Source organism: Entelurus aequoreus, linkage group LG07, assembly GCF_033978785.1.
Source record: "Entelurus aequoreus isolate RoL-2023_Sb linkage group LG07, RoL_Eaeq_v1.1, whole genome shotgun sequence".
Taxonomy (NCBI): Eukaryota; Metazoa; Chordata; class Actinopteri; order Syngnathiformes; family Syngnathidae; genus Entelurus; species Entelurus aequoreus.
The window spans coordinates 55238082-55310170 of NC_084737.1; the positions used below are offsets into that span (position 1 = coordinate 55238082).

At 39.9% G+C, this 72089-nt stretch overlaps 2 protein-coding genes and 1 long non-coding RNA gene across 4 annotated transcripts in view; 2 read left to right on the top strand and 1 right to left on the bottom strand.

Moving 5' to 3' along the window:
- Positions 1–17898: 17898 nt before the first annotated feature.
- Positions 17899–31526, top strand: LOC133654052 (uncharacterized). The gene is made up of 3 exons (XR_009826824.1): positions 17899–17946; positions 29875–30042; positions 30317–31526. It is a non-coding gene; the product is annotated as an uncharacterized LOC133654052 (long non-coding RNA).
- ptger2a (prostaglandin E receptor 2a (subtype EP2)) lies at positions 26574–58576 on the bottom strand. Its single transcript, XM_062054009.1, has 3 exons — positions 58441–58576; positions 38668–39586; positions 26574–30026 (listed from the first exon to the last, which is right to left on the bottom strand). The coding sequence occupies exons 2-3, from the start codon at positions 39487–39489 to the stop codon at positions 29766–29768; spliced, it is 1083 nt and encodes a 360-aa protein (XP_061909993.1). The 5' UTR covers positions 39490–39586; positions 58441–58576; the 3' UTR covers positions 26574–29765.
- A 9112-nt stretch (positions 58577–67688) lies between these two features.
- The window catches only part of nid2a (nidogen 2a (osteonidogen)), a 158424-nt gene continuing 154023 nt past the window's right edge, over positions 67689–72089 (top strand). Inside the window, exons 1-2 of one of the 2 annotated variants that reach the window (XM_062054011.1) lie at positions 67689–67760; positions 69341–69629. In XM_062054011.1, coding sequence (XP_061909995.1) covers positions 69435–69629 — 195 coding nt within the window. In that variant the 5' untranslated portion in view covers positions 67689–67760; positions 69341–69434. Of the gene's footprint in view, positions 67761–68410; positions 68490–69340; positions 69630–72089 lie in introns of those variants that run through there. The other variant, XM_062054010.1, reaches the window with a different exon arrangement.

The following is a 72089-nucleotide window of genomic DNA, read 5'->3' on the forward strand; positions in this document are numbered from 1 at the left end:
AGTAACACTCAAAATAGTGCAGAGCAATAGCAACATCAATAACTCAACGTTGCTCATACGTTAGTGTCACACAACACACAAAATAAACATTTAAAGCTCACTTTCTGAAGTTATTACTCATCCACAAATCCCTCAAATTATTCTTCTTCGGTGTGCTTCACTTGTTTTTTGACACCATCTGTGATGTGGACGCGCATGCAGTCATAGATCAACAGGGACGGAGCTGCGTGAAAAAAGTCACCCGGTCTCTTCGCTCATTTTTTCTTCATCCATCCATCCCTTCGAGTTAGCTTTTATGATGACGCCGGCTGGAAAGTTCTCTTTTGGCAAGGTCTTCCTTTTGAATATCACCGTGGGTGGAAGTTTCTAGCCGTTAGCATGGCAAGCTAGAACCTCAGTGAAGGACGACTTCTCATTCCCTGTGGTGCGAATATTCACCGTACGTGCTCCCGTTGTATCCACAGTGCGGTTCACATGAATATCAAAAGTCAGTGGAACCTTGTACGCGTGTCTCTTAGTAGGAGACATTTTGTGGTCTTTACAGAAACACACAAATGAAATGAAACGTAATATCCGCGCGCTTCTTCTTTTACGGGGGCGGGTGCTCACCTTGGCGGTTGCTTACAGTAGAAGAAGAAGCGCTTCCTCTTCAATGGGGGTAGTTGCTTACCGTAGAAGAAGAAGCGCTTCCTCTTCTACGGGGAAAAAAGATGGCGGCTGTTTACCGTAGTTGCGAGACCTAAACTTTATGAAAATAAATATTAATATTAATCCATATATAAGGCGCACCGGGTTATTAGCCGCACTGTCAGCTTTTGAGAAAAATTGTGGTTTTTAGGTGTGGCTTATGGTGCGGAAAATACGGTATGTATTTTTATTTGAAAAAAAACAACATTTTGTTGCATTATTAGATAATATAACATTTTAAAAGATATGTACAGTATATAAAGATAAGCATGCAGTTCATGTATCTTTTGCATATCAAAATGAAAAGAACAAGTACATTTAGTAAATTAATTAAAGCATATTATTACCATTTCGCGGGCCATATAAAATGATGTGGCAGGCCAGATCTGGTTTATAGCGAGCATATGTTGGTAAAGCAGAGACACAGCTGGAGGAATGAAAAGGACAATGTTCCCGCACAGTGTAGCAGAGACACAGCTGGAGGAATGAAAAGGACAATGTTCCCGCACAGTGTCACATGACTAAGAGCCAGTTGGACAGGTTGGATAAAAAAAAGTCTCACGATATTAAAACTCTCGCACATGATGAGCCAAAAGTGAAGTAGCAGTCCTGAAAGTACTAACTGTTATTCAATCCTTCCTCTGACTTAAGAGATGATTTCATTAAGTAAACCGCGTTAATGATCAGTGAATCAATAATGTTGAACAAACTCACTTATGTGTTTCTGTTCCCGGTGTCTGGATACTAATTGTTTGTTAGCCAAACATTCATTCATTCATGCAGGATACACCATGACTAATCTCATTCGGTGTTCTTCAATTTGCTTCTTTGCTCTCACAGCGACGACACACACCAGGTTAGTGGATACACACAACACAGCAAACAATGATCACACAGACTCACACACACCTTTAACAACAGCTTTAGTTTAATTTGATTGATGATACAAATAATAATACAAACCCCAAAACCAGTGAAGTTGGCACGTTGTGTAAATCGTAAATAAAAACAGAATACAATGATTTGCCAATCCTTTTCAACTTATATTCAATTGAATAGACTGCAAAGACAAGATATTTAACGTTCGAACTGGAAAACTTTATTTTTTACAAATATTAGCTCATTTGGAATTTGATGCCTGCAACATATTTCAAAAAAGCTGGCACAAGTGGCAAAAAAGACTGAGAAAGTTGAGGAATGCTCATCAAACACTTATTTGGAACATGCCACAGGCTAATTGGGAACAGGTGGGTGCCATGATTGTGTATAAAAGCAGCTTCCATGAAATGCTCAGTCATTCACAAACAAGGATGGGGCGAGGGTCACCACTTTGTCAACAAATGCGTGAGCATATTGTCCAACAGTTTAAGAACAACATTCCTCAACGAGAAACTATGAAATTAAGAAGTTCTTTGCAACTGTAAGTTTCAGCTCCATCCTCATATGTTCTGCAGCTAAGATCTTGAGACTCTTTAAAGAGGCCATTAATCCTGACTTCCTCATTTTGATTAAAAAAATAAAAATTGCCACAAATGGTTTTCTTTATTTTTGTTTTGTAAAGTGTCTTATATATTGTGTTCCTAAGTTAATATTGTTGATCAATTTGGATTTTGTGTCATTTATTTATTTTTATTAAATGGTTTAAAATATTTTCTGTTACAGACTAAAAAAAAACAATGTTAATACAATTGTTCTTTGTTGTGAGTTGATCTACATTTCTTTCTTTTCCTTTTTTATTTTCTTTAATGTTAATAAGGATACAACGATATGCAGACGTGTACTAATAACAATTTTATCGACAAATTATACTATTTCTCGGGTTGGGGGGCAAGGGATGCAACTTGTTTTCTTCTTGCTCGGGGAAGCGTAAGAGAAAATAATTGAGAAGAAGTGCATTAAACCGTTCGTACCTCGGACCTCCACTTACTAATTATTCCCTCTATGACTCGATAGCTTGTCACATGACTTCTAATCTGCTCTTTTAGCGCAATTTTCCAAAATTTGTGTAATATATCATATTTGAAGTCATTATTTATTTCTGATGTGGTTGGTGGCTGTCATCAATTACTTGCAAGCAGAGTGAGCGCATGTATTAAAGGACATGTCTTCATGACACACGAAAGTAAGCGCATGGGTTTGACTTTTGGATTATTATGAGTTTTTGTATTTGTTTTTTTTGTATTTGGTTTTTCATTATTGTGTCGGTGATAGGGATGGGAATTGATAAGATTTTCCAGGTTCCGATTCCACTTTCGATTCTGCCTAACAATTTGGTTCTTTATCGGTTCTCTTATCGATTCTTATTTGGGAAAAAAGCTAACAAAAAGATGGATCAATTTTGTTTAGTTTAGAGGTAGCATGACCTTACAAAGCCAACAGTGAGGTCCCGCATAGCGTACAAAATTTTTTCCAAATAAATAAAAAATAAAAAAAATCTGTAGAATTTAACGAAATAAAACATGGGGAAATTACACAAGAATGTAACATTTCGTAGCATTTTAAAACCTTTTAAGAATCTTTGTCATCTGCCTAGAAAATATACCATGCAAAAGTTTTAGATTTACAAGGTGAAACTACTATAATGACATAAGCTCATAACATCCAACACACAAACACAATTATTGCTTACAGTTTATGAAAACCTTGAATTAAAAATCTCAGAAAATATATATTTTTTAAACTGTAAGCATTGGTCATCAAAATTATATTAAATAGAAGCTTGACATATCTCACTTTGCATGCAAGACTTTATATCACATATTATATTCACATTTGAAGTTAAATTGCTGAAATGTATGGACTTTTACACTATAGTCAAATGTTATGAGTTTCATTTGTGTGATATAATGACTGAGTGAAAATGTGGTTGGAGGAAAACATGCAACTTTTCTCTGACTACAATGGAACATTCACCTGCCGAAGGAGCATCTATGTGGCAAATTGTTGCAAGCTTTTGACCACAGACTTAGTCACTGCTTGGTGACATTCATCGTTCCTGGCCGACTGGTACCATTACCTGCCACGGTGAAAGCTAGCGGCAGACAAGAACTAGAGCCATTACTGCCCGCCTGCCGCTGCCTGGCATGAGAGTGGCGCGGTTCAAAAATGCGACATACATTGCATGCTGTGTGGTCAAATGTTTCAGCAGATTGCTCGTAGGTCCTCCTCATGATGAAATAGCAACCTTGGAATTATTACAAGAAGCGCTGTTGCAATATTTTCTTGTAATATGTCGGCAAACTTTAGTGCACTTCTTCCGCCCGAACACCACCATGTTTCTGTCTGACGTCACAACACACGTTGCATAATGACGTCATCCTCACCCGCAGGGACCCTTAAGGGAATTGTGCGGAAAAAATGTCTAGCGATTCTAAGGAAGTGATACACTGGGAACCGGTTCTGTTTTCAATTCCCATACCTCGTCAGTGATATCTAGAATTTCCATGTGACTCTGTCCAAGCTACATATCGACAACACGCATCGCAATACACGCTAAAAAAACTGTTGGGTTGATAACTACCCAGATAATCTGGATAGTTTTCAACCCAGCTGCTGGGTAACTACTGGACCAAACCAATGCATGGTTAATTTAACCCAGCATAACCATGCATTGCATTGCTAAATTGTGACCCATTGTTAAAGTGACCCATCATTCAACCCAAATGATGGGTCACTTTAATAAAATAAATTGCCAAATAAATTGGGTATTTTCATGTGTTTTGTAGTCCAAATATCATAATGATTAATGACACCTACAAGAAGAGGTAAAATATTCCACTTTTTAGTTTTTAAACTGTCTGCCATCTTTCTTTGAAGATCAGATTCACTACATCGCATATACACAGTTTATGATTACATGTTTTTTTGAGCAATCATAAGAGAATTATATCATTTGACCTACTTTTGCAAATAGTCACAATTTAACATGATCTACGCCTATAAATATGGTGTACTATACATATTGCTTTATTCACCATGATTTTGTGAGGGACTCACTCAAGGACCTAGCTATTCCACACACCATCGTCACTCAAAGTTTCAACTGTTGGTTCTTCTTAAAGGTGTATTCAACATTGTTTCTCCCTAAAACTGAGTTTGATCACAATTAAATGTTCCAAACAAGCAAGTAATTTATTTTTAGCAACAAAATAACGATAAATGAATCCTTAAATTAATCAAAATTAAGGCACTCTGGGAATAAGACTAATTAAGTCAAGCTCGACCCCCTACAGGCAGACGTCAATATTACAACTTGCAGTTTTTGTAGCTCTCGGCCAACTATTTTGTAGTCCAGATGCCGGGATGACTTTGCGACCTCTACAGGTCTACTAGGTGCTTGCAAACTACAAGTTGCAATACCGACATCTGACTGTAGCAGTCATAAATCGTTATGACGTATGGACTACAACTAAAATGGCAGTTGTCTTGAGAGAACTAAAAAACGAAAGGGCAGCCGGTATGACGTATACCTACTTTCGGTTTGAATTCCGGATTAGGCCAGGCATTCTTCGTGTAACGTCACCCCCAGTTCCCCCTGAAAAAATTGTGCATTTAGGCCACATTCTTGCTTGATGTACAGCTTAAGTTGTTCAACAGTCCGGGTTCTCCGTTGTCATATTTTAGGCTTCATAATGACATATCATTTCCTGTCACGCTATCCCATCCGCCCAGTCAGTCGACAGCCACGAGGGATGCCGGGCCCCACATTGTTGCCGGTGCTTCCACCACTGCCTTCTTCGCCCGCCTCTTCTTCGGGAAGGCTTCAGCTCCCGGGTACAATTTCCTGGTTATTGACAGTGCTTGATATAAATGTGTTCATTGACTCTGGGGCAGATGATTGTTTTCTGGATGAACATTTTGTAAAGGTTCACAGTATAAGTGTGTCTACATTAATTGTCACCAAAGTGTCCCAATCGCTTGATGGGCGCCATCTAGCCAGTGTAAAACTACAATATGAACCTCTCACTCTCCGTCTTTCTAGTTCTTGGACTTACCTGGCTTGCTACACATAACCCTCACACTGACTGGCACAAAATCACAATCATTATTTTTGAACGTTTTCTGCCAGTCGCGGTGTCTTCGGTTAGCTTGTCCCCGCACCTCTGCCTTCGGTGATACCAAACCTGAAAATATCGACCTCTAGGTGTATCATGATCTCCGTGAGGTCTTTAGCAAAGATTGCGCCACGTTCCTTCCGCCACAAAGACCACATGACTGTAGTATTGACCTCCTCCAGGGTGCTGCATTGCCAGCTTCATGCCGCTTTTTGTTTGTATATCTTAATGATATACAAATGTTTCTTCTACGCTGAAGTAAAATATTTAGCAGGTCCACCTTGTTCTCCAGCGGCTCTTGTAGAATAAATTATTTGTCAAGGCAGAATAGTGTGAGTTTCATGTTTTGTTTGTGTCTTTTTGGGGGTTTTAGTGGAGCAAGGAGAGCTTAGATGCAATCCGGCTAAGATTCAGGCCGTGGTCGATTGGCCCACTCCTGCATCTAGGAAGCTTCTGCAGCAATTTCTTGGCTTTGCTAATTTCTATCGTCAGTTCATCTGCAATTATAGTCGGGTCGCACTGCCTCTAACTAAGCTCACATCGACTAAAATTCTGTTTAAAGGCCTACTGAAACCCACTACTACCGACCACGCAGTCTGATAGTTTATATATCAATGATGAAATCTTAACATTGCAACACATGCCAATACGGCCGGGTTAACTTATAAAGTGCAATTTTAAATTTCCCGCTAAACTTCCGGTTGAAAACGTCTATGTATGATGACGTATGCGCGTGACATCACTAGTTAAACAGAAGTATTCGGACACCATTGAATCCAATACAAAAAAGTTCTGTTTTCATCTCAAAATTCCACAGTATTCTGGACATCTGTGTTGGTGAATCTTTTGCAATTTGTTTAATGAACAATGAAGACTGCAAAGAAGAAAGTTGTAGGTGGGATCGGTGTATTAGCGGCTGGCTGCAGCAACACAACCAGGAGGACTTTGACTTGGATAGGAGACGCGCTAGCCGACGCTAGCTGCTGACCGCACGGATGATCGGGTGAAGTCCTTCGTCCTTCCGTCGATCGCTGGAACGCAGGTGAGCATGGGTGTTGATGAGCAGATGAGGGCTGGCTGGCGTAGGTGGAGCGCTAATGTTTTTATCATAGCTCTGTCAGGTCCCGTTGCTCAGTTAGCTTCAATGGCGTCGTTAGCAACAACATTGTTAAGCTTCGCCAAGCTGGAAAGCATTAACCGTGTATTTACAGGTCCAGTCTTTAATAGTATTGATGATTTTCTGTCTATCCTTCCAGTCAGGGGTTTATTTATTTTGTTGATACCTGCATTTGAGCCCGATGCTATCACGTTAACTCCGTAGCTAAAGTGTTTCGCCGATGTATTGTCGTGGAGATGAAAGTCACTGTGAATGTCCATTTCGCGTTCTCGACTCTCATTTTCAAGAGGATATAGTATCCGAGGTGGTTTAAAATACAAATCCGTGATCCACAATAGAAAAAGGAGAAAGTGTGGAATCCAATGAACCCTTGTACCTAAGTTACGGTCAGAGCGAAAAAAGATACGTCCTGCACTGCACTCTAATCCTTCACTCTCACGTTCCTCATCCACGAATCTTTCATCCTCGCTCAAATTAATGGGGTAATCGTCGCTTTCTCGGTCCGAATCTCTCTCGCTGCATTGTAAACAATGGGAAAATGTGAGCAGCCCTTCCTCCGGTGTCGTCACGCTACTTCCGGTATAGGCAAGGCTTTTTTTTATCAGCGACCAAAAGTTGCAAACTTTATCGTCGTTGTTCTCTACTAAATCCTTTCAGCAAAAATATGGCAATATCGCGAATGATCAAATATTACACATAGAATGGATCTGTTATCCCCGTTTAAATAAATAAATAAAAATTTCATTAGGCCTTTAACAGGACCCGAGAAGCTAACATGGCTTTTGCTACACTCAATTAATTATTTCTGCTCCTGTTTTGGTTCATCCTGAAACTGCTTCTTCCTTTTTTGTTGAAGTTGACGCTTCCGACTCTGGTGTGGGAGATGTCCTTTCCCAGCGCGACTCCACCACTGGTGAGCTGCACCCCTGCGCCTTCTTCTCCTGCCGTCTGACACCAGCAGAGATCAATTATGAAATTGGAAATCAGGAACTCCTGGCCGTCGTGTTGGCTCTCCAGGAATGGAGGCACTTGCTGGAGAACTTACAGGAATAATTTAAAAGCTACACTGACCACAAGAACTTGGCATACCTGCGCTCTGCCCAGAGGCTTAACTCCAGACAAGCACGGTGGGCTCTTTTACTGTCCCGTTTCAACTTCTCTCTGACATACCGCCCAGGATCCCAGAATGGCAAGTCTATCTAAATTGCACTCCCAGGTGGTGGATGCCCCCCCACCCTCCAGAGACTGTTGTTCCATGTTTGCATATTTTTGGAGGTATTTAGTGGAATGTGGAGAAGGAAGTGGAAGAGGCGCTTCAACGCTTCCCAGCACCCGCCGCCTGTCCTGCGAGTTGGCATTTTGTTACACCTGAGCTTTGTTCAAAAGTGCTGTCCTAGATGCACAGCTCCAAGCTGGCTTGCCATCCGGGAGTAAATCGGACTGTTTTTCTTTTGAGGCCGTTTCCCATCTCCTTCCACCCTTGGTCACATATCGCTTTGGATTTTGTAACGGGACTTCCACCTTCCATTGGCAACATAGTCATTCTTACCATTGGGAACCGCTTTTCAAAGATGGCACATTTTGCAGCTCTAACTAATCTACCGTTGTCTCGAGACACTGCCAACCTCTTGACTCAGCATGTGCTCCGGTTGCACGGCATCTCCATTGATGTGGTCTCTGACAGGGGTCCATAATTTTTGTCCGCAGTCTGGAAGGCTTTCTGGAAGTCCCTGGGTACATCGGCGAGCTTGTCTTCAGGCTACCATTCACAGACAAATGGCCGGACAGAGCGAACAAACCAAAACTTGGAGGCTACGTCTGCGTCTGCCACCAGCAACGTGCTTCATGGTCATTCAACTTGCCAAGCATTGAATAACCCCCTGGTTAGTTCTGCTACATAACCTACAAATTGTTTGTTGCTTCTGATAATAATCATCAACATTGAAATTGCATTTCAATATAAACATTTTAAAATAATTCAACAAATAACTGAGCTATTCGCCGCCACACAGAGCACCCACACCCCACCGCCCTCATGTGTGATCTCTTGCAGTGGCCGTGCAGAAACTATTTGGTCTGGATTTTACCCATTTTTATTAGTTACACTAAAAAAACGATTAATAAAAGCAACATAATATGAATCAAAACCTTTTATTTAATCATATGAATCAATTAATGTTTGTAGCCCTACATGGCAGGGTCGGATGCACCTATTGAAGTCACACAATATTGTACCATAAATACCATATACTGTATGGCCAAGACCTACAGAATACATAAACAGTAGGGAATGAATTCATATGCCCCCATTCCTGGGTGTATCTTGCGTGAGAAGGGGGGTCAATCATTTTGCAACGCAGTCTGCTGAAAATGAGGGGGTGCCACTCTACATAGCCACTGATGCTGTGGTGAAAGTTGGAATTGCCACAAAACATTTAAGATATTCAATATTACTGCCGTCTGGTGGCTAATGTGGATAGTGCACGCTCCAAATTTGTTATGTTTCATGTGTCAGGTAAACCGTGAACAATGGGGCCATATGAATCCCCTTCATACTGTGGATAATGTAGCCTTATTTCTTGTTCAAGTTTTAGTTTTGGTTAACCATCACTCTTTTCTGCCTGCCACCTGCTCTGTAGTTTCTGTGTACTTAATTATTAGAAAATAATAATACATTCTGTATATGAGTCTATTAAATATAGTGTATAAAAGTATTGCTCTGTGAACCAACATCTTGGTTGGTTGAAGTTGGTTGGTTGGTTGGTTGGTTGGTTGAAGTTTATTTCAAACATGATAGTAGTTTCAACATGATACATCACATGTTTTCTATTTCTCTTTACAACATGCTCAAAAAGAAGTAGGAAGAAGCAGAGCTTATTTAATCCTACCCCTTTTCCACTTCATAGCAGTTTCCTGCACATATACGTTCACTTTCTGTTTTCAATTTTTTAGCACAGTTATATCAATGTTATCTAAATACAACAGTTCTCTTCATAAATAGTTAAGTCAGTAATGATTCACATAATGAGATGAATCATATCTTATTTTCAATAAATATCATTGTTCTTCTTCCTTATAGATTGTAAACACTTTGTGTTTGAACAGCCTCTTTAACTGCGTAAAGTTAGTACATTGAGTTATTTGCTTACTCAATACCATAATTTTATTCCACATACAGATATGCTAAAGGTCTTAAATGTTTTTTGTGCATACGAATGTTTTAAATTACATTTTTCTTATAATTCTTCTTTTTTGTTAAGAATTGTTGTACATTCTTAGGTAGCAGGTTATATTAGCTTTGTACATAATTTTAGCTGTTTGCAAATTCACTATATCGTTGAATTTCAATATTTTTGATTTGATAAATAAAGGGTTTGTATGTTCTCTATATCCAACATTATGTATTATTCTAATGGATCTGTTTTGTAACATGGTTAGTGATTGTAGAGTACTTTTGTAGTTATTTCCCCATATCTCTGCACAATAACTCAGATATGGCAACACTAGCGAGCAGTAGAGAATATGAAGTGATTTTTGGTGTGGAACATATTTTGCTTTATTCATTATTGAAATATTTCTTGCCACCTTATGGTATATTTTTCTATGAGATTTCCAGTTCATTTGATCATCTATTATTACACCCAAACATTTGATTTCTGGTACTCTTTCAATATCTACTCCGTCTATTTGTATTTGACTTTTTCTTCTACTGTTACCGAATAACAATATATTAGTTTTACTGAGATTCAAAGGTAGTCTGTTTTTGTCAAACCATCTCTTTATTTTGTTCATTTCTTCTGTTATTTGTATTAGCTTGTGTGTGTTTTCTCCTGAACAAAAGGCAGTTGTGTCGTCAGCAAATAATACTAACTTTAAGTCCTTTGTAACTTTACAAATGTCGTGAATATCATACTATTCAAGATGTCCCATGTTGCTCTCATATTATTTTTGTTTCTGTCTAATAAATGACTATAGTATTCCTTTCTACCAAAATGTTGGTTAGCTTGTTTTTATACGTATTGTGCTTATTTTCTGCTTATATTGTTGTGGAGGTCTCGCTCCTCCGGGTTCCTTGGACCACCAATGACGGACATGACAGCCGCATTTATCTTTGTGAACAATGATTTATTTTGCAATAAATGTTCTTTTTGGTCTTTTTCAGTCATTTCTGTCATCTCGCTCTCGTTCGTGCTCGTTCTTGTCTTCCACCATCAACAACTCTCTCTCTCCTTCCCGACTGCTGCCTTTAACAGAGCGACAGGTGATCAGACAAACACTCTCAGCTGTGTCATCTACGCACCTGTCGCTGATCTCGAAGCTGGTCCTTGCACACCCCGCTTCGCTGCAGGTCCGCAGGCCACGCCCCCCCACAATTGTATACTGCTTTGTGTTGTAAATATTTTATACAATGTATTTGTCGGGAACTCGCATGGCTGCGGCAGTTGTGACCCCAAGATGCAGGTAAGAGTCTTGTATTACCTCAAAATTGGGAGAAGCAGTCATGCATGCAGAGATCCTAAACATAATCACAACCTTCGAGCACTGAGGAGCAGGCTAGCAGCCTGATTGGGAACTGCAACCAGGTGTGCTGGGCTGCCAATCAGGGACAGGTGAGGGAAACGAGCGCTCAGAGGAGACATGCAGAAAATGGAAATAAAATATGAGCGCTGACAGGAAATAAACACAACACAAAGAAACAAAAACAGAAGTGGAGTGACAGATCGTCACAGTATTCTTCTTATAGCAAACATTTATCAATCCCTCTGTCATTCACGGTTGAAGGTGGGCCACATCACATTTATTAGTATTATTAATGTTAATAAAAAATACAATTTGAGTGTATTCTCTCCACGGGAAAGCTTTTCTCCAAGCGAGAAATATCACTTTTTAATCTTGCGCAATCTTATCACACGAGATGTCATCACACTCTCACACACTAGCATTAGTTACTTTGCGGTTGGTTTCCTGTTGCAAGCCAAATATTTTTCTGTCATCTATAATTCTGTGTCAGCAGTTTTAATGTCGTGAAGTTAATGTTTTGCGTCAATGTTTAGTTAGATTTTTAAATTGGGTCCCTGTTGCCCAAAACCTTAGTTTTTAGTTGTTTACTCTGTAAACCAAAATCATAACTGTTCTCTTCATCTAAAACGTGGAACACACATTTAGGAACACACTTCACTTAACTATTACCAGAGGTGGGACCAAGTCATTGCTTTGCAAGTCACAAGTAAGTCTCAAGTCTTTGCCCTCAAGTCTCGAGTCAAGTCCCGAGTCAAGACAGGCAAGTCCCAAGTCAAGTCCAAAGTCAAGACTAGAAAGTCTCAAGTCGAGTCCCAAGTCCTGCATTTTGAGTTTCGAGTCCTTTCAAGTCCTTTTAACCACAGACTAATATTTTTACACAGATTGTGTATGCTTTTAAAACGCTGTATTTATTTATTAAAACAAGTGCATTTGAAATAGCAGGAAAAAAAATAGTGCTGACATTGCAATTCATAATAGCACTATTAACCAGTCATTTTAATAGTTTAAACAATTTTAAACATTTAACTCATTCCTTTACAGAATAAACACATTTGCAAAAACAAACATTAACATACTATTGGTTGTATTTTATGAAAATAACATTACCACAAAGTTGAGAAGGAGCAAAGATCTTCAATATTTGTATGTGAGAATCACAAAGAAATCTTCTGGGGGAGGATGACCCTCCTACAGGGGTTTGGTTTACAAACTTTCAGCCCCACCTAAAACAAAATTCACCAGCCGCCACTGATTATGATGCATTCTCATTTTAGGCAAAGTATAAGACAATACTTTCTTAACAGTATAATTGTAACCAGGAATAAGTCTTCAAGTAACAATATTCAAATACTAACATTGTTGGGTAAGACAGCATTTGGTTTTATGCTGAATCCAGTGAAACAGATTGGTGGTTTTAGCTGATATAAAGACTTTCAGGTGTTTATATATGTTTAATTATTTGGCAGATGCTTTTATCCAAAGCGACATACATAAAAAATAGATATAAAACAATCACTGTAAACATTATCATTTAAGGGAAGAATGTAATACAAAATATCAATACAAAGTGTCAAGACAGAATAAACTCTCTGCTGCTGCAGCAACAGAGTTACAGTCTATAGGTCCCTAAAATATATAGATATCTAATGTATTCATATATTGTTTATGTAGGATATACGCATGTATATATAATCTAATCATATTGTTTCTTCAATTTAAAAATAGCTGACCGTTTTTTTCCCCTTTCTCTGGGATTATATTCCCAGTTTTGATCTCGGACGTCTGGTCACTTATAGCGTATAAGAATATTATATTACTGTTAAGCAAACTATGAATAATAAAAACGCCAAAACATGTGTCCTTTATCATAGCTACACGTATGACAAAAAAAACGCGTGAAAATCAGTGGTATTCAGTGAGGTAAAATGGAATTAAATTTGCTGACAGTTCATTGCTCCTGCCAAATGAATTGCACTGAGTGGAGCGGATCACCACTCCAAGATGGCGGCTCCGCGTCTCGTCTGCGCCAGTAGGCAGTAGCGCTCCATGCTGCGTACCCTTAAAACATGTCTATGGTTATAACGTTAGCAGTGAGTTTACAGCCTCACTGATTTAACTACACAGCAAATAAAAGTCATGTTACTTAGCCAATAAACGTTATCTTACATTCAAAACTTACCCTTCTTTGTGCAACTTCAAATGTCGAACGAAGTTGGAAGTTGTTGCGTCTCCGTCTGTAATATTCGAACTGCGTGATTTGCATACGGCAATTCGGTTTTTGTTGACCAAGTCGTAGTTTTTATACCCGAACGAAACCAACTTTGGCATAATTGTTTGTCACTGCCGCATTGTTTGACAACTCTTGTTCATTGGTTGTCCTGCAATTTGATTGGATGAATGCTGTGTGATGAAAACAACGTAGTTCTAATTTGATTGGCTGTTGTGCTGAGAGCACACACGCTGACACGCAGCACACACGCTGATAGACAGACACGTATAAAATGAAAGATACGGAGCGCTCCCAAATAACTTTTTAAGGTTTGGGTTTTGGGGAAAGTAGCAAGTCATGTCAAGTCAAAAGGCTCAAGTCCAAGTGAAGTCACAAGTCATTGATGTTAAAGTCTAAGTCGAGTTGCAAGTCTCTTTACATTTTGTCAAGTCGAGTCTAAAGTCATCAAATTCATGACTCGAGTCTGACTCGAGTCCAAGTCATGTGACTCGAGTCCACACCTCTGACTATTACCAAATATTCCCAAACAACACATAAGTCAATGTTTATTTTTTTTAGATGGTGTTTTTTACTGTAGTTAGAGGAAATGAATGAATCAATCAATCAATTAAAGTTTATTTATAAAGCCCTTAATCACAAGTGTCTCAAAGGGCTGCACAAGCCACAATGACATCCTCGGCTCAGATCCCACATCAGGGCAAGAAAAAACTTAACCCAATGGGAACCATGAGAAATCTTGGAGGAGACCGCAGATGTGGGGACCAATGGATGCCGAGTGGATACGGTTAATAATGTGAGAGTCCAGTCCATAGTGGGGTCAGCAGGGGAACCTCTTGCAAGTAGACACGTCGGGGCGCAGAGACGTCACCGACTGATGCATAAGGAGTGGTCACCCCGGGTCCCGACTTCATGTGCAAGTCCAGTCCATTGGGAGGCCAGCAAGGGATCATCTTGAATGGAGACAAGTCAGCAGCGCAGAGACGTCACCAACTGATGCTTAAAGGCCTACTGAAACCCACTACTACCGACCACGCAGTCTGATAGTTTATATATCAATGATGAAATCTTAACATTATAACACATGCCAATACGGCCGGGTTAACTTATAAAGTGACATTTTAAATTTGCCGCTAAACTTCCGGTTCGAAACGCCTCTGAGGATGACGTATGCGCGTGACGTAGACCGGCGAACACGGGTATGCCTTCCACATTGAAGCCAATACGAAAAAGCTCTGTTTTCATTTCATAATTCCACAGTATTCTGGACATCTGTGTTCGTGAATCTGTTTCAATCATGTTCATTGCATTATGGAGAAGGAAGCTGAGCAAGCAAAGAAGAAAGTTGTCGGTGCGAAATGGACGTATTTTTCGAACGTAGTCAGCCACAACAGTACACAGCCGGCGCTTCTTTGTTTAAATTCCCGAAAGATGCAGTCAAGATGGAAGAACTCGGATAACAGAGACTCTAACCAGGAGGACTTTTGACTTCGATACACAGACGCCTGTAGAGAACTGGGACAACACAGACTCTTACCAGGATTACTTTGATTTGGATGACAAAGACGCAGACGTGCTACTGTGAGTATGCAGCTTTGGCTTCTAAACATTTGATCGCTTGACCGTATGTGCGCAACTTTTTTTTGCGTATGTACGTAACTTTTTTAAAATATATAAGCTTTATGAACCTTGGGTTAGGTGAACGGTCTTTTGGGCTGAGTGATTGTGTGTGTTGATCAGGTGTTTGAATTGTATTGGCGTGTTCTATGGAGCTAGGAGCTAGCATAGGAGCTAGGAGCTAGCATAACACGTACCGTACCGTACGTGCTCGTCACGTACGTAACTTTTAAAAAATATATAAGCTTTATGAACCTTGGGTTAGGTGAACGGTCTTTTGGGCTGAGTGATTGTGTGTGTTGATCAGGTGTTTGAATTGTATTGGCGTGTTCTATGGAGCTAGGAGCTAGCAGAGGAGCTAGGAGCAAGCATAACAAACACGCAGGTGTTATTATGCAGGATTAATTTGTGGCATATTAAATATAAGCCTGGTTGTGTTGTGGCTAATAGAGTATATATATGTCTTGTGTTTATTTACTGTTGTAGTCATTCCCAGCTGAATATCAGGTACCGTGAGTATGCAGCCTTGGCTGCTAAACATTTGATAACGACCGTATGTGCGCGTCACGTACGTAACTTTTTAAAAATATATAAGCTTTATGAACCTTGGGTTAGGTGAACGGTCTTTTGGGGCTGAGTGATTGTGTGTGTTGATCAGATGTTTGAATTGTATTGGCGTGTTCTATGGAGCTAGGAGCTAGCAGAGGAGCTAGGAGCTAGCATAACAAACACGCAGGTGTTTTTATGCAGGATTAATTTGTGGCATGTTAAATATAAGCCTGGTTGTGTTGTGGCTAATAGAGTATATATATGTCTTGTGTTTATTTACTGTTGTAGTCATTCCCAGCTGAATATCAGGTCACCCCCGGCTCTCACAGCATCTTCCCTATCTGAATAGCTTCAACTCCCCACTAGTCCTTCACTTGCACTTTACTCATCCACAAATCTTTCATCCTCGCTCAAATTAATGGGGAAATTGTCGCTTTCTCGGTCCGAATCTCTCTCACTTCATGCGGCCATCATTGTAAACAATAGGGAACTTTGCGTATATGTTCAACTGACTACGTCACACTACTTCCGGTAGGGGCAAGCCTTTTTTTTATCAGATACCAAAAGTTGCAATCTTTATCGTCGTTGTTCTATACTAAATCCTTTCAGCAAAAATATGGCAATATCGCGAAATGATCAAGTATGACACATAGAATAGATCTGCTATCCCCGTTTAAATAAAAACAATTCATTTCAGTAGGCCTTTAAGGATTGGTCCATCCTGGGTCCCGACTTTGAACAGTTAGCGCTTTATCCGTGTGTGACGGACTCGTTCCGTCTTGTGAGTTCCGTGGACCATCAAATAGAGACATTTTGAGCAGTTGTGACTTTTGTTTATTTTTGCAAATACAACCTCCAGTCCAGGTCGCTTTTCAGCTCCTCTTCCTTGCTCGCTTGTCGTCTGCCTCGGGCTCTCCTCCTCTCTCGCGCCACGTCAGCTTCACGTTGGCTTCGTCTCCTACCGTCTCTCTCCCTCACGTTCACAGCTGTCGCCCTCTTAAACAGTGTGAGAGGATTGGATGATCGTGCCCAGGTGCGCGATCCGTGCACCTGGGCACGATTGCGGCGTCGCTCCCGGCGCGCCCCACCTCGCCGCTCGCTCACCGTCCCCGCCTCCTCGTCGCCATCTTCGGCCGGGCTGTGGCGTGCCCTGCTTTGCTGCTCGCCGGCCACGCCTCCTCGCCGCCATCTTGGGCCAGGCTCCGGCGTTCCCTGCCTCGCTGCTCGCTCGTCGGCCCCGCCTTTCCACACCGTGGTTACCTAATAACCTCTCCACGCAGGAGAGGGGGGCAGAGCAGAAAAGAGAGACGACAGATCAACTGGTTTAAAATAGGCCTATTTAAAGGCTAGGGTGTATCAATGAGTTTTAAGATGGGACTTAAATGCTTCTACTGAGATAGCATTTCTAACTGTTACTGGTAGGGCATTCCAGAGTACTGGAGCCCGAAAAGAAAACGCTCTATAGCCCACAGACTTTTTTTGGGCTCTGGGAATCACTAATAAGCCGGAGTTCTTAGAACGCAAATTTCTGGCTGGGACATATGGTACAATACAATCAGCAAGTTAGGATGGAGCTAGACCGTTTAGTATTTTATACGTAAGTAGTAAAACCTTAAAGTCACATCTTAAGTGCACAGGAAGCCAGTGCAGGTGAGCCAGTATAGGCGTAATATGATCAAACTTTCTTGTTCTTGTCAAAAGTCTAGCAGCCGCATTTTGTACCAACTGTAATATTTTAATGATTACAGTTGGAGACCCGAAAATAATACACTACAGTAATCAAGACGAGACATAAAAAACGCAGGAATAATGATCTCAGCATCGTAGGTGGACAAAATGGGCCGAATTTTAGCGATATTACGGAGATGAAAGAAGGCTGTTTTAGTAACACTCTTAATGTGTGACTCAAACGAGAGAGTTGGGTTGAAGATAATACTGAGATGCTTTACTGAGTCGCTTTGTATATGTCAAGTCAAAGTACAGAGCAGCACAAACACCACTTAGTTGTAGAGCACACTCCAGGCCTGAAGGGGCAACAGCGAGAGCTGAGGGCTGAACATCTCCACCTGCTCAGAGCGCATGGTCAAAATGTTTGCTCTTCAGTCAGTCACCCCTTTGACATGCTGCTAAGAGGAAGGAAGACAGCTCATGTGTGGACTCGGAAGACGCAACTGGTGAGGAAACCAAGGGAAAGAAGTGCTTGTTTTGTACTAAGGAGAATGTTTAAAGAAGTTAATTTCACTGGGGGGAAATGTTTAAAAAGGATAATTTCACTGATGTTTACAAAATTGTAAGTTGACTGAAAGTAAATTTAAAAAGTATCAGTGATGTTTAAGTTTGTTCTTATAATTAGGATGGATTGTTTAAATTTAATCTCATTCATATTGTTGGAAATGTTTAAGTTTATTCTTAAACTTAGGCCCTATCAGTGGAAACTAATTTTGGTTGGATTGATTTAAAAGAAAAGCAAAGCATGTATTATGTTGCATGTTTATGAAACACTAATGTGTTTTTTTTTTTTTCTGTTTGATTAAGGTTATCAACCTATCCGCTATTTGCCTATCCACTATCCACTATTCCCCTATCTACTATTCAACCCCAACTATTCAACTATTCTACTATTCTACTAATAAATCACAAGGAAAAAGGATCGAGTTGTCCCTTTGAGTCCTTCTTGAGTCCAACTGGCCCTTTCAAGTTTGGGCACAGCTTTGAAAAAAAACCCTGAAGAACTTGACAGTATAATTGTTTTGTTGTCAAATGTGAAGGTGGTTTTATGAAATAAGTGTCGGTGTCTAGCAGGACCGATAATCAGCATTTCCGTTTTCTTAGCGTTGAGTTGCAAAAAGTTGCTGGACAGCCATTATTTAATTTCATCAAGACACGCCTCCAGGTGACTACAATCTGGTGTGTTGGTCAGTTTTAGGGGCATGTAGAGTTGGGTGTCATTAGCATAACCGTGAAAGCTAACGCCCTATTTGCGTATGATGTCACCTAGCGGCAGCATGTAGATGCTGAAGAGTGCAGGGCCAAGAACCGAACCCTGTGGAACTCTGCATGTTACCTTAACATACTTTGAGGTCACATTGTTATGGGAGACGCATTGCATCCTGTCAGTAAGATAGGAGTTAAACCAAAAAAAGTCCAAGTCTGACATACCAATATGTGTTTTGATACGTTCTAATAAAATGTTATAAACCACAGTATCAAACGCAGCGCTAAGATCAAGAAGCAGCAACATGGATGACGCATCAGCATCCATCGTTAGCAATAGATCATTAGTCATTTTTGCGAGGGCTGTCTCAGTAGAGTGATTTGCCCTGAAACCGGACTGAAAGGGTTCACAGAGATTGTTAGACGCTAAGTGTTCATTTAGCTGCTGTGCAACAATTGTTTTCAAGGATTTTCGAGACAAAGAGAAGATGGGACACCAGCAGGTAGTTTACCATGAGGTCAGGATCGAGGTTAGGTCTTTTGAGCTGAGGGTGAATAACCGCTGTTTTGAATGCTGGGGGAACAGTGCCAGAGGAAAGTGATAAGTTAATAATATTTAGCACTTATTTATAAATGGTTGATTTATATAGGCTAGCCTATATAAATCAACCATTTATAAATACACATTAGTAGGCTAAATGAACCTCTTCAACATAATATTTAGCACTGATGGTCCTAATATTACAAACAGCTCCTTGATACATTTCCCAGGAAGTTGGTCAAATAAAGATGTTGTTTGTTTTGTCCCATTTACACGTCGCTGGAGTTCCTCTAATGTTATTTAATTGTACATACATTCGTATCTGTGTTAATAGAACCCAGTTGGAGCTAGGACGCGTTGTCTTTAATCTTCTTTCTGATGAGTGAAATTTTCTTATTAAAGAAATTCATAAAGTCATCTGCCGAGTGGGTGGAGCTACTGGGAGGAGTCCCTTTTTGGGTTAGCGATGCTACTGTACTGAACAAATATTTAAGATTGTTTTTATTGAGGTGGATGAGATTGGAGTAGTAATTAGTTTTAGCTAAGGTAAGCGTGTGTTTATAAGTTATTAAACTATCACTCCATGCTTGATGGAAAACCTCAAGGTTAGTCGCACGCCATTTGCGTTCCAGTTTTCTACATAATAGTTTAAGAGCTCTGTTTTTTTCTGTAAACCAGGGGGTACGCCTTTTAGGGGCCTTTTTTAGCTTTAGCGGTGCTATACTATCAATGGCGTTGCGTAGGGCATTGTTAAAAGTCGTAATTATATTTTTGTCAATTGAACAGTTTTGATGAGTCAGTAAATGACAATTTTTTTACAGCTTTAACTTTCCCATACTGTACTTTGAAGTCTTTAATCTCAATCTTAATAACACGTTGCATAACCTTTCTATGATACACAGTCGTTAGCACAATGTTGTTTGTTGCCTAAGGCTTCTTGGCTTATTAGAAGATGAAAAGAGGGCAAAGCGATGGCAATGGGAAATGCGCACGCAAATTGGTGCTGCCGTTTAGCTCTCGCATCATATCCCTCGATAAATGTCATTATCTCACAATGACCAGCTAATGGCTGAAGAAGATGAAGGAAGAAAGCATTACATCAGGGAATATAATCTGTTGTTGTTTTCTAGTGCTAAATGAGCTATAAAACAAACACAGCTTCCTGGATGAAGACACTCAGCATCTTCACAGAATTGAATACAACTGGAATCACTAATGTTCATATTTGGAATATAACTGTCTATAGAGCAGGGCTGTCCAAACGTTTTAAACTAAGGACCGTATACTGAAAAATCAAAAGACCCAAAAGGCCCTTTTTGATACTTTAAAAAAATATATTCTAAAGAGGGTTTACTTACATGCACACTCGAATATTATTTATCTTGTCTTTAAAAACTGGATTTCCAAAGTGTGGCCCAGGGGCTAATTGTAAAAATAAAAACTATAAACCAAATGTTATCAGATGAGAAGCTATCAAAGCAGTTTGAATAACACAAAGCTGAAATGGCCGTGTGTTTATAGTACTACAGTATACTGTATGCTGTTGAAGTACTTTAGATTAATATAAGTAGGACACATTGGCGATGTAGTAAACAAACATGCATTGTCATCACAAATACTACTTCGGTGCTGTTAGTAATTATTTGATGAGATGGTGACAAGGTGGACGAAAGTACCATATTTTCTCCAGGTTAACGACATTCTTTATGCTGACAGATTTCTATGAGTTCTGAGAAACGGATGGATTAATTCACACAGCGTGGTGAACCAGCTTTCTGCCTTAAAAGAGTATTCAAAGAAAAAGACAATCCTTCCTTGATTGACAGTGGAGAATTACTGACCTGAATTACTCTGATCAATGATTCTGTCATATGATTTGGCAAAGACCAATGCAACGACTGCAACTCAGTTCTGACTGAGTGTCAAAGATCCCTTCATGATCCCATCAAAAATAACTCTTCTGTTCAAGTGTCCGACTCCTGAAGACAAACGCAAACAAGGACTGCAAATATGAAGATTGATTTTGTAATTTTGAAATGCTAACGAGGGGAAAACACTCACTTCTTCTTAAAATATAAATTGTTGGGGCTTTGGCACAAGCACTAAGGCTAGATCTGACCAATTTATGTCTATGAGCAAGTACTGCTGAAGCCCTCTCGGATGAGAAGTGAAACATCTTCTAGGACAAACTGAACAGACCAGTTGCGATCAATTGCAGAAAAGAAGGAAGAACTGTTTGGATGTCAGTCCAAGAAAATTGCAAGCTTTGAATTTCCAGTGGTGGTGACACAAGGAGAAAATGTTAGAGGAAGAGACCATCATACCTGCCTGGAGTCATAAGAGGTTTCAAGACTACTCTTCCATGTGAAAGATGCTTTGCAGCAAAAATCAAAGATATGCTTTGTTGACACTGTCAATCATATTGATTGGCAAGTCTGACCACCTGCAAGATTCATGATGCACAGGATGTTATGTTAAAGCATCCAACGTGCATAAAGACTAGGGCTGTATGATTATGGCCAAAATAGTAATCACAATTATTTTTTATCAATGTTACGATTATGAATATTAGCCACGATTATTCATTATGTTATGTAAAACATATGTTATTGCAGTTTCTATTTTAAACAAATGGGAAGATAATTTATGTCATGATCTGCTGCCCGGATCATGTTTGTTTAGTTTTTGACTCCCTCAGTTCCTGTTTTAGTTGCCATGACTGCAGATTGTTTTCACCTGCCTCTGATTAGTTTTCGGGATGCTCACCTGCTCCTGGGCACTAATCAGAGAGCTACTTATTCCCTGCTTCCCACTCAGTCTGGCTTTCTTATTTGCTTCTACGCAACAAGTTACGTTGATTTACCTTTGGATTCCTGAGCTAAGCTTAAACATTTGTTTTCTTATTAGCTTCCCGTGCTATCGGCACGCTGTACTTTTGTATGTTGAATGATTTATGGACATTAAATCATTTTCTTACCTGCACACTGCATCCGGAGTTCCGTATGCATCTTGGGAGAACGATCCGCGCATCACCATGCGACCACAGCATAACAATTTAGCTTTTATTTCAAAATGGAATTTAAAATAACAAATATTTCATAAGTAACAAACTAAAATCAACGAGAGATGAAGGGCTAATTAAAAAATGAATATACAATTGGAGTGTGCGTTCATGAATTGCAAACAAGTGAAAAAAGATTGTCTTTGAGAAGTGGATGGGTCTCGTTGCACGGTTACATGGATGGTGGTCCTCTTGCTTTCCAGGGTTCCTGGCAGACATTTCAGCACTTGTTTATGTCTCCAGGTGTACGGTCCTTGGCAGAGGCTTACCTTGCATCCAGGTGGTTGAGTCACAGTATAGCTATAATTGGAGCTGTGCATAGTGGGCATGATGGATCTTCGCCCAGCCACTGGTTGAGATTTGGGGGTGATAGAAGAACATCATACGTGGCACAAATGAGAGAACTTACCCTGCATGCCTCCATATGCCGTGTGTCCTTTCAGCTGATCTTTTCCACACTCTCCTATCTCATCCACTGTCTGTGACACTGCCTTGACACACCTGCTGGACTCCTCCTGTTGCCGGAATTCGTCAATAACCAACTTTCTCTGTTTTTATAGGCTGCTTTAAATAGCAGGGTAGTCTCTCACTGATTAGCAAACCCTCTTCTACCATGTTAGACTTGGCAAAGTGCAGCTTTTGCCTCCGGGACTGCATCCGTAGGTGTCTACTTCCTTCTGATCCACAGGTTTGGGGCAGCAGGTCGAATCACACAGTCTTTTGACTCTGCTAAGGTCATCTAAATCCTCACTTTAGTACATTTGGATTCCTCTCTGAGGCTGGAGAGAGCAAGTTGGAGTAGCCCTTTGCTGAGCAAGGTGGTTATGCTCAGACATTGGGGCGCCCTTAACCACTTTCTCACATAGTGATGTAATCTTCCTTTCCATCTTCTCAACTGTTGTGAGGGTTATGTCATGATGTGAGGTAATAGCCCAAAGAGTTTGAGCTTGCCATGTTTTTTTCGATGGTAAACAGATATTTGAACTTAATTGAAGTTCATGTATTTGGAGTCTTTAAGCTTTAAGTTGCACCACCTTCCTAAACTTTTCATTGACCGTTCTGTCATCATTGAGATTGGTTCTTGGTCAATAAGGAATATTGGCCTTTTCTAGTAGAGATGCTTCTACATCTGGATGGCTAGAATTTCATGCTGGCCCAGTGATGTTTGCTTGAAGCTTCTCTGGAAGGCACTGTTGTCACTGTTATCATGTCACCCATGTAAGCCGTAATGGGTGGTAGACGGACTCCAGAGGTCAGCACCTGGCCTTCTACGACCCACTTTGAGGCCCTTATGATGACTTCCATTGCAATGTTGAAAACCAATGGGGGGATGGTACATCTTACCATTATGACAATCTCGATGTGGTGCTATCTGGTGGTTAAGTCTGGCAAGGTGAAACAGAGCTCTTGATCCTGAAAATAAGACTTGGCAATTAATCAATCAATCAATCAATCAAAGTTTATGTATATAGCCCTAAATCATGAGTGTCTCAAAGGGCTGCACAAGCCACAACGACATCCTCGGCTCAGATCACACATCAGGGCAAGAAAAAACTCAACCCAATGGGATTACAATGAGAAACCTTGGAGGAGACCGCAGATGTTCCACTCCTTCAATGTCTCATTTTGTCCACCAAAAGTTTCATGCTGTAGGTGCGCTTTGTTGATGTGATTGACTTGTTGGAGTGCTAATCAGGCATATTTGGTCAGTGCATTACTGCAAGCTACTCAATGCTAACATGTTATTTAGGCTAGCTGTATGTACATATTTCATCATTATGCCTCATTTGTAGGTATATTTGAGCTCATTTAATATCCTTTACTTTTATCCTCTTTGTATATAATTTAGTTTTGCATGTTTCATGACACATTATCTGTATGTAATACTGGCTGCATTTCAGATGGTTGTTTGTGTGCCATGTTGTTCCAGACCACAGCAAACATGACCTAGCTTGCCAAAGATTGTAATAAATCTATTAAAAGAAGACAGCCTGCCATTTGCTTTAACTTGGACACACGCATCTATACCTTTGGCCATTAAAAGCCAGTAATTTCTAGGAGTTATCTCACCTTTTGAGTAGCCTCTGATTTACTAATGGTTTCTAATGTTGTATGAATGTGTAGAATAAATATTAAATTTCAACATTTCTGTCAAGGAAGATTTGCTTCAGCCTGCGACACATAGTCATTTTGATAGTAGGCTATTATAGCTGATGTAGACACTTATGTCTTGTGTTGCCTTCCTTATAAGACTTATACACGGCTTGTCATTTTTTGCGGCTCAAGACAGACTTTTTGTTTTTGTATTTTTGGTCCAATTTGGCTCTTTCACCGTTTTGGGTTGTCGACCCCTGGTGTAAGGAAAGGCAACGAGGAGTTACAGACAGAAAACTCTCTTTACACGTTCAAATCGCTGTGTAGACGGATCGAATTAACCAATCCTAGACCAAGCCATCAATCTACTGTGCCTACATTTAACCAACCACAGAAGACACTACACAATTCAAACCAATCAGAAACAACGTAAGGCTGGTTTTGGTGTCTATCTTTCACACACCTCAGGTGTATGTTGTTTCTGATTGGTTTAAATTGTGTGGTTTCTTTTGTGGTTGGTCTGATTAGGGACAGACAGTCTGTTACGTGTACACGAGGAAGGAGACAGCACAGACAGCAGGGACGTCGTTTTAGCTCCATATTTATTTATATATATAGTTAAAGTTAAAGTACCCCAATTCCAACCCTTGATGCTGAGTGCCAAGCAGGGAGGTAATGGGTCCCATTTTTATAGTCTTTGGTATGACCCGGCCGGGGTGTGAACTCACACAATATATAGAAATAATAAATGACGTGTGAAACTAACCCAAATTTGTGTGGTGTGTGACTATGTGTGGTGATTAGTTGTTGAGTGTTTCCGGTAGTGTTGAGCAAGAGGCGGAAGACCAAGAGGGGCATGGCAGCCTTGAAGGTCCGTGAGACAGGCAGGAAGTCGGGGCAATAGCGAGGCGTCAGAGTCTGTGTCCAGGCGGTAGGTCGAGATCCAATAGGCAGCCAGGGAACCAGAGCTAATACGTGGAGACGAGACACACAACTCGTAACACGGGAACGGAGGAAATGCTGCTAAAACGACACGACACAGGACAATGCACAATGAACACGGAGGAGGAGAAAACACAGAGAGGGAGAGCATGGAGCTTGAAACTAGTTGTTTTACTGTACAAAACAGGAAACTACGTTCTGGCCCCGGATAGCAGGTTGTGCTGGCTTAAGAAGGCAGGTCTTCTCATCAGCGTAAGGGGCGTTGATTACTAGCTATTGATTGCAGCTACATGCTGCAGCCGGACTGGCATGTGCCCAGCGCCGCGCACAGATGAATGCGCACTGACGTGCGCCCGGGCCGTGACACAGACAACTTAAAACACACGTATGAGGTTCTGAATACACACACTCGGACTGATATACAGACACATACATTAGTAAACACGCACACAAATTGGATGACACGCACACAGAATGAGATACACACGTTTGCAAATAATTTGGTACAATAATACTTCCATACAAATACAGCAAAGTAAGTTTTCCTAGAGGAGAATAGATGCATTTACTTTTTATAAAACAAAGGTACCATTATATTCAATTGTATAATAAAAAAATGATGAGATTAAGTTAAGTTAAAGTTAAAGTACCGATGATTGTCACACACACACTAGGTGTGGTGAAATTTGTCCTCTGCATTTGACCCATCCCCTTGTTCACCCCCTGGGAGGTGAGGGGAGCAGTGAGCAGCAGCGGTGGCCGCGCCCAGGAATCATTTTGGAGATTTAACCCCCGATTCCAACCCTTGATGCTGAGTGCCAAACACGCAGGTAACATGTCCCATTTTTATAGTCTTTGGTATGACTCGGCCGGGGTTTGAACTCACAATCTACCGATCACAGGGCGGACACTAACCACTAGGCCACTGATTAGGAACTATTTCAAAACAATATTTTACCTAGAAGGTTATGATCTTCTTAATGAACAATATCAACATTGATGAAAACACAATAATTTCATGTTTGAAAACTAAGCCAGTGCATCAGCAACCATGAACCTCAGTGCTCAGCACTATAAATAACTATAAATGTGATGTGTCCCTTAAGTCTTTTGACAGCTTTTTGGTCCTGCCCAAAGCTTACAAAATCAGTAGGGGTTCAAATACTTATTATCCCCATTGTATACACAAGCAGGACAACAAAGCAAAAGGAAAGCATGACACACCCCGAGTGAGCTCAACTTCAGTACTTTATTGTACTTCATACAATGTCATTACACGGTACAAGACTTCCACTTGACGTTAGCTTTTACATAGCATTAAGTTAATTCCTTTGCTGCTTGTCTTCACCACACACTCAATATGTTCATCACTGAACACACACACACATACACACATTCACACACACACTGCTCTGACACGTCACATGTACAGGAAGCAGCAAGTCAGTAAACTATAAACATTCTTCTGTCAGCAGCACACAACAACAAAGAGAATTAGGCAACACTGTTATGTCCTCAAAAGACGGATAAACACACACGCTACCGTATACATGTTTCAAGTTCCACAGTTTATGAAAAGATTGGTCCTGTTTTTAAAAGCTTTTCAAAAGTTTTTAAATGCCGTTTCCAAGAGAAAAGAACACTTTTCAAGTACCCTAGGATTTTGGTAAAGCCTTGCTGTGCTTCCAACTCAGGTAAAACTTTTCTTTTAAGAAAAGGTTAAGGTCATGACTAAGATTCCAGAAGCCCACAAACCTCCCCGGCTTCTTTCCCGTCGTACCTGGAAGTCTTTGGGTGACTTGCACCGGGCCACAGCCCTATTCTCTTGTTTGCGCTTAAGTGTTTTTCTACATGCTTGAAGTTTTGTACGTTTCCGATTTTCATATTTTGCCACCCAGCCTGCGGACACATGTACGTTAGGCACAGGCGCTTAAACCGTGAATAAAGGGGGCCTCATTACTTACGAAAAGTAATTTGAAAAATATTAAACATGAAGTTTTACTGGCACTTTTCATTTTCATTGAAATCCACGGAAAAGATAACACTTCAAGTTTGTCCAGGCTGCGCGAGACTATCAATCTTTAGCTGAAACTTTGTGTCACTTATTTAGTGTAACCACCCTGATAATATGTTAAACCAGGGGTCGGGAACCTTTTTCGCTGAGAGAGCCATGAAAGCCAAATATTTTAAAACGTATTTCCGTGAGAGCCGTATACATTTTTTTTTAACACTGAATACAACACAAATGCGTGCATTTTTAAGTTAGACCAACATTTTTAGAGTATAATAAGTTTCTTATTCTTTTTAATAACATTGTTATTCTGAAGCTAACCAATAATAAATACAATACTTCTTACCATTAATGCGACTTCTGGTGCTGCATGGTTTTGCTGATGGCTTTGTAGTCTGGTTGATATGTGGTTATTTTTAACACTGTGATTATCAGCGGAATTAATCATTACTTATCGTGTTAAGCAATGTCAGGTAAAATATATCTGAGAGCCAGATGCAGTCATCAAAAGAGCCACATCTGGCTCTAGAGCCATAGGTCCCCTACCCCTGTGTTAAACCTTCGATTTAGTAGAAATGTTTGTGAAGCCGTACTATGATGAGGTGGCGACTTGTCCAGGGTGTACCCTGCCTTCCGCCCGAATGCATCTGGGATAGCCTCCAGCAACCCCGCGATCCCAAGCGGTAGGAAATAGATGGATGGATGGTTTGTGTATCTTGTGTGTGTGTGTGTTTGCGTGCGCGAATGACGGATAACAGTTTGACATTGACTGTACAACAATTGAGCAGCACGGTGGAACAGGGGTTAGTACGTGTGCCTCAAAATACAAAGGTCCTGGGTTCAATCCTGGACTCTGGATCTTTCTGTGTGGAGTTTGCATGTTCTCCCCGTGACTGTGTGGGTTCCCTCCGGCTTCCTCCCACCTCCAAAGACATGCACCTGGGGATAGGTTGATTGGCAACACTAAATGGGCCCTAGTGTGTGAATGTGAGTGTGAATGTTGTCTGTCTATCTGTGTTGGCCCTGCGATGAGGTGGCGACTTGTCCAGGGTGTACCCCGCCTTCCGCACGAGTGCAGCTGGGATAGGCTCCAGCACCCCCCACGACCCCGTGAGGGACAAGCGGTAGAAAATGGATGGATGGATAGTTCTGTTAGGCTGCTACATTTTTTTGTTGTTGACCTGTTCGTCCTTTTTATAACGTTTTGGACTCTGTTTCTATTAAATATTTGCATACTTCAATGATCACAGTCCAGCCAAAATCGTTACATGCATTGCCTTGCATACATTTTAGGGTTGCTCCACCCAGAGTGCGTCTCTTGGATGACGATGATTACATCCAGGGGGAGATTGCTGCACATCTGCGCGTTTTTTTTTTTTTTTCCATTCAAGCACTTGGGAGAATAGGACTCTACGAGCTGCAGTGGTGAGATAATGGCAAATATCTGCAGCCGCATCCCTCACAGAACCCACCATTTCCTGAGCCACGGACAGATAAGTTCCCGTTCTGCGTCCTTCCCCTCCCGCTTAAGCGTGACAAAGTCGCCCAGAAAGAGAGTGCCCCTCATGGCGGCGTAGCAAGCGACTAGCACAGACAAGAATGCGATGTGTATTTGAGGTTCTCACATTATATCTACATTTGTTTGGCAAAGACCTTCAACCCAACGGTTGAGAATCACAGCCTCACGTCAACGTCCTGATTTGAGAAGAAAAAATAACACCTGATCTTTGCGGTGCGGTGAAAGGTCAAACCACAAAGATTAACAGGAAATCTTTTACCCGAGCGAAGGGCTTCCTAGTGATAAATGATGCAGTGCTTTTGGTGCAAACAGGGGACCTTCCTTAATGTCTCTTGGTCTCACATTCAGGAAAAAAAACGCAGCAGTAATGAGAGACATTCTTGTGGGAGGTTAAAGGTTACCTCAGCAGGTCACAGTTTGGCGTTGGAGTCAATAAAGCTCGGGGGTTTGCCGGATTACAAATAGTTTTGTTTCCAAGCCAAAAGATGTCTGGTTTGAAGTATTTCAACTGGTGTTTGCACCATTAGAGGTATGGCCACACAGGAAATACTGTGTCTTTGTCAAACGTTGGTCTAACCCTACCTCTTTAGGTTTGAGTTGGTTATACTACATTAATTAAGCCTAAACCAACATTTTGTTCTTTGTTTATCATTGTCTGAGCTGACTATTTGACACATAAATACTTGACAAAGCATGTCGAAAAATACTGAACTACAAGTAGAAATGTCTGGAACATGATAAGGGACTGCCACCAGCTGATAAGAATACACTCCCCCAATAGCAAATAAACACAAGTGACAGAACCTCTGAGCCTTGGTTATCAAATATATCCAACACTGTAACATTTTAGCATTGAAAATAAATAGAAGGGAATAAAAAGGACTTGTATCGTCATACATTTTCTCGAGGCACACAAGATAGCTCAACGTTTGTTCGAATGTCTTTGTCTATTGAGGATTGGAATCCAGAAGCCTTTAAAGATCTTGATGGAGTTTTGCAGGTGGAGGCCCAGCAGAAGTGCAGCACACCGGGAGAGAGGAGGATGAAAACCCACGGGTCGATGATGGAATTGACCGAGATGAAACGGAGGGCAATCAGATCCACGTCGTGGGATTCTTTGCGGACGCCAACCGAGTTGATGTACACACGAACCTGAAATCAGATCAAGGTAGGATGTCATTTCTTTTTTTTACCAACTGGAGGGAAAAAAACTACTAGATCACCTGCTAAATTTACTCTTACAAATATATAACAGTACATCATTCGTATGACAAAAAAGTGACCATAAGACCGTTGTTTTTGGCACAACACTGAAATAACTGGTGGTGTGCTGGAATGATCCGTATGCAAAAAAAATGCATGTTGCAATATATACAGGGTGTCCCAAAAAAATGTATACACCTTTCAGCAGCTGATAACTAAAAGTTGTTTTGTTTTTGCAGATTAAACCCATTGAACTCAATGATGGCAGCCAGAGTAAACTTTGAAGAAAGGAAATTAATTCTAAAATGCTACTGGAACTATGCAGTTGAATTGCAAAGACAATTTAGGAGGGGGTTTCAGAAAGAACCACCAACGAGAGTTACTATCACTCGAGTTAGGGATAAATTTGAAGCTGATGGAAGTGTTCCGGAAGACCACGGACATTGACAAGCCGCACAAAGGAAGAACGAGTACTGGAAACATTTCAGCGAAGTCCAAGAATGTCTGTACGGCAAGCTTGTCGTGAGGTAGGGATTTCAAGAGCATCTGTCCATGACGTTTGTAAATACTTGTGCATTTTGAAAATTATACAATTATAATAAACACCTAGTTTGAAATTACAAAACCCAAAACCCCAACAGGTTTAATCTTCAAAAAAAATACAAAACATTTAGTTATCAGCTGATGAAGGGTGTATACATTTTTTTGGGACACCCTATATTTATTTTCACATAGGGGATAAGGGAAATGAATGGATGGATGGATATTAATATGGGACAACTAATTATGTAAAAAAAACCTCCAGAAGACAGATACATCTAATAATTTTATTTCTGAAAGAAATATGTCGACACGAGCGCGGATGATTCTCTTTCTTCATTGTCTGTCATGTTGCAGCGGTCGCCTCCTTCTTACCCCAGTGCAGACTGTGCCAATTAGCAGGCGCATTTCAAACGTGGTAAATAAAAAACAGCGGCCGAAAAACTTTCAGGTTTGATGAATCACATTATGGGCTCGAAATAATTACATTTGTACCTTCTTCTCCCAATATTGTACAAGTTCTGATAATCAGTATGTACATTTCATATACTGCACATGGGAGCAAACACTCTCAATGTTTGCTATTTTGCAAATTTTTTAGATGCAATCCTCTGCACACGGGCATAGTACATCAGCCTTGAGTGCGCTAAAAAGTTTTCACTTGTTTTAATACATGCAAACCTTTAGTACAGGGCTCGGCAACCCAAAACGTTGAAAGAGCCATATTGGACCAAAAATACAAAAAACAAATCTGTCTGGAGCCGCAAAAAATATGAAAAGCTGTATATAAGTCTTATAATGAAGGCAACACATGACGTGTCTATATTAGCTATAATAGCCTACTATCAAAATGACTATGTGTCGCAGGCTGTACTTCGTTGACAGAATTTTTTTAATTTAATATTTATTCCACACATTTTTACATTAGAAACCCTTAGTAAATCAGAGGCTGCTCAGAAGGTGAGATAACTTCTGGAAATTACTGGCTTTTAATGGCCAAAGCTATAGATGTGTGTGTCCAAGTTAAAGGAAATGGCAGGCTAAATGTAAATATTAAATTAGTTTAAATATACCTACAAATGAGGCATAATGATGCAATATGTACATACAGCTAGCCTAAATAGCATGTTAGCATTGATTAGCTTGCAGTCATGCACTGACCCAATATGCCCGATTAGCCCTCCAACAAGTCAATAACGTAAACAAAGCTCACTTTTGTGCATTCACGCACAACATGAAACTTTTGGTGGACAAAATGAGACAAAGAAGGAGTGGAAGATTTTACATGTAAACAAACTGTTGCGTCACAGTCCACACTATGATGAGTTCAAGAACCGCCAAAATTAGTAAGACAAAACGATGTTTACCAAATACTGTCATCAGTGAAGCATACACACAAACATATTAAACAGTGGGCTTTCTAACAATTGGGAAGGTTTGTGTCATGTTTGTCCTCAAACAAAAAACATACTAAAACAAAACAATTATTTCCCCCCCATCTTTTTCCATTTTCAATCCTTTTTTAAAAATGCTCCAGGGAGCCACTAGGGCGGCACTAAAGAGACCGCATGCGGCTCGAGAGCCGCGGGTTGCTGACCCCAGCTTTAGTAAATCAAGCCCATATTGAGTTGAGATTAGCATTACTTTTTTAAAGGGACAGGCCTCAATAGTGTGGTTCATGGACACTAACTGCGTTGTGGGGTCACATTACTTAAATGATTTATACCATTTAATCATTTGGGATTTTTTTTTTACATTCCATCTCACTGTTAAAATAAACTTAACAAACACATGGCAGTATCAGCTGGATTCATTTTTCTCTAGCTTTTGTTTTTGTTGTAACCATCATTCCATAAGAAGGAGCAGCCTCAGCAAGAAATGTTAGAAAAACTTTTGAAGAGTCGAATAATAGACATGAAATAAGGTGACTCATGTTCCAAGCAGTAATACCTTGGCAGAGCCCAATACCTGTCTGTACAGTTACAAAATTTTCTATGATTGACTGTAAAGCATGGTGTCTTAAGTGCGGCTCAAGGGCCACAAACGGCCCGCAGTTCGTTTTTTTTTATTGGTCTGCTGAATTTAGAAAAATAGCATTAAATAAGGCGTGCGTTTACATTACCAAGGATGACTACACACTGACAAGGGAATAGGGCTTTGATTGCACTGATTGGAGTGTCTTTGAAGTTGCATTAGAACATCTTGAAAAACTCACTGACAATGTGACATCATACATCAGCTTCTGTCAGGACATGTGTCTGCAGACCAGGGACCTCATGTAACTAGATTTGCATGGCGTTCCTACTAAAAATAGACATGTAAAATGCAGAAAAGTGCATATGCCAGTAAAAATTCAGATGTACGCACAAAGCCAAGCACGTTTCTTTTTACATCGCAATCAACTGAACTTAGGAGTTGGCGTGACATGGCACGCCAAGACCACACCCAGGTTACGTCCCCTTTTAAATACGCAAATCGTATTGAAAGTAGGCATGTGCTTAGGCGCTGCACGTTGTGGCCAATCATAAGTCAGTGGGAGGTACTTCTTTCTGATGTTTGGATCGATCACCGGTTAGTTGAAATTGCTGTGTGCTGTGGGAACCGCAGGCTGAAATAAGAAAGAAATGGTCGGGCATCGGCCAGAAAAGGGTGGAGTGCCATCTACGGGTTGGGGAGGAGACCCTGCCCCAAGTGAGGGAGATCAAGTACCTTGGAGTCTTGTTCACGAGTGAGGGAAAAGTGGATCGTGAGATCGACAGGCGGATCGGTGCGGCGTCTTCAGTAATGCGGACGCTGTATCTATCCGTTGTGGTGAAGAAGGAGCTGAGCCGGAAGGCAAAGCTCTCAATTTACCGGTCGATCTACGTTCCCATCCTCACCTATGGTCATGAGCTTTGGGTTATGACCGAAAGGACAAGATCACGGGTACAGGCGGCCGAAATGAGTTTCCTCCGCCGGGTGGCGTGGCTCTCTCTTAGAGATAGGGTGAGAAGCTCTGCCATCCGGGGGGAGCTCAAAGTAAAGCCGCTGCTCCTCCACATCGAGAGGAGCCAGATGAGGTGGTTCGGGCATCTGGTCAGGATGCCACCCGAACGCCTTCCTAGGGAGGTGTTTAGGGCACGGGGAAGACCCAGGACACGTTGGGAAGACTATGTCTCCCGGCTGGCCTGGGAACGCTTCGGGATCCTCCGGGAAGAGCTGGATGAAGTGGCTGGGGAGAGGGAAGTCTGGGCTTCCCTGCTTAGGCTGCTGCCCCCGCGACCCGACCTCGGATAAGCGGAAGAAGATGGATGGATGGATGGATGGTCAGGCATCAGGAAGAAGGTGGATGGACACAGCTAAAACAGACGAGTGTTGAAAAAGATGTAGTTGCTACACGTTTTGACAGCAAAAGGGGGTTATATGATCACCGAGATAAATTGATATATATTCTCACAAACATTCATATGAACATGATGCATTCGCGAGAAAGTACATTTTGTGCCCTTGCCTCAAACTTTTTTTTACATTGCAAAGCCCTAACAACCACCTCTGTGTGTCGCCAAAGTATCCACAGCCTGTAGAAATGTACGTACGTCAGCCATGAATTTGACATGATGCGCTGCACATTTTCACATCAACGTCAGTCTTGATACATCTCATCTTTGCCGTGAAAAAGGGCGTACGGCAGGTTTTTGTGCGTGAGCAAGCTTGTTACATGAGGCTCCAGGACCTTCTGCATGTACAACAACAACAAGCCCCGGTTTGCACAACAGCTTATGAAGCTGCGTCTGGCCAAGGAGGACATCTACAGGAGTGGGGATGAGGTCCTGTTTAAGCACGCCAGGAACAAATTGGCAAAGGAGATCAGGGTAGCTAAAAGGAGCTACACTCGCTACGTTTCCATGCACCAAATTAGTCTGATTTCTCAAATAGTTTTTTTTTTGTTTTTTTTCCCACACCTACGTGTGAAGTCCAAGTGCCCGTGCACTTTCTCTAACGCGATTGGTCTATTGGTCACACGCAGTGTGCCTCCCGTACACTGGGGGCACTTATTTCCTTTTATCGCAGTTAATGTATTTATTTTCCGGTTGACCTATGACGTCACACTAGGCGTCTGTGGCTTCTAACAAGTTAAAAACTCGCCTCTGTTCTGTTGTGATGTCCGCTGTAACATTGACACAGATTACAAATATTACGTCTCTAATGGCTATGCCGATGTTAAATAGCAGACAGCATTAAGAAATTATCTTAGATAGCGCTACGAAGATGACGCTACTACCAAGAATGTATCTGTGCGGATGCAGGTTGGACACAATTAAAGACCGGCGGAAGAGTTTTTTCGAAGGACTTCTCGGACGAAAATCATGGAATCAAAACTTTTGAATGTCTCAAAGTATTCAAAAGGCTCTGTGGATTGATGTTAAGAGTTTTAAATCTGAAGGAAAAGACTGTCCGATTAAAATCCAGTGGAAGGTTGCTATTGTTCTGGACTATCTTGCCCGTTGTGCGGAAAGTGAATCACTTGGCTTGCACAAATGCAGCGTAAAGAGGTTTGTGTACGCTTTATTATTCACCTTAAAAATACCTGCTTCATTTTATTTAATCTCATTCGTATTTCGTTCGGAAGTTCGAATTAAGCCGTAATTCTCCATTTCCTTAGCTACCTTCTTAAATAAATCTGTTTCTTTTTTCTACCATTAATGCACTGCAAAATGTTGTTCTTTTACAAACCTCGTTTCCATATGAGTTGGAAAATTGTGTTAGATGTAAATATAAACGGAATACAATGATTTGCAAATCCTTTTCAACCCATATTCAATTGAATGCACTACAAAGTTCAACCTGCTGTAGGAACTGCTGATCATGTTCTACACCTTTATCATTCAGTCTGTCCTGTGCACCTCCATCCCTGTGTGGTTTGGATCTGCAACCAAGCTGGACAGACACAGACTGCAAGGGACAATTAGGACTGCAGAAAAAAATCATTGTTGTCGACCTTCACCCTTCCAGGACTTATACTAGTCCGGGGTCAGGAAACGGGCAGGTAGCATCACTGCAGACCCCACACACCCTGGTCACAAACTATTCAAACTCCTCCCCTCCGGCAGGGGTTACACATCACAGTATGCCAAAACAACCCATCATAAAAACAGTTTCTTCCCCATGTTGGCCCTGCGATGAGGTGGCGACTCGTCCAGGGTGTACCCCGTCTTCTGCCCGAGTGGGACAGGCGGTAGCAAATGGATGGATGGGTGGCTATCAATCTGATGAACACGGTGAAATAACTCTGGAACTAATCTGTCACATGTTCACGTCATCATGTTTTTTGCTCTTTGCTCTATTCACCACTGCATCTTATTAGCTTTCCACATAAAGTATTAGTTATTTAAGCAATTGTTTATCATTTTAGTTATTTCTTGTTTACCAACAATTAAGTTTACCATGTCAAATTCATTGTGTGTTGAACATACCTGGCCAATAAAGCTGATTCTGATTAATAAGTTAAAAGAAAAATGAATACAGTATGTTAAAAAAAACAAAGTAATGGCCTTGATTTGAATATTGAAGAATACCTTAAAATAGCTTTTTAAATCTATTGTTGCCTATAATTACTCATTCAAGAATACTTTTTTAAAATATTTTAGAGTAAAAACTTTGAAAGGGTCAACAATTTTATTCGATTTTGACCTACACAGCCCACTTGTTTTGCTTGTTGTGTTTTTGCTCACATTTTGTCTCTCTCATAATGTCCATAAAAAATAGATGCACATGCGTCGTGGACAACTATACAGATCAGACAATGCCAAATTCCCCAAATAGATTGCAGTCCTGTGGGAAACACCACACGGGCTATATTGAAAAAGTAATGTGATCCTATGTATGTACCAACAAGTAGTATCATATTGCCGCATCGGAGTTTTTAAGAAGCGCCTGATAAATTATGCATTTGTGATATTTATACAATGTTGGCTTTTCTTTTTACAATTCAGCATTTTTAACAAAAACATTTTAATCATCCAAGTGTGATAAGAGAGGGGTAATAAACATATGTTTATGTTTTTGCTTCTTTTCCTTTTATAACCTTACTGCAGTTATACAATACGTACTGCATACTGTACTGTAAATACTTTCTCATATTTTAAACAAGATGAAGGAACGACTGACAATAAAGTAAATGCTTTGTACCATAAATCATTTCAGGCACGAATGTTACAAATGATAACATCCTGACTTCATTGATTTGGGTTGGGCATAATAACTGATTAATAAACAGATGTCCAAATTGGTTGTATTTGTACGATCATTTTATCTTCTGTATGAAAACAGTCTGCTAAATTTGGTTCATGAAAATTGATTTGTTTTATTGTGTCAGTATTGTAAATAAGAAAACACAATATTTGAAAACATTTTCTTTTGTGGAGTATTATGTTTCACAGTTCAGCTAGCTAACTTAGTTGCTGGTGGTTTTGAGTGTTTTGTGAACCTACCTCAACAATTTGAATGAATTGTGGCCGTGAAGAATGTCAATTTAAAAAGGATGCTAAAATAGAGGGCGTCGGTTTTTTGCTAAAGTCTTGAATATACTCTGGCATCACATAGCTTGCGTCTCCACTGACAGCGTCTTGTTTGATTTATAGCTCTGCCATGGCGGGGTAGCGCCAGATGTGTAATTCTCTTCCAAAACACTAAAGGGCAGTGTCTTCAGAAGGAGCAACCGGGACTGTCGTTGACTAAATATTTAGCTTCTTGTAAAGAGTGAGGACATCTTTGTCTACACTGGAACTAATCATTCAGAATCATCAGTTTACTTTTAATGGACGTTTTACTTATGAACCAGAGGAAAACACGTTCATGAAGATCGACTGTGCAACTTCTGAACGAGTCGCTGCAGAGGACACTATTGTTATTTGCAACGCTATTCGGTCGTTCGGGACACGGGACAAGATAAAGCCATCATGTAATTGTATATAAACAAAACTGTTAAATAACTATTTTAACGACATCCTGGTGTTAATATGTATAATCACGTTTTACTGAGTTTTGGCAATAAAAGTTAAAAGTGTGTTGTATTTTGTGACTTTCTTCTGGACGCAACAACAACACAACAAGCTGAAAAACAACACATTCAGTAAATATTTCTAGAGTGCACCGAGATAATAAGTACACAATATCCGTTTTCATGCAAATGTTTAATCACTGTTGCTAATTTAAGTATTTTAAACCCAAAGTATGATCTCCTGTGGTCTGGGCCTTCCTCTTAAAAAGCCAACCAATCACAGCTCTGCGGTCTACGGGGACTTCGATGCAAATTTTGGATTTTTGGGAGTTGCATGGAAGGCTTGCAACAAGGTATGCCATGTAAATCATGTGATTTACACGGCAGCAGGTTATGTTCTGTTACATAATCACTTTTACAATTTATTCTCGGTTCACCGTCTTCCATGTGATGGAGCACTCACATGCATTAAATACCATGTCTTTATTTTGACTTAGTGGATTGTTTGTGGAGTCCTAATATTGCTTTCTATTGTGAAAGTATGTGTATTGTATCTGTACTGTCGGCTACGCAAGTGTGCACACATTTTGTATAAATGTATCAATCACAATTATACACGCACACATACACACGTCATCCATCCATCCATTTTCCACCACTTGTCCCGTTCGGGGTTGCGGGGGGTGCTGGAGCCTATCTCAGCTGCATTCGGGTGGTAGGCGGGCTAGACCCTGGACAAGTTGCCACCTCATCGCAGGGCCAACACAGATAGACAAACAACATTCACGCATTTGACAACTTTGCTCTGTTGGTCCAAATCCCGGTACCCCTATGAAGGAGTAGAAGGGAGATTTGTCACAAAACCAAGGAGACTGCAATGAAAAATCTATCTCCAAATGTTGGGCCAGCTGAGAAAACAGTGGAAAAAACGTGCGATCGATGTCCTCCTGAGGACGTAACAACCTGGTCTAAGGTCATGTCTGTTGTAATCATGAATCTTGCATTCAGTTATTCTGAATGCAAACCCCCCCCCCCCCCCACCCCCCCCAAAAAAAAAATTATTGTTCTTACCACTAGGGGCACTGTGCAGATGATGAAGATGATAGTCATGATGACCAGTAGGATGAGATGCTCCACTTCTTCAGCCAAAGACATGGGCCTGCGCTCACCGTTTGGGCGCACGTTGGCCATGACGGAGCCTCGGTTGATCCTGCGGCGCTGGTACATGCGCAGCAGTTGGTACACCACAAAGGCGTTGCATGCCACTATCGCCAGCACCAGAACCAACATCATGGTGGCGTACAGGTTGGCGTAGACCCTGTCCTCGGTCCTCTCTGGGTTCATGTCAATGAAGCACCACGTACCGGGACAATATTGTACGTATGTACCAAAACCCACAAAAGGAAAGAGACAGAATAGAAAGCAGAGGAAAAAGACGACCGGTATGGTGACGTAGGCACATTTCTTGGTGACGTGCCGGGTATAAAGGTAGGGGTAACCGATAGCCAAGCACCTTTCCAGAGCCATGGTGAAGAGCAGTGACATGGTGGCCAAGCTGAAGAAGGTCATGCTGAATCCGAAGTAGGAGCAGACGCCGTGAGTATCTGGCGACATTCCCTCCAAGGTGATGTTGTTGGAGTACGACAGCTGGACAAGTGGACTGATCAGACATGTCCCACCCAAGTCCGTCAGCACGAGTGCCGTGATGAGGAAATGGAAGAGTGCGCGTCCCCGACTGCCTGCGGTATTCATGTTGCGCCGGCGTCGAATCTCCAGGATCACTAGGGCGGCCACGTTGCCAAGGATGCCGGCGGCAAACATGATGGCGCTGATCACAGGGCTTTCCCAGGAGTCGATGTAGCGTTTGCTGTGGCACGGGTCGTATATCTCCATCACGCTTTTAGACTGTGCCAAGCTCACCCCGATATATGACTTCACCTTCCCAGAATGGCATCAAAAAGATGCCACAAGACTGTCAGCAGCCATCATCCTGTTTCAAAACAAATATGACACAATATATGACATCTGATATTACAGTATATTATTCTGATACTAAGCATTGCATATTACCGATATTAATGATAAACCTGATTGTTATTATTACTGTTTTAAATCCAAATGATTGTAAAACTGTGTTTAATAACTGCACTTCAATAAACTCATAGACCAGTGATACCACTAATTCACTAGAGAAGCAAGCACGCTAATTGCTAGATATTTTAAATGCTAACATGAATACAAGCGACATTGTCTTTCTCCATTACAAACATTATACTTCAAACTAAACCTGTATAAAGACATTTTTGTTTGAGCAAAAAAACTATTTTTGTGTGCACATTGAACCTACAGGCTGTGTTCTCTTAGAACAGAAAAGTCCAGAAAGATGTGATGATCTTTACATGTCTACAACAGGAAGTGAACCCACGTAACTTCACATAAACTGGACGTGCAACTCTCTTTTTGTCTTTATCATTAAAAGACACTATAAACAGGGGTGTCAAAGTCATTTTAGTTCAGGGGCCGCATGGAGGAAAATATATTCCCAAGTGGGCCAAACTGGTAAAATCATGGCATAATAACTTAGAAATAAAGACAACTTCAGATGGTTTTCTTTGTTTTACGTTGGCCAAAAATAGAACAAGCAGATTCTGAAAATGTAGATAATACAAATAATCCTCTTAGCAAACCACTTCAAGTTAGTTGAAAATTCTGAGGAACTAAATGGTGCAGTTTCCAAAACCTAACAAAGAACACAATAAACTTAGGACTCCCTCTCAGGGTATTTACAAAGCCATGCAACTTTAAGTCACCGCCTATTTGGGATTGAACAAAATACTAAATAGATAATAAAAACTCTTCTAGGTGACAGGCGCCGGTTTGGCGGCGTAATCGGACCCCAAAGCAGAGACACAGGCAACAGTCAAAACAAAAAGATTTATTAACAAAAGGGAGCACACAAGTGTGAAAAAAGTCAAAAAATATGTTCAAAAGATTGACAAAAAGCGACGGCAACATAAGGTTGCCGAGAGTAAATACAAAACCCGAAACCAGTGAAGTTGGCACCTTGTGTAAATCGTAAATAAATAAAAAATACAATGATTTGCAAATCCTTTTCAACTTATATTCAATTGAATAGACTGCAAAGACAAGATACTTAACGTTCGAACTGGAAAACGTTATTTTTTGCAAATATTTGCTCATTTGAAATTTGATGCCTGCAACATGTTACAAAAAAGCTGGCACAAGTGGTAAAAAAGACTGAGAAAGTTGAACAATGCTCATCAAACACTTATTTGGAACATTCCACAGCTGAACAGGCTGATTGGGAACAGGTGGGTGCCATGATTGGTTATAAAAGCAGCTTCCATGAAATGCTCAGTCATTCACAAACAAGGATGGGGTGAAGGTCACCACTTTGTGAACAAATGCGTTAGGAAATGGTCGAACAGTTTAACAACAACTTTTCTCAAGGAGCTATTGCAAGGAATTTCACCATCTACGGTCCATAATATTATCAAAAGGTTCAGAGAATCTGGAGAAATCACTGAATGTAAGCGACAAGGCCGTGACCTTCGATCCCTCAGGTGGTACTGCATCAAAAACCGACATCAGTGTGTGTATGCAAAGCGAAAGCCATTTATAAACAACACCCAGTAACGCCGCAGGCTTTGCTGGGCCCGAGCTCATCTAAGATGGACTGATGCAAAGTGGAAAAGTGTTCTGTGGTTTGACGAGTCCACATTTCAAATCATTTTTAGAAACTTTGGACGTCGTGTCCTCCGGACCAAAGAGGAAAATAACCATCCGGGCTGTTGTAGGCGCAAAGTTCAAAAGCCAGCATCTGTGATGGTATGGGGGTGTATTAGTGCCCAAGACATGGGTAACTTACACATCTGTGAAGGCACCATTAATGCTGAAAGGTACATACAGGTTTTGCAGCAACATATGTTGCCATTCAAGCAATGTCGTTTTCATGGCTTATTTTAGCAAGACAATGCGAAGCCACATTCTGCACATGTTACAACAGCGTGGCTTTGTAGTAAAAGAGTGCGGGTACTATACTGGCCTGCTTGTAGTCCAGACATGTCTCCCATTAAAAATGTGTGGCGTAAAATACGACAACGGAGACCCCGGACTGTTGAACAACTTAAGCTGTACATCAAGCAAGAATGGGAAAGAATTCCACGTGAAAACCTTCAAAAATTGGTCTCCTCAGTTCCCAAACGTTTACTGAGTGTTTTTAAAAGGAAAGGCCATACAACACAGTGGTAAAAATGCCCGTGTCAACTTTTTTGCAATGTGTTGCTGCCATTAAATTCTAAGTTAAAGATTATTTCCAAAAAAAAACAAGTTTTTCAGTTCCAACATTAAAAATATATTGTCTTTGCAGTCTATTCAATTGTATATAAGTTGAAAATGATTTGCAAATCATTATATTCTGTTTTTATTTATGATTTACACAACGTGCCAACTTCACTGGTTTTGGGTTTTGTACGTTTGAGAAAAACAAGATGCAAAAAATGGGGTGAAGCCACTGAAAAAAAACCTGGTAAAAGGTAAAAGTAAAACTCACTTGACAAGACAGGCAGAAAAAAAAGTCAATACAGGCTAGGGAACCAGAGCAGGCATAGACTACAGAAACTTGAACAGACATGGCAGCGGGACAATCCAGTAACCAGGTTTGAAACAGCAGTGCTTACGAAGGCCTGATTGCAGAGCGCAATCAGGTGTGGGATAGTGGCTCCTCCCCAGGAAACACCAAATATGGGCTCTGCAGCAGAAGATTTGTTAGGAGCAGGTCTGGTATGGCATGTTGAATACAGAAGCATCAGACTAGGTATCAAATATGTCACGGCCATCCATTTGTCGTTTGGAATAGAAACATTTTTTGACATAAAAAATATTTTTTTCCCGTATTTTGGTTTGATACAAAAAAGAAAAGAAACATCAAACGGAAAATGGATTGTTATCCATTATCCGAATTTATTAATGTGTTTGAATATAAAAATAGCAATTAAAACAGCGAGTGGAAAAAAACTTTTCTTTGTTCTCCGTTCAATGTTTGGAGATACGATAGATTGCACATGCGCTTTGTATCTTTTCCGTATCCTCGCATGTGAGTGACCCGGAACAGCGACAACCGAAAAAGAAGATCAACGTTTGCCTGCTTGATAGAGAAACAATAAAATGTGTCACTTAGTTTCCATGTCTCTGGACATTAAAAAAATAGAAGGGAACTCTTGACTGCGACACCGTTCTTTGTCTACTTCTTCTGTCGTTCTGCGTCACTCACAGACGTGGATCCTTAAAAGACACACTGCACATGTGCAATCTGCAGGCATTGGAAAAAAAAATGTTTTCACTCGTTTACATTTCCATTTTAGATTTTCAAAGCAATAATGGATAACCATCCATTTTTTGTTTTTTTTATTATCAAACCAAAAAACGGGTAAAGTTTTTTTTTATGTTAAATTATTTTTCTACTCCAAACGGATAGCGGCGACGTACACGGTCCCTATTCAAGAGGGTTGAGTTTTTTGACAAAGACATTTAAGAGCAATGAGGACGCCAAAGCAGAGGACGTAAAACGGCAGGATTTACATTTTATTTGGGTCGAGATGGAGGAGCCGCAGCCCTTCAGTCCCGCTTTACTGTGTACCTCTTGTTTGGTATACTTGCTTGGCCTCACTATGAACTGTTTGCTTGCTTAACAGAATTTCTATTGTGACATCCAGTGGATTAATTTTGAACAGCATTTTCTTTCTTGAAAATTGCACCTCATTTTAATACTTAGCAGACTCATCTTATGGACCCTATATTTTACACTCTGCTTTAAAACCTTTATAAATTAACATTATATATTTAATCACATAAATGACATAATAACACATGTCTTCTGCCATATTGTGTGTCTATTTATTTTTTAATAAAACTTGATTTCTGTGTGTGTATATACGTTCTTTTTAAGCATATTTAACACAACAATACCGTTAAAGAATAATAACCGTGATAATTTTGGTCACATGTTATGAAATGTTTGTATCATTACACCCCTTACTAAAACTCATACTGATTCTTATTCTGCTATTCGCACTGATACTCATACTGTCCAGACGTGTTACGACTTGCACTTCTACCAAACTTGAATAGCCGCAAACTGTGTACTGTGCACTTCATAGATTACAACATCCTTCCTGTATTTCCATACCTTGGAAGGGTTTCTCTATGCAGGGTCTCACGAACGCGAAACCAAAGCAGACTAGTGGAATCGCTCCTCCACAGTAACATTGTAAAGCAATCCAAATAAATAATAATGATGACAGGAGAAATGTAGGTTAGTTATTGAGGAAGTAAATAATATAGGAAAAAAGGAAACAGACACTTCACCCTTGCTCCTGATGGGTTGTGGTTAGCGCCTTGCATGGCAGCTCCCGCCATCAATGTGTGAATGGGTGAATGTGGAAATAGTGTCAAAGCGCTTTGAGTACCTTGAAGGTAGGAAAGCGCTATACAAGTATAACCCATTTACCATTTACATCACACTTGCACTAAATACATTACACAGGCTGTAGAGTCTACAGTGTACAAAGTAAAAGTCATGGTGTAAAAAAGTTTCTGAAAACTATTATATTGGCTACATGCTGATAAGCTCAGCAGATGGTAAACCACGACCTCACTATCTCTGACTTTGAAGGCAGGAAAACCTTGCGGCAGCAGACCCAGCTGCCTCATATCATCATACCACCCACCTATACTGATCACGTCCCTCAGCCATACCAATGCTGATGCTGATATTTACAATTTTCAAAATCATTGAATGATTCAACTCTTGATCACAATTGTAAGCAGTCAAAAACCCAGGATGGTAGTACAACAATATCAATTAAACATTTAAGTTATTTCCTTATTCCCTTTGAGTTCATACAATATTTTGAGCAAAATTAGTGCAAAATAACTAAACATAAGCAAAAACAACCTTTGGCTCTTATTTAAATCATTTAGATGTTTGCTCCTATTGTGTCTAAAGTCTTTCCCTAGGTTTGTAAACAACAGAAAAATGACACATTTGTTTTGGATGTATCGTAAAACAAATATTGTTTTAATCACTCTAGTGTCAACCAGTGTTATTTTAGTCAAAGTCTTTTGACAAAAATGTATATTAGTTTTAGTCTAACTTTAATAATCGAAATTGATATAGTCTTAGTCAATGAAATTAGACAGCATTTTAGTGAGCTAAAATTACAGTTCATTTAGTGGACTAAAATATAAAGTATAAAATATAGGATTTCTTTGATGTTGCAGTTGTTTATATAAAAATAGCATGATCTTATGGTCAGGAATGAAATAGTTAATCAGTCTTTGCTCCACAGAGCAAAGCAGGTGTGTATGTGTCTTGTGAACATGGTTACGATGCATGCTTTCATCATAATTTGTTTATGAGCGGTACAACCGGAAGCAGCAAATACACATGTGTGGCGGGACAAATTTCATCCATCCATCCATTTTCTACCACTTGTCACTCTCGGATATGGTAAATGGTAAATGGGTTATACTTGTATAGCGCTTTTCTACCTTCAAGGCACTCAAAGCGCTTTGACACTATTTCCACATTCACCCATTTACACAAACATTCACACACTGATGGCGGAGTGGCTGGAGCCTTTCATTTGTTAATAAATGTCCGCCTTAAAAAAAATAAACAAGTAAATAGGATACGCTGCATCCAATTCCTCTTTTTGCTACGCATGTGACGTAACCCAGCAGGCACAAGACGTTGATACAACGATGATTATACATACGGTACATGTCCTTTAAAACTGACTTTGAAACAACGTTGCAAAATAGTGGCATTTTTCAAACTGAGACAACGTGGGTGTCTAACTTTGGAACCACATTGTCGATCGTGAAATTGCCAAATTTCAAAGGTCAAATCACCGTCACAAGCTGACACTGAACAATTTTTGTCAAAAAACATGTTTCAATGTTGTATTTGTGTTGTGGAATATTGGTTGGAAAATGACCAAAATTAATGGTCAAATCAACGTCACAACCCAACATTGATTAAACGTCGTCAAAAAGCACGTTGTTCCAATGTTAGGTTTAAGTTGCTTAACGTCAGGACCTAATTCAACAAGTTCTCAACATTTTTTTAAAGTCTTGTGCCTGCTGGGAAATGCGTTGGACCACATTAAGTTGTCATGCCTTTAGATTTACGATTAAATAAACCATTCCTTGAGGCAGAGAAAATTACTTTTTGTAAAGAAGTAATACAGTAGAATTAGCTTTTATTTACAGTTGTGTCGATGTCACGATCGATGACTTGCCCGCTGATGGCATCATGGCAGTAAAAATTAAATGTGTCCTCTTCACTTTTTCCAAGGGGTACACATATTACGAGGAGGAACATGTTAAATCTTAGATTTTTGTTTTGGTAGTGAGAAATCACACATCCTCATCTTACAAGGAAAAGCATCTGATTGACTCTCCTTCGTAACTTACTCCCTGACCCTCTTTCATATAGTATGTACACTCTCAAAGAGCTGTGATTGGTTTAATTTCTAACTTGTCCCACCCTTTTACAAGACAAAAATAAATATTATTGGTTTTCTTTTCTCTCAACGTTTTTAACTCATTTTTATTCTTAGAGAACATTTTCAGTTAATTGTGTTATCGTCTCAGTTGTTTTGATAAGTTATTGTCTTGTTTTGGTCAGGGGAAAATAGGTTGTTAGCACTTGTGTCAACCATATACTTCAGGGTTTCCCGCAGCGCTTTGTTGTTAAGGCGGCCACCTTGACAACAAAGAGCCACCGCCTAAACTAAAGTCTTAACAAGCTGCTCCGCTTAGTTCTGCCTCTGCCTCTGTCAGTAGTTTTTGCAGCACCCAGCATTGTCCCACCCACACAACCATCTGATTGGTTACATGCAGAGCGGTAACAGCCAATCAGCAGTTGCGTATTCAGAGCGCATGTAACAGCCAATCAGCAGTGCGTATTCAGAGCGCATGTAGTAAGTGCTCCTGCGGTCTGGTGAGCAGAAAGGTGTTTAGCAGGTAAGCATAATTATAATAAACACCTCCCAGTCAACTACTAGTAACATCACTATGAGCCCGTTGACCTTCTAGAAACATAAGCGGCAGCTCAACTCGCTCGCAGTCCTGGAGGTGAAGGCTAATTAGCTTTTAGCGTAACGTTAGCTCATTTTGCGGTGTGTGTGCACGTGTGTGTGTGTTACGGACAGCAAAGCCCTGTCTGCTGAGAGAAAGACAAGCATTATTGACCTACAGCTACAGTTAACAACTAAGTTATTTCACTTTACCTTTTTCTGTGTTGATTGAGCTGTGTTGAAGCAGCAAGAAATTAAGAGTTTCCTGAAGCTGTCTCTGATAGTTGATATAATAATGTAACTGCATCATAAAGCCTACATGAACTCCATGGTGTTCAGGGATGAATAGTCTCTCCTATTGCTATTGTACTATTTTTTCAGCTATAGTTACATTAATCATTAGTAATGTAGCAGCCTAGTTTTGAACGGCAGGGTCCCTGCTATCACATGTTGATAAAAATATAACATTTACATAACAAAAAATCAACTACAGGCTTCCCAAATACTGTAATAAATTATGCATGATGAGTTGAGCATACGTCAGCATATGGCCCCACTTTTAACTCTTTTTTTCAAACGCTTATTGCAAACGCTTACTTACAGTAAGTCATTAATTTGACTTTGTAAGTCATTATTTTGACTTAGTAAGTCATAATAATGACATACTTAGTATCTCAGGTAACTAGGACAGTTTTGTTTTTACTTTACGGAAAAAATATTGAGATATATATCGTATATCGCCATTCAGCAAATGGAGCAGAAAACACAACCAAAAATTTTAGGCTTCTTCACGCGACGAAGCCGGCCTACGTCACCACAGTCTGTAGTCTATTGCCCCCCAGGCTGTGGTGGCAGTGACGAGGTGGAGACGTGATGGCGACAGGCCGAGTTACACCAAGCTTTACACCCACCCACCCCCTTCCCCGGTCTGTCCGCCAGAGAGACACCACCTTAACTAACACTTTTTCTGGGGGAAACACTGTTCTTGGTATCATTACCATCCATCAGCATGGCTTCTTGTATCCTCCAAGAGTGTATACTTTAGCATGTTTAACTTTTGCTCGTCATCTAGTCCTCCAGTGATAATGTTACTTGTAAGAAACATAGTATATTTTCTGCTATGGAGGCCATGATTAGCAATTTAGAGGCGGCTTCGCACTGTGGAGAAACATTAGATGACACCACGTTGCGTTGAGGACGCCTCTGTTTTCTTGTTGCCGTCAAATTTGGGGGACAACAATATTCAACATGTGTTATCACATAATGACAATAGTAATAAACTCTATCATCCGCCAAATTGATAATTGATCATTTATATCGCCCAGATAGTGAGGATCTACTGTACCTTATATATCAGCCAACACATCACCCAATCTCCACACACGCTGTGCACCCCAAATTTAACTGTAGAGGAGCGACTGCATTATAGTGGTCGATTTATGTTTTTTTTTCTACATTTAAAACACTTTCTTGTGTTCTACATAACATGTGATGATGTTTCTTTGCTCAAAATTTTGCATAAGTTATGTTCAACAGACCATCTTCAAACCGCTTTCTGACTGTCTCGTCAGGATGCGTCGTTCTGTGGGCAGTCTTGTTCACATGGCTCCACTTTGACTGCGTCTTCTCCCCGTCATCTTTGTTGTAGTTTTAGCGCTTCTATAGCGAGTCCACTGACAGATAAAAGTTAGAACTACACGCTCATTTGTATCAGAAATGGCAACAACGGTATGTACGAGACAGTCGGCCCCACAACTTGTTGATCACGACATCGGACTACAATGGTGGACTCGCGCAAAGCTTTTCAGGTACATCTTTACCATATATGGAGATATCTGCTGAAAAACGTCACAAAATGGGCAAATTCCAAAAGGCTCATTTGGAGGAAGTATAAAGGAAGGCAAGATTGTTTTATTAATATCTCTGCCATGCTAACATGGTTTGATTTAAAATTGTTTGGGACTTATGAAGTTCCCAAATACACAAAACCTGGTACCAATCGGTAAGAAAAGTTGGTTTTGCACAATAGGTCCCCTTGAAGTAAGCTATGTTGCAGGCAGGCACCCCCCAAAGCTGTAAACCTGTAGCAAACACTGTTACTAACAATGAACGTGTCAAAAATGTTACTTCCTGTCTGTTTGCCATCCTCCATCAACCAGGAAGTGTTCACACATCTGTTGCATCAGTAATTTAAGTGCATATAGTAGTTAATACAGAGTACAGTGTCGATTCAGTTTTTCACTGTTGACAAAAGTAAAACAAATGATTGGTTTATGTTTATTTTGAATTACTTTGTTGGTTTGGAGTAGCAGAAAACATTAGCAAGCAAGGGAATCCAAAAGGTGGCTGGGCCCACATCTCCATTGTTATTGGCCTGTGGGGAATATTCCATACATAAAATGAAACATAATCTGCATTGAGAAGAAATAAATTGAAATGTTGAATGTTTTAACAAGATACAAAAGACATCAATTTTGGTAATTATGGAAATGTAGAACTAAAAAGTGGGATTATTTTTGGAACGTGTTGAAGGATAGCCTGCATATCCTAAATGAGCTCAACATTTTGATGGTTTAAATGGTTTTAGAAATGTATGGATGTTTTATTGTTCATAGTTAATATTGTAAATCCCACATTCTGTAATTTCATGTAAAAAAAAAAAAGTGTTTTTCAGTAAAAAAATAAACAGACCATCTCAAAAACAGAATGAACTTTAGTTTTTTTTACTGAATTATAAGACAGTCAGCATGTACATACAACTATATAATGTGGGATTTACAATATTAACTATGAACAATAAAACACTGAATATTGGGAGTATATGAACGTTACTCCTCTGTGCAGACCACCTCCTTGATCGACATCTTTTATAATCCAGCAAGAACAACAAAGATGCAACAAGCATGGCGAAACATAAACAGATGGGGCAAAAAAACATCCACTTCGTCGATATACAATCATTGGTCTGCAGAACTTTGCTGTTGAAATCTGCCTCTGTCTGAAACTCGCTGCACCGTATACAAGCCCCGCCCACTCTGCCCCACTCTGTTCGTGCCGGTCTGCATGAAGCAGTGTCATGATCCGCGGTCCGGATCATGTTAGTTTAGTTATTTTCTGTTAGTTTTGGACTGCTTTAGTTCTTGGTTGTGCTCCTGTGAGTTTGTTTTGGTTGTCTTGGTCACTCTTTGTGTGCACCTGTCTCTGATTAGTGCTCGCCCGCTCACCTGCTTCCCGAGCGCTAATCAGAGGCATTATTTAAGTTGCCTTTGCCAGTCGCTCGTCCTGCTTTCGTTGTGTTTGCGTCACACCTTTGACAAGTAAGTTTTTGTTCCATGCCAGAACCTATGCTAATACTAACTTTACGTTTGTTAGGCACGTTTGCCTTTTTTGTTGTTTGCCTGCTTTTTTGGTAGTTCGGTGATTTATGAGAAATAAATAATTTCTTACCTTACGCCTGTCGTCCGGAGCCGTCCATTTTTTGCATTGGAAGAACAACCGAGCAGAACGAAAGCAGCTTCCGGTCTTCCGCAAACGGACCACAAGGAGATGGATGAAGGTACGCGCATGGTGTTGCGAGCGATGGAAGTGGAGACGCTTCGCTATTTGACGGAGGAGAGGTCGAACCTTATGTGGGGACCTGGAGGCTCCCTTATCCCCATCGACTCCCTCTGGTCCGAAGACATTGCCGCTACACAGCAGTACCGGACACGCCGGCAAAGGCGGAAGCCGTCCAGAAGGGCTTCGCCTCGCCGTCAGAACGCGTCACTCCCGCAAGCTCCTCCCCCGGACCGAAGCAAGTTGCAGCCAGACCAGTATTCCTCGCCGCCAAAGTTAGGTAATCCGATTCATGATTTTGCCAAGCAGTTCATGGATGGGCTTCCAGTCAGCTGGAGACCCGGGCTGATGACGTCACGCCGCTGCCTGCTGATGACGTCATGGGCCAAGAATTTTTTTTTTCTTCCGAATTCTGTTTGGCCCTCGAAAATTCAAGCCCCGCCCAAGTCACGGACATTTTCTTTTTGTCCACCCACGCAAAATCAGGTGGGGAATACAAAAAGACAATTTGGACAATTTAAAGGGGAGGCTTCTACCCCCCTCCTGACCTCCCGCCACCCACCCTTAAAGACTGTTCCAGACCGCAAGGAGTGCGACTGGTATCCGCCCCTTGAGGGGGGGGCTGGGGCCGGGAGCTGTGCTGGTGGGGTGGCTCAGCTGCGCCCAACCAAGCAGCAACCTCCATCCCGGCCGCCACCACCAGTCTTTCGGCATGCCAGGCCGCAACCCCCAGCTAGACCGCCTCCGCCATGCTCATGGCTAACCTCAGCCCCGGTGGGCTTGCAGACGCCACCATCATCTCCGGTGGGCTTGCAGACGCCACCATCAGCTCCGGTGGGCTTGCAGACACCACCATCATCTCCGGTGGGCTTGCAGACGCCACCATCAGCTCCGGTGGGCTTGCAGACGCCACCATCATCTCCGGTGGGCTTGCAGACGCCACCATCTCCAGTTCCTGTTCCTGCTCCTCGGCTGGCACCTGTACCTGCTCCTCGGCTGGCACCTGTTCCTGCACCTCGGCTGGCACCTGTTCCTGCACCTCGGCAGGCACCTGTTCCTGCACCTCGCCAGGCACCAGTTCCTGCACCTCGCCAGGCACCTGTTCCTGCACCTCGCCAGGCACCTGTTCCTGCACCTCGGCAGGCACCTGTTCCTGCACCTCGCCAGGCACCTGTTCCTGCACCTCGGCAGGCACCTGTTCCTGCACCTCGCCAGGCACCTGTTCCTGCACCTCGCCAGACACCTGTACCTGCACCACGCCAGACACCTGTACCGGCCCCACGCCAGACACCTGTACCGGCCCCACGCCAGACACCTGTACCGGCACCACGTCAAGCTTCGCCGCCTGTACCTGCTACCACGCCTGACTCGCCGCCTCGCCAAGTGCGGCCACCTCCCCGTCGGCAACGAATGTGGCCATTCCAATGTCGCCCGCCTCGCCTGCTGCAGCGGCGTTCCACTCGCCGCCGCCACTTGACTTTGCCTCGGTGGATTCGGGGACACTTGGCCTGGCGACCCACCGCCAATTCCTCCCTCCGCCCTCCAGTGACTTTTGGCCCTGCTTGTTTTTTGTTTTGGACATCTTGTATCTGTCCTTGAGGAGGGGATTCTGTCATGATCCGCGGTCCGGATCATGTTTGTTTAGTTATTTTCTGTTAGTTTTGGACTGCTTTAGTTCTTGGTTGTGCTCCTGTGAGTTTGTTTTGGTTGTAATGGTCACTCTTTGTGTGCACCTGTCTCTGATTAGTGCTCGCCCGCTCACCTGCTTCCCGAGCGCAAATCAGAGGCATTATTTAAGTTGCCTTTGCCAGTCACTCGTCCTGCTTTCGTTGTGTTTGCGTCACACCTTTGACAAGTAAGTTTTTGTTCCATGCCAGAACCTATGCTAATACTAACTTTACGTTTGTTAGGCACGTTTGCCTTTTTTGTTGTTTGCCTGCTTTTTTGGTAGTTTGGTGATTTATGAGAAATAAATAATTTCTTACCTTACGCCTGTCGTCCGGAGCCGTCCATTTTTTGCATTGGAAGAACAACCGCGCAGCAAGCGCACCCCGTAATTGTGACAAGCAGAGCTTCGTATGTCACTCAAAAGTGCAGATTCTAACCATTGGAATAATTTCTATAGTTTGAAAATATACAACAGGCTGCATTAAAGTGTTTACTATGTTGTGTTATGCCCAGATAGCCCAGTTAACTGCCTTTTTTATGCTGTTTTGCAAGACCCGTGTCACATGACTTAAAACTTTACACCTCATTGACTTGTTCTGAGACAAGATCAAATGCTTCAGTCTTGATTTACCGGAAGTGAGTCTTCCTTTTTGAAGCAGCAAATTTTTCAAAACTAAATTTTTCAGCACAAATTTTTTTTACACTGAATTTTTATACACTGATTTTTTTTTACACTGAATTTTTATTTTTTTTAAACACTAAATGTTTTTTCAATGAAATTGTCAGCATGATTTGATGTAAACTAAAATTATCCATCCATCCATCCATTTTCTACCGCTTGTCCTTTTTGGGGTCGCGGGGGGTGCTGGAGCCTATCTGAGCTGCATTCGGGCGGAAGGCGGGGTACACCCTGGACAAGTCGCCACCTCATCGCAGAGCCAACACAGATAGACGACAACATTCACACTCACATTCACACACTAGGGACAATTTTTTAGTGTTGCCAATCAACCTATCCCCAGGTGCATGTTTTTGCCGGTGGGAGGAAGCCGGAGTACCCGGAGGGAACCCACGCAGTCACGCAAAAAAATCAGTCACATAAATTCAGTGTAAAAAAAAAAGCTTTTGTAATAAAGACATAAATTAAAGTTAAAGTACCAATGATTGTCACACACACACTAGGTGTGGCGAAATTATTTTCAAATGAACCTCTTTAGAAATATAAAAGTATAGTTCAGCATAAAAATATAGGAATTAATAAATAGATTAATTTTGATTTTGAAACTTAATTTAATAGATACAATCATATATTTAACAACTAAGAGTTGACCTACATTAGAATGGTTTTGTAGTGTTTCATAGAAAAAAAACATTAAATAATCAAGTGAATAATAAATTATTTTTCATATGTTCTTTTGTGGAAAATGTTTGGACATTCCTGTTGTAAATGCAAAAACATGCAAAGTGTCATTTTATATATATTATATACAATGTACTTTCTGTCAAAACCGCAATGCAAAAGTGTCCAATTATTTATTGGCCTGCTGCACTTTTTTAGAAATAGAATTATTACAAAAACACAACAAAAATGGGTAAAAATAGCAAAAAGTGAAGCAGTGAGTATAAAAGGTTGAAATGTTTACATGAAAAGCTAGGATGCTGTTAGTAGGGCTGTCAAAATTAACAAGTTAATGCAAATCAATCCATCATCATAATTAATCTGATCCAAATTTTTAACACGACTAATCCATCGGTATCGGGCAGAATGACTCAAAATCCCTGACGCATTTGTGACAACACATTTGTGTCAGTTTGTCCAAGTAGTGTTAACGATGTACATGTACAGAATAAATGTAGAGCGGATGGCAGTGACAGGCTGCAGAAGCACACAAGTCAAAATGTAAGATGCTAAACAAAATTTTGATCCCTTTCCATGGGCAATTGCTGTCCAAAAAAATATAATGCAACAGTCGACCAAGATGAAATATTATGTACAGTACGGGCCAAAGGTTTGGACACACCTTCTCCTCATTCAATGCGTTTTCATGACTATTTACATTGTAGATTGTCACTGAAGGCATCAAAACTATAAATGAACACATGTGGAGTTATATACATTACAAAAAAAGGTGAAATTACTGAAAACATGTTTTATATTCTAGTTTCTTCAAAATAGCCACCCTTTGCTTTGATTACTGCTTTGCACACTCTTGGCATTCTCTCGATGAGATTCAAGCACACCTGTGAAGTGAAAACCATTTCAGGTGACCACCTTTTGAAGCTCATCGAGAGAATGCCAAGAGTGTGCGAAAAAGTAATCAGACAGCAGTTCTGAATATTTCTCATACAGAAAAGGGTTCAGCAGTAGACCACATTATCAGCTGGGCCCAATGTTGCCTACATCAAATCATGGCACCTTCTACATTCCTGTTGTGACTACCAAGAGAGTAAACATTGGGAAACTTAGCCACCCTGCTAACCTAAACAATCTCATTCCTATTCTCTCCAAATCAAAGCCAACATCGAAGCCTGTAAATAACACCATCAGGATGGGTCTGCTCAATGTCAGGTCTCTGAATAGTAAATCATTTTTAGTCAAAGATTTTATTACCACTTCCAAACTTGACTTTATGTTTTTAACTGAAACATGGCTGGAACAAAATAACAGTGTAAGCACTCTGATCGAGACAGCACTCCCCAACTATAACTTAATTGATATATGTAGATCGGGGAAAAGAGGTGGAGGGATTACTGCTATATTTAAAAACATGTTTCAGGGGAAACAGATGTCACTTGGTGATTTTACATTATTTGAATACCTGTGTGCTGTGTTGAAATGCTCTCCAAAAATTATCTTGTTAATTATCTACAGGCCACCTAAATATTCTGCAAATTTTTTTCGATGATTTTACTGAATTATTTTCTAGCATCTCCACTGACTTTGACTGCCTGGTTATAACTGGTGATTTTAATTTTCATATTGACGATTTGAATGACAAGGGCGCAAAATAACTTTTTACTATTTTAGACACATTTGAACTGTCTCAACATGTGAAAGAGGCTACTCATTGTAAGGGACACACTCTGGACGTGATTATCACAAAAGGTCTCAATGTTTCTGATGTTCTTGTGATTGATCCTTCATTGTCTGATCATTTATGTGTTTTCTTTAATATTTCTGTAATTCCGGACACACAAACAGAATCAAAGAATGTTAAAAAGCGGTACATAAATGAACATGCCAATGTCCTCTTTAAAAACGCCATCTCCTCACTACCACCTCTAAACCCATGTCATGCTGATGATCTTGTAAGCAACTTTAATTCCAAAATTGTGAATATCATAGATATCATTGCACCTGTTGCAGTTAAAAAGATTTCTGGTAAGCAAAAGGCACCCTGGAGAAAATCTGCTGTTGTAAAAGCCCAGAGAAGAGAGTGCAGGAAGGCTGAACGAATCTGGCGGAATACAAAACTTCATATTCACCATGACATCTATAAAGAGAGCCTCCAGGCCTACAATTTAGTCTTAAAAAGTGCTAGAGAAACATTATTCTCCAATATCATAAACAGCAACTCAAATAAGGCCAAGACCCTATTCACAATCGTTGACAGACAGACCAAACCCCCAACACAAATACCAGCCGAACTCCATTCCACACAGAAATGCAATGCGTTTGCATTCTTTTATACTGATAAAATTGAAGGCATCAGACGCGCCATCGATATCTCAAGTAAAAAAGTTGGATCACCACCCCATTTAGGCAAAAGTAACACAGCAATGATGGCAAGCTTTAATGCCATAGACTCTAAAACTCTAGTGGAAACAGTGACAGCTCTAAAGTCATCCACCTGCTGCCTTGATGTTTTACCTACCAACTTCTTTAAGAATGTTTTTGACTGCCTGTCAACAGACGTCTTGCAAATAGTTAATAATTCTATTCAATCAGGAAATTTCCCGAAGGCTTTCAAAACTGCAGTCAATAAACCTCTTCTAAAAAAGCAGAGCCGAGATGCCTCTGTTATCAACAACTACAGACCAATTTCAAATCTACCATTAATAAGTAAAATAATTGAAAAAGTTGTCCTCCAACAACTAAATCACTTCTTGGCTTCTACTGGCTGCCACAGCAACTTCCAGTCAGGATTTCGACCTCTTCATAGCACAGAGACGGCCCTTCTTAAAGTTATAAATGACATCCGTCTAAACACAGACTCTGGCAAAACTTCAGTATTAATGCTATTGGACCTCAGTGCTGCATTTGACACTGTCGACCACTCAATACTTTTGGACAGGTTGGAAAACTGGGTGGGGATCTCAGGCACAGTTTTAAGCTGGTTCAAGTCATATCTAAAAGATAGGAACTATTTTGTTTCCATTGGTGACTTTGTATCAGAACCAACCAACGTAACGTGTGGAGTCCCCCAAGGTTCAATCTTGGGGCCGACTTTATTTAACATCTATATGCTCCCACTAGGACAAATCATGCAAAATAATAACATTGACCATCATTCCTATGCCGATGACACCAAAATCTATGTAGCGCTATCACCAAATGACTATCGCCCCATAGATCTTCTGTGCCTGTGCATTGAGCAAGTCAAACACTGGATGTGCCAACATTTCCTACAACTAAATGAAGATAAAACTGAGATAATTGTTTTTGGTGCTAAAAAAGAAAGGTTTAAAGTCGTCCAACACCTTCAATCACTGTCTCTGAAAACCTCAAATAAAGCCAGAAATCTTGGGGTTATTTTAGATTCTGATTTACATTTCGACAGTCACATCAAATCAGTAACAAAATCGGCCTACTATCACCTAAAAAATTTAACAAGACTTAGAGGGCTCATGTCAGCTCAAGACTCAGAAAAACGTGTACATGCCTTTATTACCAGTAGGCTAGACTATTGTAATGGTCTCCTTGCAGGTCTTCCCAAAAAAACTGTCAGGCAGCTACAGCTTGTTCAGAACGCTGCTGTTAGAGTTCTAACAAAGACCAAAAAATGTGAGCACATTACACCAATTCTTAAATCCTAACATTGGCTCCCTGTACATCAGAGAATTGATTTCAAAATCCTCCTGCTCACATATAAATCACTACATGGTCTAGGGCCGAAGTATATCACTGATATGCTCCCACTATATAAGCCCTCTAGATCACTAAAATCTTCTGAGACCAATCTGTTAGCGGTTCCCAGAGTAAACTCAAATCAAAGGAGCGCATCATTCAGTCACTATGCAACACATAGCTGGAATAAACTTCCTGAAGATGTCAGACTCTCCCCAACTCTGACTACTTTTAAAACTAGACTGAAGACTTTTATGTTCACCTTTACTTTCAGCTAAATCTTTTAATCTTTTAACTTTTAACGTCCGCACTGTTTTTATTTTTATTGTCTGCATTTTAATTTTGCTTTTATTTTCTTTCATTTCACTTTGTTGTCTGTGAAGCACTTTGAGTCTGCCTTGTGTATGAAAAGCGCTATACAAATAAAGTTGCCTTGCCTTGCCTTGCCCATAACATGTCTTCTACCTTTACCAGATAACATCTCACTAAAAGCTTTGTGCCTTTTTTTTTACCACCCAATAAATAATGCTGCTGTAATGGGAAGCCATGCTCTTTTAGTGCCAAATGTCCAATGTTATTACAATGTTAGTCTAATGTTAGTCCATTGTTAGTCCCGTTTTAGTACAATGTTAGTCCAATGTTATTCCAATGTTATTCCAATGTTAGTACAATGTTAGTCCAATATTAGTACAATGTTATTCCAATGTTATTCCAATGTTATTCTAATTTTAATACAATGTTAGTACAATGTTGGTCCAATGTTAGTACAATGTTAGTCTAATGTTAGTACAATGTTAGTCCAATGTTATTACAATGTTAGTCCAATGTTATTACAATGTTAGTCCCATGTTAGTCCAATGTTCGTCCAATGTTAGTACAATGTTAGTCCAATGTTAGTCCAATGTTATTCCAATGTTATTCCAATGTTAGTCCAATGTTAGTACAATGTTATTCTAATTTTAATACAATGTTAGTACAATGTTGGTCCAATGTTTGTCCAATGTTAGTACAATGTTAATCTAATTTTAATACAATGTTAGTACAATGTTAGTCCAATGTAAGTACAATGTTAGTCCAATGTTAGTCCAATGTTAGTCCAATGTTAGTACAATGTTATTCTAACTGTAATACAATGTTAGTCCAATGTTAGTCCAATGTATGTTTAACTGTGGATCAGGACCATTACTTTGGACAACAAAACAATGCAAATGCGAAAGAATATATTACTGTCCTGTTGTTGTTGTCAGCTGCCTGCTGAATTTCAATGTAAACTCAATGAACACACGTGCGAGCTATATAGTATGAGTGCTAAAAGGTAGTAAGAACATCAAGTTGTGTTCATGTGTTTTACTTTCCACAATAAAATGCTCAGTCACACACACACCCACGCGCGCGCGCGCCCACACACTATTTTGAAAAATACTGCGTAATGATAAAAAAAGTAGTTACCATCGCTACAAGTTGTTTGTGTTCGTCATGTTGTCTTCCAGCTCGCAGAAAGAGAAAATGCTTGTAATGGAGCAGAGAAAGGGATAAGCAGACACTCAACTCTGCACCCTGATAAGACATGAGAGGACATGAGAAGACCCGCTCGACACTGAGGAAGGAGTGTGCTGTGACGTCATGCGAATAAGTCACGCCCACCCCTCGAAGCAATAACCCCGTGCGCAGTAGTGTACTTGAATGATAATTATAATATGGTGTGTCCCTGAAGTCTGAACATATAGGAAAAGTAATTATACATTCTTTTACAAATAATATAATTAAATATACTGCATGTTTTTTTTAAATTGATTGTATTTATATAATTAAGTGCTGTATTTGTTTTTATTATTTTTTTAAATGCTTTAATTTTGATTGTTTTTGGAGTAATTAATCATTTATTACATTATTTATCACTTAAGTATCGATTACTTATTTTGTATAATACTCACAGGGTATCCCTGTAGTCTACTCTGGACAAAGGTAAAAATGCAAATACTATAAAAAAATAAAAAAATAATACAAAAAAAATAAAAAATACAAAAAATATATATATATCTATACATCTATATATATATATATATATATATATATATATATATATATATATATATATATATATATATATATATATATATATATATATATATATATATATATATATATATATATATATATATATATATATATATACATACTTATTTGCATGACGTCAGAGCACTCTGCTCTTCAGGGGATTTCCTTCCAGGGGATTTCTTCTCAAACAGTGGCTCCATTTACTGGTATGCCAAAGAAGTCTGTAAATATATATGTTAGTGCATTGTGTGTAATGTTACAGTGGCCAAAATATCAAATATGCTTTTTAAATGAAACCTCTGCCTGGTTTTTTAATGAATACTTAGGCCTTTTACGCTACTGTATTTTAATGCTGGTCATTATCGTGGTACTTAGAGAGCCAAGTGTTTTCTGAGGTGGTTCTTGGTGAAAGAAGTTGGAGAACCACTGCCATGGTGCTTTTCTGTAGACAATCAAGGAGCTTTACAGTAAGACTTACTGTATAAGTGTACAGTGATGATGAATATATGATATTACTTCTTATATGTACTTTTACTCTCTATACTTCAGTACACTTTTACTTTACAAAAGCTGCTCCTTTAAGACTAAAACTTTTATTCATATATGGATGGCCTTCACATGCTTTATACAAGACAGTTTTACTCTTATGTTAAAGAGGTTCATTTAGCCTACTAATGTGTATTTATAAATGGTTGATTTATATAGGCTAGTAAGGTAAAGTTTTGTACCTGACAAGTTTCGGCTATCTTGCTTCTGCAGCCTTCCTCAGTTTTACTCTTATTGACACCAATCCTCAATACACATCATTCTCCTTTGTGCTCCATGCACTCATTTTTGGTGTACAATAAACCGTGACCCCGAAAGGGACAAGCGATAGAAAATGGATGGATGGAATAAACAGCCTGTTTTTTTTTAGTCCAATCTATTCTTTCTGACATTTCCACCTGATCCACATTGATCCACATTGATCCAGGTGGATCCAGTACAAGTGGATTGTCCTGTGCTCTTATTTTTGAGTGAGCTTTTATCTGTGAATCCCCTCGTTGTCTCTGCTGGTAAACACATTTGTGCTGAGGGCCTGGCATATGCTTAAAGTGCTGACAAATGACATACATGCGCGCACACACACACACACACACACACACACACACACACACACACACACACACACACACACACACACACACACACACACACACACACACACACACACACACACACACACACACACACACACACACACACACACACACACACACACACACACGGTACTCCCTCTGCCAGGCATGAGACAACAGTGATGTAATTATAGCATTTATATAGAATATAATAAAATATAATGTGTTTATTGTAACAAGACAACATTGATATATTGTAGCCTCTACTGTCACACCGAAAATGGGGGAAAAAGGAATTTTGAACCTAGTCTTGCTTGAATAAGCAAACATAAATGATACACAGTATTAACGTGCATGTACAAGGTGTACATGGATATTGTGCCAGTAGTTTCAATTGTGTTCTGTTTTTATAAAATTGTTGTGGTTTTTCTACTGTTCTGGCGTACATGTGGAGTATATGTAGCGTATATGTGGAGTATATGTGGAGTATATGTGGAGTATATGTAGAGTATATGTGGAGTATATGTGGAGTATATGTGGAGTATATGTAGCGTATATGTGGAGTATATGTGGAGTATACGTGGAGTATATGTAGAGTATATGTGGAGTATATGTAGCGTATATGTGGAGTATATGTGGAGTACATGTGGAGTATATGTGGAGTATATGTGGCGTATCATTGCACAAGAAGCAGTTAGCCTTCTGCTTCCTGGGCTGCACGGTTGAAGAAGAAGAAAATCCCAGAGGGCACATACAGTTTCCCATAAATGACTGCAACTTGTGTCCCAAAAGTAAGAAATAGATACTGCAGGATTTTGTGCATGCATGCGACCAAGCAACCTGAATTATTGATGGCTTTATTGATTTTGGTGGTTATGTGATGCCACAAAATGCAGGAGTAGGCCCTATTTTTCAATCAATGCTGACTATCTACTTAATGGATAAATATACTGTAAATCATATTTAGGATTCAAGGATTGAAGGTGTTTATTATAATACTAATAAAAACACTGACATGCTTTGAAGGAAATTGATGACCGAGGGCCAAGTCGGAGCCATCAATAGAGTATGAACACATCAAACATCTACATGATTGATTGAATAAACAAATGAGAATGACATGAATAATACAACTTAGTAATATAGTTGAGTGCTGGTTGTAAAATGTGTACACAGTCTATCGATTATATTAGATATATTTGTTGTCACTATCCTGCTTATTCGTGTTACTATCTCTGCTGCCATCGAGTGGCGGTCCTTGTAATTGCAGAGTTCCCATTACTGTGTTACAGTAGTATTTTATCTACAAATCGAGAGCAAATAATTTATATATACAATATCAAAAGTCTTATAATCAAACATACCCACTTAGTTTTAAAGTACAGCGTTACTAGTTTTACAATAATTATTGTGTGATGCAATGAACTAAGTCAGACACCAGGTGGCGCCACGCGTCAAGTCTTCAGTAATGGATTGTTCAAACTGAATACAATATATTAGATCAGACAAATCCAAGGTGCTGTCCCGGGGCATTAATCAAATGCTTTTTTTAAAATTTTTACCAAGACCCTAACACACATTCTACAAAAAAACATTAAAAAAGATTTTAAAAAAAGTAAGACAAATTAGAAATGTTGAATCTATTACTTTTTTCCATTATGAAAATAGGGCTTCTTTTTTCAAACATATTCACACAATTTACCAGCCACTAAATTAATTTGGCATATTTTTATTAATTTTTTTGAACAATGACACAAAACATAGAAACATATTTTAAAAACATACACATATTTATAAAAATGTTTTTTGTTCTCATGCCACAAACACGGGTAGTCTTCAAATGACCAGAGAGTATTGCAGTCAGTTACACACCACTGTAATCTATACAAAACACATGTGTAAAAACTCTATTTTAGGAAATATCATGTTTTCAACTTTTTTTGCCAGACGTTTTATAAGGGATAATGTAGATCACTAGTTTTCAAACTTTTTAAAACATTTTTTTTTACAAAGTATAAGAAAACACTTATAAAACACCATAAGGACCAACATTAACATACAGTATCGTAGAATGCCTAAGTATTCATTAAAAATGAGGCAAAGGTTTTATTTAACAAACATTTTCATATTTTTGGCCACAGTAACAAGCAATCATATATTTATATAGCCCTTAAAGGCCTACTGAAACCCACTACTACCGACCACGCAGTCTGATAGTTTATATATCAATGATGAAATCTTAACATTGCAACACATGCCAATACAACCGCGTTAACTTAAAAAGTGCAATTATACATTTCCCGCTAAACTTCCGGTTGAAAACGTCTATGTATGATGACGTATGCGCGTGACGTCAATCGTTGAACCGGAAGTGTTGGTACACCATTGAAACCAATACAAAAAGCTCTGTTTTCATTTCAAAATTCCACAGTATTCTGGACATCTGTGTTGGTGGATCTTTTGCAATTTGTTTAATGAACAATGAAGACTGCAAAGAAGAAAGTTGTAGGTGGGATCGGTGTATTAGCGGCTGGCTGTAGCAACACAACCAGGAGGACTTTGACTTGGATAGCAGACGCGCTATCCGACGCTAGCCGCCGACGCTAGCCACCGACGCTAGCCGCCGACCGCACGGATGATCGGGTGAAGTCCTTCATCCTTCCGTCGATCGCTGGAACGCAGGTGAGCACGGGTGTTGATGAGCAGATGAGGGCTGGCTGGCGTAGGTGGAGCGCTAATGTTTTTATCATAGCTCAGTGAGGTCCCGTTGCTAAGTTAGCTTCAATGGCGTCGTTAGCAACAGCATTGTTAAGCTTCGCCAAGCTGGAAAGCATTAACCGTGTATTTACAGGTCCATGGTTTAATAATATTGTTGATTTTCTGTCTATCCTTCCAGTCAGGGGTTTATTTCTTCTGTTTCTATCTGCATTTAAGCACGATGCTATCACATTAGCTCCGTAGCTAAAGAGCTTCGCCGATGTATTGTCGTGGAGATAAAAGTCACTGTGAATGTCCATTTCGCGTTCTCGACTCTCATTTTCAAAAGGATATAGTATCCGAGGTGGTTTAAAATACAAATCCGTGATCCACAATAGAAAAAGGAGAGAGTGTGGAATCCAATGAGCCAGCTTGTACCTAAGTAACGGTCAGGGCGAAAAAAGATGCGTCCTGCACTGCACTCTAATCCTTCACTCTCACTTTCCTCATCCACGAATCTTTCATCCTGGCTCAAATTAATGGGGTCATCCTCGCTTTCTCGGTCCGAATCGCTCTAGCTGCTGGTGTAAACAATAGGGAAATGTGAGGACCTTTTCAACCTGTGACGTCACGCTACTTCTGGTACAGGCAAGGCTTTTTTTTTATCAGCGACCAAAAATTGCGAACTTTATCGTCGATGTTCTCTACTAAATCCTTTCAGCAAAAATATGGCAATATCGCGAAATGATCAAGTATGACACATAGAATGGATCTGCTATCCCCGTTTAAATAAAAAAAATTCATTTCAGTAGGCCTTTAATCACTGGTGTCTAAAAGGGCTGCACAAACCAAAATGACATCACTGGTCTGAACCCACATCCTGGGTGACCGGCTGCAATGGATGCCAAATGGGTACAGTTATTGCAAATGTATTCATGATAATGTGAGAGTCCAGTCTATTGGATGGTCCACACTTGGTCATGGCTTAGAACAGCCAGCACGTCCTCCAGACTGGTATCTCTCCAGAGATTATTAAAAAGGAGAAGTCGCAGGTCAACTGGTCTAAAAGCTACACTTTATAGATGACTTTTAAGGTAGGACATAAATTCTGCTAACGAGGTGGCATCTCTGACTGATGCCGGTAGGGCATTCCAGAGTACTGGGGCCCCAATAGAGAACACTGTAGAGACTGCAGATTTTTTGGGGGGGTTCTGGGAATCACTAATAAGCCGGCGTTCTTGAAACCTAGGTTTTTGGACAGAACATCGAGTACAATACAATCAGCAAGAGAAAATTATGCTAAACCGTTGAATATTTTGTACATAAGTAATTAAACCTTTAATTGGCATCTCAAGTGTGCTGGGAGCCAGTGCTGGACATAGTGTAATTATAAACCCGAGACAAGATGTATACACAATTTGAACAGTACCACCGTGTTTGAATTTAGGAAAAAAAAAAAGTATTTTAAAACAAAAACTGTATTTTAATCAAACATTTCTTTGGCATCCCACTAGTTACAGCCCACTTACCACTAGTGGTACAGTTTGAGAATCTCTGGTTTAGATGACAAAAATATTTGACAAACCCATAGCATTTGAGGTATTCCGAAAAAGTACACAAACACTATAAAACTAACTTAAGCACTGCACAAACTGATGCTGCATACTTAAAATAGTTATATCTAATGTTACACAATTACAATAACATATCAACAATAAAAATCAGAACAAAATAGCATGTTTTCTTTCTACTGTAAAGTGTAGACAAATAAAAAATACTGCATAAAGTACAAACCCCAAAACCAGTGAAGTTGGCACGTTGTGTAAATCGTAAATAAAAATAAGAGACAATGATTAGCTAATCCTTTTAAACCTATAATTGATTGAATACAATACAAAGACAAGATACTTAACGTTTAAACTGGAAAACTTTGTTATTTTTTGCAAATATTAGCTCATTTGGAATTTGATACCTGCAACATGTTTCAAAAAAGCTGGCACAAGTGGCATCAAAGACTGAGAAAGTTGAGGAATGCTCAAACCCTTATTTGGAACATCCCACAGGTGAACAAGCTGATTGGGAACAGGTGGGTGCCATGATTGGGTATAAAAGCAGCTTCCATGAAATGCTCAGTCATTCACAAACAAGGTCGGGGCGAGGGTCACCACTTTGTGAACAAATGCGTTAGCAAGTTGTCAAACAGTTTAAAAACAACATTTCTGATTTTGAACATTAAGTATCTTGTCTTTGAAGTCTATTCAATTGAATATAAGTTGAAAAGGATTTGCAAATCATTGTATTCTGTTTTTATTTACAAATTACACAACGTGCCAACTTCACTGATTTTGGGTTTTGTATTTGTCTCCAAGAGTGCTCAACAAAGACAACACGTCTATTTAGGACAACGACAATTTCACAATAAAGATACGAAGGCAGTAAAGATGGAAGATTTAGATTATGCAATAGTACATGTGTACAATAGATAGGGGATCTCTACCAATATATTTGGACTCCTTTTGTAAGCAATATCAAATTCCGAAAAATAACTTCTTCAAATATTTTCAATTGAAAAGCTACATGTCATCAACACCACCCTTAACAAACTTAGAGGAAATCACAATTGCTGACATCGGGGGAAAGGGCTGTGTTTCAAAATACTGTCATATATTAGTGTGCCATAATTGCCATAGCACTGTAACAACTATGGACAAATGAAATGCCTGGAAAGTAAAATCACAGGAGGCTTTTGACGAGTATGACACTTGCATAAAATCACAGAAACAAACTATTAATACAAGCTTTCAACTCTCACAGTATTAATGAAGAGAATGTACATAACTCTAATTATGCATCAGATTATGTCATTCGATATTCCAGATACCTGTTTCAAATGTTTGAGTATGTGGAAATGTAAAAATATTCAAATATTCTGGAAATACATTTTGAATTGTTTATTAATGAATGTACTCCTCAGTGCTAAACTGTGCATACTTGGAATATATACCGGTACCCAATAACTTTATTTACACCTCAAATCATACACATTCTGGACTTTGGACTTCTACAGGCTCCTACTCTGAAAATGTGAAAGGAAGAACTGCGTGTGATTGCATCGGATTAGAATGACTAACATATTTCATCAAGGATAAAGAAAGTGACTTCAATAAACTTTGGTACCCATACATGATCTTGCTGGCGGATGCAAACAAAGGACCAAGTCACAGTGCATCCGAAAATTATTTTATTATGTTGCAGCCTTATTTCAAAATGGTATATTAATTTTGACCTCAAAATTGCACACACAATACCCCATTATAAAAAGTTATTTTTAGAGCTTTTTTGCAAATGTATAAAAAAATAAAAAATTACATGTATATAAGTATTCACAGCCTTTGCTCAATACTTCATTGGTGCACATTTAGCAGCAATTACAGCTTCAAGTCTTTTTGAATACCATGCCACAATCAAGCCTATCTTTGGGCAGTTTTGCCCATTCTTCTTTGCAGCACCTCTTACGTTCCATCAGGCTGGATGGGAAGCGTTGGTGCACAACCATTTTCAGATAATTTACAGAGTTGTCCTGAAGCCATTCCTTTGATATCTTGGCTGTGTGCTTAGAGTTGTTGTTTTGCTGAAAAATGAACCGATGCCAGAGTTCAAGAGTGCTCTGGAGCTGGTTTTCATGCAGGATGTCTCTGTACATTTCTGCATTCATCTTTCCCTCTTACCTGAGTAGTCTCCCAGTTCCTGCCATTGAAAAACATCCCCACAGCATGATGCTGCCACCACCATGCTTCACTGTAGGGATGGTATTGGCCTGGTAATGAACAATGACTGGTTTCCTACAAACATCCCATCTATTCATTTAATACCGCTTGTCCCTTTCGGGGTCGCGGGGGATGCCGGAGCCTATCTTAGCTGCATTCGCCACCTCATCACAGACATACAGACAACATCCACACTCACATTCACACAATAGGGCCAATTTAGTGTTGCCTATCAACATGATGCATGAAATTCACACCAAAGCGTTCAATCTTTATCTCCTCAGACCACATAACTTTTTCTCTCATGGTCTGAGAGTATTTCAGGTACATTTTGGTAAACTCCAAGTGGGATGCCAAGTGCTTTTTACAAAGACATACAGGTCTGATTGGTGGATTTGCTGCAGAGCTGATTGTCCTTCTGGAAGGTTCTCCTCTCTCAACAGAGAAATGCTGTAGCTCTGACAGAGTGACCATCTGGTTCTTGGTCACCTCCCTGACTAGGGCCATTCTCCCCCAATCGCTCAGTTTAGACTGCTGGCCAGCTCTGGGAAGAGTCCTGGTGGTTCCAAACTTCTTCCACTGTGCCACTGTGCTCAATGGGACCTTAAAAGCAGCAGATATTTTTCTGTATCCTTCCCCAGATGTGTGCCTCAAGACAGTCCTGTCTCGGAAGTCTACAGACATTGACTTCCACTTCATTCTCGGTTTGTGCTCTGCCATATAGACATGTGTGCGTCTTCCCAAATCATGCCCAATCAACTGAATTTACCACAGGTGGACTCTAGATAAGCTGTAGGAACATCTCAAAGGATGATAACAGGATGCACCTGTGTTCACTTTTGAGCTTCACGGCAAACGCTGTGAATACTTATGTACATGTGATTGTGATGCTTTCACAATGGGGAATATATATGTTTTTTTGTCAATCATTTTTTATTGACAGAGGTTATAGCCGTTTTCCATCCATGTAGTGTAAAGACAGAAATGAAGAGCGGAACTATTGTGTAGTGAAGTAGTTGCCCGTAGGTCCCTTTTTAGGTGTGGTTATTTCCTCCCCCTCCCCTCAGAGGAAACTTGGGAAGGATTGTTCGTGTCTTCACTCTTCTTAAACATAGCCTGTGTTTTCCAGGTTAGTAATGTTGTGAAATATCTCAAATGTAAACATTTGATAATTAAACACCCTACAATTCAAATGTAATATGGTTCAGCAACAGCTATTGATGTTTTAGTGCCTTTAGACTTTAATACCACAGTGTGTTAGCATCTAGCTAGCTCTTCTGTGCGTGTGGGTCAGTTGAGAGCAGTTAACCCTTTTTATGCCAACCGAAGAGCAATGCAGTGTGTATATATAGTTCTGTGTTGTAGAGAAATACTCTTCTATCTCTATCTCACACAAGGTCATATTATTATCTGTGTAATTATGTTATTGTTGTTTCTTATATTTGTAAATAGATAATGAACTGAGTGATGAGGATACATTTTGTTTGACTCCAAGTATACTTCCCAAGGACATTTCATGTCTAAATGATACTTCCCCATGTGTAAAAGAGTCTATTACTCAAGATGTTTCTGTAACAACAATATATAGAAATGTGAATATACAGAAATATATACCATTATAATAGCTATTGTGCTATGGAGAAGATATGTTTTGAGAATGTAATATTGAATTTAGAGAATAATTATATTGTTATTGTGGATTATAGGAAATATATATAATGTGTAATAAAGAGAGGAAACTTGGGAAGCTTTAAGGATTGTTCGTGTCTTCACTCTTCTTAAACATTGCCTGTGTTTTCCAGGGGTTAGACTATGAACACAACCTTTTGTCTACTGAACTCACACGCCTGTGAGACCGGTAACATGATTTCTTAGTTTCTTTTTTTTTTTTCATTCATTTTTTTTTAAAGATTTGCAAAAATGTTAAACTTTTTTCTTCAAATTTTCATTATGGAGTATTGTGTGTAGAAAATTTGGGACAAAAAATATTTGATTATATTTCGGAATAAAGCTGTAACATAAAAAATGTTACATATACACTGTGAATACTTTCCGGATGCGCTGTAAAACAATGTATTTGTGGCACTGTTATTTTCTATTTAATATAATATTATTAATTTTATTTATTGATTTTCTTCATGCATTTAATTGCTTTCTTTCATAAATGTTTTTCTTAAGTTTGATGGCACAATGTGTGAAAACAATCTTGACAAAGATATTTTTGGAAAAAAAAACAACAACAAAAAAAGTAAAAGTTTAGTCGAGTAATTTTTCCACAATACATTTTTGTGTAACAAAATGTGTTTTTTGTTTCAAAAAACATTGGGTTTGAATGATTTCTTATGAATAATGTTGCTTCGGTTGACCATTTGAAATGCATTACTAACAAAACCAAGCTCATACATTTGAGGTACTAAGCGTACATGTTGTCACATAAGGAATTTACATGAACAATGTAACATATATGCAACATCACATATCTCTATACAAAACATGTGAACAATACCTTCTATCCAGCATTAAGCCTGTGTTGATTATAATGTTGGCGGTGTGGTGGAAAAATGCAAAAACAATGAAAAGTGTTGTGGAACAAATAAAAGTTGGATAATATTGTGTATTTATTTAGTCCTAAGTGGAGCCAGATGTTGAAGATGTCGCCACCCACTGCTGTCCTCCATCCCCCGCCTTAACTCCGCCTCTCCCTCCCAGGGTATTAGCGCCTCTGTTGCTTGGAGTTGGAGGATTTTGGCCCCTTTTTAGTCCTCCTGTGAGTCCAGCTGGAGTTCCGTCCTCTTCTTCTGCCATGGAGCGAGGACCGGTGTTATACCTTTTGACCTTCTACTGCAGCATAGTTGCAGCCTTGGAGAAGGCCCAGATGTTCCCATATGGCACCTTAAGTGGAGATTCCCTTTTGGAAGAAGGGGACGATGAAACCTCTAAAGTCTTATCTTTGCCTAAACCCTTCTACTTCTACGATACCCCCTTCTCTCAGCTTTATGTAAGTATGTTTTTTTAACTTTTCACACTGATGATTCATTCAAGCGCTCTCCAGTGAGAAAGTGAACATCCCTCAGTATTCTCAAATAACAGGTTATTATTTTCTGGATTTCACATGTCACATGCAGCTGGTGAACAAGCTCCATGTTGCACCATTTGATCACAAACTCAGAACAAATTAATAATTGTGTTAAGTATATTTATATACTATGTCAAATATTCAACTATTCTAAAAAGGCTAATATATTGTATATGCAAAAAAACTTCATGTAAAGCCAGTCATTCTACAGGGTGTCCCTAAACTCTTTATAATATAAACTGTATATTATCCATACATTACACAAACAATGTTTAAGTCAATTCAAAATTAATGAGTAAATAAACACAATTGTTTATTTAAAATAATCAAAATTAAATAAATTACAAATAAATAAAAAATCATCAAATAGAAAATACATTAATATTCATCAAATATACCAATATTAATCAACTCAATATAAAAAAATAAAATACATATTTATATTACCAAACCCAAAACCAGTGAAATTGGCACGTTGCGTACATAGTAAATAAATACAGAATACAATGATTTGCAAATCCTTTTCAACTTATATTCAATTTAGTAGACTGCAAAGACAAGATATTTAATGTTCGAACTGAGAAACGTAATTTCATTAACCTAGAATTTATTGGCAGCAACACATTGCAAAAAAGTTGGCACAGGGGCATTTTAACCACTGTGTTACATGGCCTTTCATTTTAACAACACTCAGTAAACATTTGGGAACTGAGGAGACCAATTTTTGAAGCTTTTCAGGTGGAATTCTTTCCCATCCTTGCTTGATGTACAGCTTATGTTGTTCAACAGTCCGGGGTCTCTCTTGTCGTACTTTACGATTTATAATGCGCCACACATTTTCAATGGGAAACAGGTCTGGACTACAGGCAGGCCAGTCTAGTACCCGCACTCTTTTACTATGAAGCCACGCTGTTGTAACACGTGGCTTGGCATTGTCTTGCTGAAATAAGCAGGGGCGTCCATGATAACGTTGCTTGTATGGCAACATATGTTGCTCCAAAACCTGTATGTACCTTTCAGCATTAATGGTGCCTTCACATATGTGTAAGTTACCCATGCCTTGGGCACTAATACACCCCCATACCAATACAGATGCTGGCTTTTCAACTTTGCACCTAGAACAGTCCGGATGGTTCTTTTCCTCTGTGTTCCGGAGGACACGACATCCACAGTTTCCAAAAACAATTTGAAATGTGGACTCGTCAGACCACAGAACACTTTTACACTTTGCATCAATCCATCTTAGATGAGCTCGGGCCCAGCGAAGCCAGCGGCGTTTCTGGGTGTTGCGGATAAATGGCTTTCGCTTTGCATAGTAGACTTTTAACTTGTACTTACAAATGTAGTGACCAACTGTAGTTACTGACAGTGGTTTTCTGAAGTGTTCCTGAGCCCATGTGGTGATATCCTTTACACACTGAGGTCGCTTTTTGATGCAGTACCGCCTGAGGGATTGAAGGTCACGGGAATTCAATGTTACATGCGGTGATCTCTCCAGATTGTCTGAACCTTTTGATGATATTACGGACCGTAGATGGTGAAATCCCTAAATTCCTTGCAATAGCTCGTTGAGAAATGTTGTTCTTAAACTGTGCGACAATTTGCTCACGCATTTGTCCACAAAGTGGTGACCCTCGCCCCATCCTTGTTTGTGAATGACTGAGCATTTCATGGAAGCTACTTTTATACCCAAGCATGGCACCCACCTGTTCCCAATTAGCCTGTTCACCTGTGGGATGTTCCAAATAAGTGTTTGATGAGCATTCCTCAACTTTCCCAGTCTTTTTTGCCACTCGTGTCAGCTTTTGTGAAACATGTTACAGGCATCAAATTCCAAATGAGCTATTTTCAAAAAATAACGTTTTCCAGTTGGAACATTAAATATCTTGTATTTGTAATCTATTCAATTGAATATAGGTTGAAAATATTTGCAAATCATTGTATTCTGTTTTTATTTACAATTTACACAACGTGCCAACTTCACTGGTTTTGGGGTTTTATATAGGCTATTCCTCCGAATGGGTGCCATTTGTCTGTTGTAACTTTGTCACGATAAACATACTTTTTTTTTTCCCAAGCAACTTTTGTGCATTTTTGTACAAGATTACTAAGCTGTCTCGAAGATAACTCATTTGAGTAACATGACTGAAAGTTACAGGAGACTTGTTTAGCATAGAATTAAAAAATACATGAAATATAGCCACATTATATTTATGCTAATAGCATGTAGACACTCAGCAAACTACAGTGATTCTACAAAAAAATGTACAGTGATTTAAAAAAATAAACAAATAACATCATTGGCCCTGTGATGAGGTGGCGACTTGTCCAGGGTGTACACCACCTTCCGCCCGAATGCAGCTAAGATAGGCTCCAGCACCC

Coding starts and splice junctions, on each gene's coding strand:
- ptger2a (XM_062054009.1), bottom strand. CDS start 39,489: ATGGAGATATACGACCCGTGCCACAGCAAACGCTACATCGACTCCTGG. Junction 30,027..38,667: donor TCTGCACAGTGCCCCTAGTG/GTAAGAACAATA, acceptor ATCTGATTTCAG/GTTCGTGTGTACATCAACTC.